This window comes from Pelodiscus sinensis, chromosome 3 (assembly GCF_049634645.1).
Source record: "Pelodiscus sinensis isolate JC-2024 chromosome 3, ASM4963464v1, whole genome shotgun sequence".
Lineage (NCBI taxonomy): Eukaryota > Metazoa > Chordata > Testudines > Trionychidae > Pelodiscus > Pelodiscus sinensis.
The window spans coordinates 3669327-3740510 of NC_134713.1; the positions used below are offsets into that span (position 1 = coordinate 3669327).

Consider the following 71184-nt stretch of genomic DNA (forward strand, 5'->3'; position numbering starts at 1 on the left):
AGTCATCATTGTCAACTCATCAGCATGATTCTTTCCATAGCACCCAAAACGCATTAGGAGCTTTTCAGAGCAAATAAAGTCATGAGATGGGTTTATACTCACCTCCTGTTTTCCCTCATTGTATCAGGCCTCCTTTTGATCCATTGTATCTCCAGCAATGCTTATGTGAATATCCCTTCCTTTTTTTAAAATTGTGCTTTTATTCTGTTGTGAAGAGCCCTGAGATGCTTGGCCAAGTTGATGCACTTTTAAAATGCCTTTAGGAGTAGTGTTTGTGCCTACCAAATGTTTGAACACTAATGCATGACACATTGCCCACACCCATTTGAAAACGGGAAAACTGCATGTGTAAATCAGCAGTTCTCGGCGGATCTGTTCCGAGTGCACAAACGTGCGCTTATGCAGGTATTTTTGAGAAGCTGGATCCATTGATTCATTGCCTCCGTACCCCTATTAATGTAAAATTGTGTCCTCCATTTTCACATCCAATCTATGTTTATTGGACCCAAAGGACGAGAATTCATCCATTTCATTTGGTGGATTATTCCAGTTGATGTGGCCTCGGTTTCCTTCCACTTCTATTTATACTCTTTGTATCCTCTGAACAATTCCTCTCCATGCTTGGGATGAATTGTTAAACCCAACCATCCTAGAATTTAGAGATGCAAAAGAACTGGGATAAAAACTTTCTCATTGAAGTCCATGTCAAAACAGCCACTGAATTCAATAGTAGTTCATCCCTGTGTTGTTGGCTTATCTAGCCGGTCAATTTGCTGCCCATACATGATTGCTCCCTATTGTACATTTAGCAGTTTTCTATCCATTCTAAGTTTTAAAATGTGCTGAGTGATGGATCTTCCACTTCTTCCCTTCAGGTACTGTTGGCACTGTTTAATGCTTGCAGACTATTTTAGTTTCTCTAAGCACTGCTTGGCCACGTAATGTATGTATATATAGATCCTTTAATCGCTCTCATACTTGCTGCCTCTTAATCTCAACTTTGTCTCTCAAAGACTTTCTGGCTTGCATGCATACTTACGTGCTTGACAGGAGAGGTGGCGCAAGTGCATAGCTAGAGCACAGTAAATAATTCATTTCCCCCCCCCAGAAAAAATACATTTGAAACCATGCATGCACATAGAAACGCAACCATTCTTTTTGTGAGGTGATGCTGCTTAAGCAAAGAAACTACTAGACTGGGATTTGGGAGCTGGGCTTTTTATTCCCAGCTCTGCCACTGGCTTTTTGTGTGGCCTTGGGCAAATCACTTCACCCGCTGTGTCCCTCTCCTCCTGTCTATTTCGACTGCAAACTTGGTGGGGTGGGGACTATCGCTCGCTATGGCAAACACAGCATCCAGCACAATGGGCTGCTGTCTCAGCTGGAAGCCCTAAGCAATACTGTAATACATATAGGTAAGTAACCATAGCTATGCAAAAGGGCCTCTCCTTGCTCAACAGCACCACTATGCAACTATGTATTTTTGCCTTATGTATCAGCAAAGAAATCTTCAGCTAATTTCCAGGAGCAGAATCTCCACCGGGGTGTTAAGCAAAGTGGCAGAAAGCCCATAACTTCAGATCCCAGGCGAGGGATGTTAAATATAGTTTAATCAACTAATCGACTAGTCGATGGATTTTTTCCATCGACTAGTTGATAAGCAGGGAACTGGTCCTGGTCCTGGGAGTTAACCCTGCTGCGGCTCTGCCTTTTAAATGTATTAAGAACTGGCAGGCTCTTAATATATTTAAAAGGCTGAAGCACAGCAGGAGGGACCCAGCACGAGCTGGGATAGCTGATTGGCGGCTCATATTGGGTCCCCCCTGCTGCGCTTCTGCTTTTTAAATGTATTAAGAGCCAGCAGGCTCTTAATACATTTAAAAAGCAGAGTTGCAGCGTCTGAGACTGGGCACGAGTTGGGAATCCTCAGATTCCCAGCTCGCGGCCAGTCCCCGCTATTCCCCTGCCCCCCTGTGGAAACGGTGCTGGGGGGGACCAGCTTTTAAGTCAGGTCCCCACATCATTGGATCCTACTCCTCCCCTCCCCTCCCCACTGCCTCTGCTAGAGGCAGCAAGTGGGGGTGGGGGAACGACTAATTGAGGAATTAGTTGACTCTCTGATAAGCTTTTGCTTATTGGATAGTCAACTAGTCACTTACATCTCTATCCTAGGCTAAGGGCTTGTCTACACTAAAAGGAAGATCACTGCTGCGGTGATCAATCTTCCAGAGTTCGATTTAGTGAGCCTAGTTAAGGCTGGCTAAATCAAACTCTGAGGGCTCCTATGTGGCATCTGTTACGCTTCCTTTAGCGAGGAGTAAGGGAAGCCAACAGGCATGTTTAATGTAGACCTGGCCTAATTAATGAGGTTCAGGCAGCAAGAGAAAATAAGAAAAACTTGATCTAGAAGCTTTTGAAAGAATGAATACCGAATTTTACGGTCACTTTTTGAAACTCTTGTTGCACGTTAACATTGCAAAATATCAAGAATATAACATCAACTCTTAGCGCTGAATCAATACTTTGTAACAAATGAGTTAGTCAGTGAATTTCCCTTTTGCTCATCTTCACGGAACCTTCTCTAACCCCTCACAACGGTCTGGAATTTATTTGCAATGCCGGGATTAAAGCCCTGCTGTGCTGGTGAGTTGTGATAGGTCACAGGAGTCACATGATGGTGTTTCCACTTCCTGAGACCACGAACACAAACGCATAGAAAAGATTTTGGCATAAAATCCCATGGGAAATTAATTCGGATTTGCTTCCATTGAGAACCTGAGCAGTCTTGAAACTCACTCTGTACCGATCCACGTGAGCAAAACGACGCGCATTCCTCAATTTGTTTAAAAAACCTGAACAAATGTTCCTCGAGACTTGTGCTGCATTCTATTCTGCATGGATCGCTGGTGCATTCCCGTCCTATCCTCAGCGATGCTCTTATTTTAAGCCTCCTCAACGGCACCCAAAGCCTCTTAATAACTAATCTCAATTCTTTTCACATCTGTCTCTGAAGTGGACACGTGAATTCAGGTCAGGATCAGGCTTAGGCAAGGGATTGGGGATCCCTGACAGCCTATTCTGGGAGGATTGCGTGGCCAAAGGAGAAGGGGGGCAGGACTCCGACCAAACTGGCATTACCTGTTTTGGAGTCACTGGTAATCAGAAGAAGAAAACAATCTAGAACAATCTAGAACCGGTGTGCGGTGGAGAACAACAGAGTTAAAAATGGCTGCCCTTAAAGGGGCAGGCAACCTTTATTTTTGCTCAGTAACTTCCCCCCACCTTTTTTTTTTGTGCTTAACAAATCCTTGGTATTCCTCATAAAAAAAAAATTATTGTTTGGTGTTCCTCAGTCTAAAAAAGTTTAAGAAACACGGATCTAGCATGTGTACGGATCAATGTCCTAACGGGATGTAAAATCCAGTTTAATCAGTCGTCTGGTTAAACGTTACATTTAACGGCTTAACCGATTAAGCCGTATCCCTCAGGTGGGGGCCGCTCAGCTGGGCTGCTGGCCTCGAGGGGCTGCTGGTGGCCGACGCTACCCACAGCACGAGTTGCCAGATTTCACTGCTTCCGTCCACGTTGTTTGTTTGCTAGCCATATTACTGAAGTCACACGCACATCGATTGAGTGCATGTAAGTTGAGGTGTGTGCTGACTGGATACAATACGGGCTGTGAGAGGCAAAATGTGGCCGGGGATGGCCAGAGCCACAGCTCACGATGTCTGTGGAAAGCAAGTAAGGTTTAGGGCATCCTGTTCTCTGCCCCTATCGCCAGTTCAGGCAGGAGCTCTAAGGCCTAGAAAGGATTTTGTTGACGACAAATCCAGCCTCCTGCACTCTTAAAAATCTCCAGTGATGGAGATTGCAGAACCTCAGTGGGCAATTTATTTCAGCTTAACCACCCGGACAGGAATTTTTTTTCCTTAATGTGCAACCTAAACCTCCCTTGCTACAATTTAAGCCCATCGCTTCTTGTCCTGTCCTCAGCACAAGGAGAACAATTTTCCCCCTCCTCCTTGTAACACCCTTTTAGACACTTGAAAACTGCTATCATGTCCCCTCTCAGTCGTCTCTTTTTTAAACTAAACAAGCCCCATTCTTTCAGTCTCCCCTCATAGCTCATGTTTCCTAGATCTTTAATCATTTTAGTTGCTCTTCTCTGGACCTTTTTCCTTAAAAAAGGAAACATGAAGGCCATATAGGGATTGACAAGCCTACAGGAAAGGCTAGAGATGTTTTATATGGGCCTCAAAATGCAGCTCTCAAGATTTGTTGTGTATGCTTTAAACACAGGCTCGGTTGCGCAAAAGAGCCCATGCTGGTGTTGTTGGCACAGAGAAGGCAGGCATAGATCTACTTAATGGAAAGATTAATTTACTGGAGAAAAGGTGCTCATTCTAGACCATTCTCACTTTCCTGAGAGCTTCCCTGGCAGATACCACAGCTAAACAGCTGATTGTGCATAACAAATCTATTTGTGCTACACATGTTACAGCTGACATAGCAGTGTTTGACAATGAGCCACAATTTAGTGGACATTGAATCATAGAATCCTAGAACTAGAAGGGACCTTGAGAGGTCATCGAGTCCAGTCCTCTGTCCTCACGGCAGGACCAAGCACATCCCTGACAGGTGTCTATCCAACCTGCTCTTAAATATCTCTAGTGATGGAGATTCCACAACCTGCCCAGGCAATTTATTCCAGTGTTTCACCACCTTGACAGGCGGGAAGTTTTTCCTAATGTCCAACCTAAACCTCCCTAGATGCAGTTTAAGCCCATTGCTTCTTGTCCTGTCCTCAGAGGCCAAGGGGAACAATTTGTCTCCCTCCTCCTTATGACACCCTTTTAGATACCTGAAAACCGCTATCATGTCCCCTTTCAGTCTTCTCTTTTCGAAACTAAACAAGCCCGATTCTTTCAGTCTTCCCTCACAGGTCATGTTTTCTAGACCTTTCATCATTTTTGTTCAGAAGCTTCAGGGGGTAGCCAAGTTAGTCTGTACAGAAAAAAACAACAAATGGTCTTTTTTTTCTCCATTTTTTTTCTCCCCTTCCCCCTCTTTCTCTCCTATTTATTTTGGGTCTGCCCATCCTAAACTTAATACTCCAGTCATCTGAAGAAGTGGGCTGTGCCCACAAAAGCTCATGATACCATCCACATGTTTTGTTAGTCTATAAAGTGCTACCAGACCATTTGTTGTTATCATTTTTGTTGTTCTTCTCTGGACCGTCTTCAATTTCTCCACGTCTTTCTTGAAATCACTGCAAAAGCCGATGAGGTGTTACATAGAGGCTGTTGGATTTGCATCACTGAATACAGAGGATCTGTCAAGCACCCGGATCCCAGAACGATCAGTGAACATTGCACCAATTATCAAAAAACCAAAGGAAAACATGGTAATTACTAGCCTACGGCATGGTCTACTTTGTAAAACAATGGAATGCATATGAAGAGAAAAAGTTCACTGGATGGAAAGGGATTGGAATTATGAGCATTAAGCAGCATTAACAGCTTAATAGGCAGGACATCTTTCCAGAGAAACTTGCTCCCTTCTTAGGTGTATTGAATTAAAAGTTCCGCAGATGAGGGGAGCACAAAAGATGTACTATTTGGACTTGAAAGCAGTTGTGCCTTGTGAAATCTGGATTGAAAAACGAATGCAAAAGGCTTGGGTAGGAATGCTGTTGGGTGGATTCAAACCAGTCCAAAAGGCCAGGAACAAAGGGAATTCCCCTTGGAAAAACAGTGCAGGATGCTAGAGATGGCCGTGTGCTGCAAAGCTCAGATGCAGATTTGGATCCAAACATCTTCAGAGTCCAGGTCAGGGGTGGTTAATCTGCAGCCCATACTCTGTACACAGCTCATCAGGGTAAGTCACTGGAGGGCTGCTAGACAGGCTGTTAACCTTACGTCCGCAGGTACAGCTGCCTGCAGCTCTCATTGGCCACAGTTCGCCATTCCCAGCCAATGAGGACTGCAGGAAGCAGCAGCTGCTGCCAGTAGCTCAGCTCACAAGGCCAAGAGCACAAAAGTGACAGGATGGGAGTGCCACCGTTACTTCTGTGCTGCTGCTGGGGAAGGACAGGGCATTGCCTTCAGAGCTACGCACCTGGCCACCTGCTGTCTGGCCACCCAGTTGTGAAGGTAGCACAGAAGTAAGAGTGGCCATACTGTAATCCGCCCTGCCCCAAATAATCTTGTGATCTCCCTGCAAATCGCATATGGAGAGAGATTAAAAAGACTTGGACTTTTCATCTTAGAAAAGAGGAGGCTAAGGTGGGATATGATAGAGCTCTATAAAATCATGACTGCTGTGGAAAAAGTGAATAAGGAAAAGTTCTTGACTTGTTCCCATCACATAAGAACTAGGGGTCATCAAATGAAATTAGCAGGTTTAAAATAAACCAAAGGAAGCTTTTCTTCACGCAGCGCACAGTCAACCCGTGGAACTCCTTGCCAGGGGATGTTGTGAAGACTAGGACTTTAATAGGGCTCAAAAAAGAGCGAGATAAATTCATGGAGGTTAGGTTCATCAATGGCTATTAGCCAGGATGGGTAGGAATGGTGTCCCTAGCCTCTGTTTGTCTGGAAATTGATGGCAGGAGAGAGATCGCGTGATAATTACCTGTTGTGTTCACTCCCTCTGGCTCATCTGGCATTGGACACTATAGGAGAACAGGATACTGGGCTAGCTGGACCCTTGGTCTGACCTAGTCTGGCTGTTCTTATGTTCCAAGGCCAGGACCCACAATTTGAGAAATGCTGGTTTCCCCCATGGAATATGTGTAAGACCAGATTTCACGATCTGTGCCATGTTTTTCATGACCGTGACTTCAGCAGGGCCTTACTAAATAGCCACCGAGAGACCTTGCTGCCATGAACTTACCTAATTCTTTTCTGAATCCTGTTACAGTCTTGGCCTTCACAACCTCCCCCGCCGGCGAGTCCCACGGGCTGGCTGCGCATGGTGCGAAGATGGGCTGCCTTCTCTTGCTCTAAACCCGCTGCCTAGCCATTTCATCGGCTGGCTCCTGGCTCCTTGCTGGGCTTCACATCTGAGGCGGTGAGTGGCGAATTGGGCCCTGGCCACAGGGGGGCAGAGCTAAGCTGGAATAAGCAGATGGAAGGATCTTACTTTGGGGGGGACGGCAGAGGAGACCGGTGTCTCCAGCTGGGAAAGGTCTGCGATTAGGGTACTCAGCCAGAGACACCGGGGACAATGCAGATTCTGGCAAGGGTTGCCCTGAGAGAGGGTTTGTCAGTAGGGCAGAGAAGACGTCAGTAGCCCAGGCGGGCAGAGGAACTGTTTGGTTTTATTGGGACTTTGGTTTGGCCTTGTTCATAAGGGCTATGTCTAGACTGCAAGCCTCTTTCGAAAGAGGCTCTTTCGAAAGCATCTTTCGAAAGAGCCTCTTTCGAAAGAGAGGGTCTAGACTGCACGGAGAAATTTCGAAAAAGCGGCTTGCTTTTTCGAAAGAAAGCATCCAGTGAGTCTGGATGCTCTCTTTCGAAGAAGCCCTATTTACATTGAAGAACGCCTTCTTTCGAAAGAGGAACTTTCGAAAGAAGGCGTTCTTCCTCGTAAATTGAGGTTTACCGCCATCGAAAGAAAAGCCTCGTTCTTTCGAATTAATTTCGAAAGAACGCGGCTTGAGTCTGGACGCAGGGGAAGTTTTTTCGGAAAAAGGCTACTTTTCCCGAAAAAACCCCTGAGTCTGGACACAGCCAAGGGGTCTGAGCTGGAGTTACTTGGCCATAGGGCTGAGCCACAGAACACCTGGGGGCAGGGGCTGGTGGCTGACAGGAGGTGCCGGGGCTGAGGAGAAAAGAAGCCCCCTCACACTGACACAAGGGGGTGGGGTTTCCGAGGGTGAGTGAGCCCCGTCAACCTTCCCTACACGTAACACCTCAATGACATCCAAAGCTAAGTAGGGCCCTCTTCTGGCCCACTCAGCCTCCTTAGCACCAGCACTACAACTGGCAGGTATTTTTTTTCCTCTCCCCCTTCTTAACCTGTTATAAATTCGAGCACTTAGCACTTAACAACTTTCCTGTTGTTTCTACTCCAACCCACCTGAGGAAGTGGGTTTTGCCCATGCCGGCTCATGATACTAGCTATATTTCGGTAGTCTCTACGGTGCCACAGGACTGCGCGTTGTTTTTAAAGTTACAGGCTAACACGGCGACTCCCCCTCAGACTCCATTTAATAGGTGAACTGCTCGGGAGAGTCAGACTCTAATGTGTAATGTCCCGGTGCCTGCCCCTTATCGATGGATTACTGTGTGCTTCTGACCGGCTGACAAGCCAACCTCCTAAGGCTGCGGCTACTGTGCCTACGCTCCTTTGCCGCCACAGGGAAAGAGCTCTGTGTGCAGGACTTTACGGGGTTTCTTTTCCTGCTCTGGCCCCAGGCCGCGAGGGTGGTGGTGCAGCAAATGGAGCAGTTTCAAGGGGTCGTTTGAGGCAGAGATGGCAAGTCGATCTTGCCTGGGCACAGGGGCTGCACGGCACATGAGACTGGGCGGCACGCGTTGCCTTCTGGAGCTGCCGTGAGCCAAAGAAAAGGGAAGAGGAGAGGGTACTGGGGGAGCATGGGCGGCGGGTAATGTAAGCAAGGGAAGGCACTGCCTCCCAAAGCTGCCCACACTGCCCAGACGCCCAGGAGGGGCGAGGACCATGCTGTGTGGCAACCTGGCTCCCTGGCAGCATGGTGGCCAGGCTGGCCTGCAGCCAGGCAGTGGGGGGGGCGTGACTTTGAGTCAAAGGGGTGGGGCTTCAGCTTGCCTTGCACAGCTGGACCTACCTCCGCCGCCCATGTGGGGGAGAGAGAAACCAGAGACGAAACTGGTCCAGGGGAAGCCAGAGAAAGCGTGGAGTTCAGGGGTGGTGAGCAGAGAGGGGATTTGGGTAGGGCAGAGAGGGGATGGTTAGAAGTGAGAGAGTCAGGTTTGAACAGAGAGGAGGTGAGGGTGTTGGGGTAAAGCAGAGAGGGGGTGAGGGAGTTGGGGTAAGGCAGAGAGGGCGGAAGCCGTGACAAGGGACTCAGGGTTGTCTCTTGTCATTAGTGTCAGGTCTCTAGCCTGGGGAATGGGGACTAACAGAGTCCCTGCCATACTGCACGGTGTTCCTGCCAATATACAGCCGTCTACTATATATTGAAAGAGTTTGTCTGTCTTTTCAATAAGTCCTCCAAAATGGTAAGCGTCAGGACCAACAATCTGGTAGACAGCTTCCTCTTATTATAACCTAAAGCAAGGTCGGGGTCTGGTTTGCCAGGACAATGGGATGTGCCTGAAATGGGATTACATAGCCATAGTAGTGAGCGATAGGAAAACCCAATTTGATTCCAGAATCTATCTCCTGATAAGGGGAGGATTTAGTTTCCCAATAAGGGGCTGTCATGATCGTGAGAGATGGCCAGCAGCCTGGGGGCTAAGGGGTTAATTCTACCTAACCCAGGTAGAGTTGGCCAATAGGAATGTAAGTAGGAATTTCAAACTGGGACAACGGAATTTTGGGTTTTTCCCTCTCCTTTGTCCTGGGTAGTTTCACTCCAGCTACTGAGGGAGGGAGACAGAATGTCCCCCTTCAAGAATAGACTCTTCTATAAGTAGGGTAAAGTTTAGGTAAATCCGTTAGGTTTTATGGTTTGGGAAATGGGATCTGATGTCTGTACACTTTTTAAAAATGTTTTTGCTTTCCTTTGTAACTAAGTTTTAGGCCCACGGTGGAGTTTCCCCATGATTATTACTTTGTGGCTACGTCTAGACGACATCCCTTTTTCGTAAAAGGGATGCAAATTAGACGTATCGCAATTGCTAATGAAGCGGGGATTTAAATCTCCCCCGCTTCATTAGCATAAAAATGGCTGCCGCTTTTTTTCGGCACAGCGCTTTGCCGGAAAAAAGCGCCAGTCTAGACGTGGATCTTTCGGAAAATAAAGCCTTTTCCAAAAGATCCCTTATCCCTTACTTTACGGCAGTCTCTGGGCAGTGCTGAGGGCTGGGCGGGAGGAGGGGGGGGGAGAGGGGAGGGGAGGGACAGGGTGGTCCAGGCAGTGCTAAGGACTGGCTACCTCGGGTCTGTCCCTTCCTCCCATGGCCCCTCCCCTTCCGGGAGCTGGGAGCTGGCCCCTCACCTTGCCCAGGGCCCAGCGAGTTGGTCCGCTGTCCTGAAGATGACTCTTTAATTTAGCAGGAAAAGGTGTCCCAAGACCCCCGCTCTGGAAGCTGAAGCTAGACAAATTCGAACCGGAGAGAAGCCTGGTGTTTCCCAGTCGTTAACCCTCCACACACCTTCTCTGGGAATGTGCTGGATTCTTAATTGCTTAGAGTGCCTCTACGCTGCACCCGCAGGTCGACGTATGTACGGGGGGAAGGATCAAAGAAAAGAGTCTAGTCTGGACAAGGGGATCTAGTGGATTTTGTGTACCTGGATTTCCAGAAAGCCTTTGACAAAGTCCCTCACCAAGGGTGTGTCTAGACTACATGCCTCCTTCGATGGAGGCATGTAGATTAGGGTTGTAGGCAAAGGGAAATGAAGCCACGATTTAAATAATCGCGGCTTCATTTAAATTTACATGGCTGCCGCGCTGAGCCGACAAACAGCTGATCAGCTGTTTGTCGGCTCAGCACGCTAGTCTGGACGCTCCGGGCCGACCTGAAAGCCCTTTATCGACCTCCCCGTTATGCCTCGTAGGATGAGGTTTACCGGGGATGTCGATAAAAGGCTTTCATGTCGACAGGGGAGCGTTCAGACTAGCGCGCTGAGCCGACAAACAGCTGATCAGCTGTTTGTCGGCTCAGCACGGCAGCCATGTAAATTTAAATGAAGCCGTGATTATTTAAATCGCGGCTTCATTTCCCTTTGCCAAACAAACAAATCTACATGGCTCCGTCGACGGAGCCATGTAGTTTAGACGTACCCCAAAAGGTCTTAAGTAAAGTGAGTTGTCATGAGATAAGAAGGAAGGTCCTCTCGTGGATTGTTAACTGGTTAAAAGACAGGAAACAAAGGGTAGGAACAAATGGTAAATTCTCAGAATGGAAAGAGGTAACAAGTAATGTCCCTCAGGGGGGCACACTGGGACCAATCCTATTCAACATACTAAAAAATGGATTGGAGAAAAGGGTAAACAGATGCTACCATATTGCTCAAGACAGTGAAATCCAAAGCAGAAAACTAGGTGACTGGGCAATACAATGTCAAGTGGATTTTAATGCTGATAAATGCACAGTCATGCACATTGGAAAACATCAATCCAACTATACATACAAACGGATGGGGACTAAAATAGATATTACCTCTCAAGTAAGAGATCATGGAGTCATTGGCTACCTCTAGACTACAAGCCTCTTTCAAAAGAGTCTCTTTTGAAAAAAGGCATTCTTCCTCGTAAAATGAGGTTTACTGCGGTTGAAAAAACCGCCGCGTTCTTTCGATTTAATTTCAAAAGAACGCGGCGGCAGTCTAGACGCATGGGGAAGTTTTTTCGAAAAAAGACCACTTTTTTTCGAAAAAACCCTGTAGTCTAGACACACCCATTGTGGATAGTTCTCTGAAAACATCCACTCTCTGTGCAATAGCAGTCAAAATGCAAATAATTTGAGTAATTGAAAAAAGGATAAAGAATAAGACAGAGATTGTTTCGTTTAGGAAAGAGAAGCCTGAGAGGGGACATGATAGAAGTTTTCATTTACCTAAAAGGGTGTTTCAAGGAGGAGGGAGAAAAATTGTTCTCCTTGTTCTCTGATAGGACAAAAAGCAAGCATCTTAAATTGCAGCAAGGGAGGTTTAGGTTGGACACTAGGCCCCCTCCCAAAGCTCCATCCTACAGCTGCCTGGCTGAGGCCAGAGCCACAGCACTGGCTACCTGCTGGCTCCCCACAGTGCTGGCTCCCCACAGCACTGGCTCCCCATTGGCTCCTCATAGCACTGGCTCCCTCACAAGCAGCACTGGCTCCCTGCTGACTCCCCCAAAGCGCTGGCTCCCGATTGGCTCCCCACAGCACTGGCTCCCCACAGCGCTGGCTCCCTCGCAAGCAGCACTGGCTCCCCATTGGTTCCCCCACAGTGCTGGCTCCCCACAGCGCTGGCTCCCTCGCAAGCAGCACTGGCTCCCCATTGGTTCCCCCACAGTGCTGGCTCCCCACAGCGCTGGCTCCCTCGCAAGCAGCACTGGCTCCCCATTGGTTCCCCCACAGTGCTGGCTCCCCACAGCGCTGGCTCCCTCGCAAGCAGCACTGGCTCCCCATTGGCTCCCCACAGCACTGGCTCCCTCACAAGCAGAACTAGCTCCCTGCTGGCTCCCCCACAGTTCTGGCTCCCCATTGGATCCCCCACAGCACTGGCTCCCCACAGCACTGGCTCCCCATTGGCTCCCCACACCACTGGCTCCTCACTGGCTTCCCCACAGCACTGGCTCCCCGCTGCACGGGGGAGCGGGGGCAGGGCCGAGCTCCTGCCCACGTGCCAGTAAAATGGGCTCGCAATGGGGGGGGGGGTTGCCGACCCCTGCCCTAGCCTCTGTTTGTCAGGGGCTGGGAATGGGCGACAGGGGAGGGATCACGTGATGTTTCCCTGTTGTGTTCCCTCCCTCTGGGGCACCTGGCATTGGCCACTGTCGGCAGACAGGACCCTGGGCTAGATGGACTTTTGGTCTGACCCAGTCTGGCCGCTCTTATGTTGTTAATGGAAAAATAAATCTTATACCATAGGAAAAAAATGCTTGTACCAGTCCAGCATTAGGGGATGGTTCACCTGTCTAGGACATGTAGCTCAGGGGTTACAACAGGGAGAATCTTGGCTGTAAATCACTAAGAATACCTACGGATGACTCAGGGAAAGTTAAGTGGAGCTCCACATGTCGTGATGCAATACGAAAGCATTGCTGCTTTGAGCCGGAGTCTGCTCCCCCTTTACTCTGGGGTGAATCAAAAGGAACTCCACTGACATCAATCGACGTACTCCAGCGGAACGGGGCGCGAGTGAAAGACGAATCACACTTTGTGTCTAAAGCCCTGCTGGATTTGAGAGCCTTCGCTAAGAGATTAGGTAGCTTTGCTTGCTATCCTTAGCACCGCCGGCCCGATTAACCCTCAGAGCTGTGGTCAGCGGTTTTGAGGACAGTTTGATTGACAGCCTCTGCCGGCTATTGCTTTTCACTGCGTTGACCAGTGGGTTCTGGGGTGGTGGTTTTTTACAATCGCTTGGCTGTTTCGTTAATGAAAAGTCGCCTTGATCAAGGACCATGCGGCGATTTCGAGTGAGTACAGACACATGCTTTGAAGGTGCTTTGTGTTGTTTTTCTGCAAGGTTTTGTATCTGAGCTAAGGTGGCAATACGTTGTCTAGCCCAAACGTTTGATACAACCCCAGTCCAGCCCTACACCTTGGAATAAATGTTCCCACTGAGCTCCTTCTGAGACCAAGTTAAAATGTAAACCAAATTGAGACTTCCCTGGATTTGCTGGAAGGGTTTTTCATAGTCCGGGCCATTTCTCCATAGACAGACTTTCTCATGTACCACTTGCAGCACTGTGGATTATCTATCCTCCCATTTGCCACTGTATGGTCCATTTTTCATTCCTTTTGCAATCTTCTGACATCCCTGGACAATTGCTTACCGGGACAAGTAATACATAAAATACTGTCCTTATAATTGTAGCTCTTATTTTATATGATTTAGCAGCTAGAAACAAGGCAAGTCAGCCACATCTAACCAAACACATTTCCATGAACCACCTATAACTGCTTTGTGGACTATCAATTTGGAAAGATTTGGGTTTCCAGGTTCTCTGCAAAATAAGCCAATATCTGAAAGTGATGAGATTTAGGAGCTGAGGCAGAGGGACATAACTTTTCAACACCATTGAAATGCATGGGAATGGCAGCAGTTTCTGAAGAGTTAGACTGATGGATAGATCTTTACAGAAAGAAAAGAAAAATTGTCCTGCAACTGCAGACTTGATGCATATGTAAAAAAGCTGCAGCTCCTTGAAATCCGCGTCCGTAGGAAATAGCATTAAAGAGCTGATTAAAAATGTATCAAAGTAATAATCTTTCAAATGGTGCCAACATTCCTTTTTCCCCTCATTCTAGATCAACCCATCATTTACTGAAATGGTAGATTTAGTCTCCTATTAGTGTGCAGGCATTTAATGACAGCATAGCAGTAAAAATAAAAAAAAATAAAAAAAAATTACTGGAGATTCAAAAACTGTAAAATGGAGCAAATCACATTATTTATTGAGGTCCAAATGTTGCGCCCACAGAAGACATTTACAATATTGCTAGTGGTTTACCGGTAGCGGATTTGGGTGCCCGCTAAATAATTCAGAATTGAATAATTATTTTTCTTGACATTAGAACTAGCTGTGGCATGCTACACACAACTGTGTATGAGGTGAAGTTCTTAGAGATACATTTATCACCTTTGTAGGAAATGTTTTGTACAAGCAGTTTTGTATTTAAGAGTAATTTTTTAAAATGGCCTTAGAGACGCCAAGCAGGTAACGTGGAAGACAAAATGGGTGCTGGTCCTAGACACTATGCCTCACCTAGCTGAGATCAGGGTCTTTTTCTTTAGCCAACAATCTTTGCTGATCAGTTTCCCCTTGTTATCACCAGCAACGTGCAGTGCCTGTACCCATGCAAACATACTTAAAACTGTCTGAGATTGTGCCTGTAACTTTAGTGCTTTGTTGCCCATGAATGAATGGAAATATGGCAATTCCAAGTAGAATCTCCCTGGTCCGACATCCTTGGGACCTGAGCAGTCCTGGATCAGGGAATTTGCCGAACCCAGGGAGATCAATGCACCAGGAGCTCTGCTTTTCTTCCTTGGCCACCCTGCTGCCACCCCGGATTCTGCTGCCACCTGGGGGGTCTGCTTTTGCCCTGCGGTTCTGCTGCCACCTGGGGGAGAGGGCTCGGTGCTTCCCCCCACTGGCTCCCACTACCACCCGAGGCTCCATGTTCCACCCGGTGGTTCTGTTGCTGCCAGGGGGCTCTCCCCAGCGGCCCCTTTCTTGGCCCCCTCATCTGGCAACACTCCTGCCCCCAGGGGGTCCTCCCAACAATGCTGGACCAGAGGTGTTGCCGGTCTAGGGAAGTCTGGATTATGGAGTTTCCACTGTGTTAGGCTGGCAAAGTATCATTTTTGGAGCCTCCATTCCTGCTTAATTGGAGCATTTCTATCATTTAAGCTCTTGACTCAAATGACATTGCGGGGTTTCCTGTCTGTCTGCGTGTCTGTCTTGGCATTCATTTCACATTCATCACCACAGCATTTGAGCAGGTATAAATGACAGCGAGAGAAATCTTTTTGGTTCCCAAAGCCAAAAGGATCCTTTTTCCGATGTCAGAGCGAGCTCCTCATGGGACTTGAATTTTTACGGCAGCAGTCTGCAAAAGATAGGAGCCAACAATTGAATGGAAGAAGCACAAGGAAGAATAAGACCCCAGCTTGCTCCCCTCTAGGTCTATGCCTGTACAGCACCGACAGAGCTAAAAATGGCAGCCTACAGACTCAAACGTGGGTACCTAAAATTAGGTCCTCTAGCCCATTAATAGGTGGCCTGATTTCCAAAAAAAAAGGAAACTCCTCTACAGTTTGAAGTTCTCTAGTCCGGCACCCTCCGGACCTGACTGGTGCCGAACCGGAGAATTTAGAATCCTAGAGCTGAAAGAGACCTCAGGAGTCATCAAGTCCAGCCCCCTGCCCAAGGCAGGACCAACCCAACTCAATCATCCTAGCCGGGGCTTTGTCAAGCTGCAACTTAAAAACCTCTAGGGATGGAGATTCCACCCCCTCCCTAGGGAACCCATCCCAGTGCTTCGCCACCCGCCTAGGGAAAAAGTTTTCCTAATATCCAACTTAGAGCTCCCCTGATGCAACTTGAGCCCATTGCTCCTTGTTCTGCCATCGGTCACTACTGAGAACAGCCTCCCTCCATCCTCTTTGGAGCCTCCCTTCAAGAAGTTGAAGGCTGCTATCAAATCCCCCCCCCTCACTCTTCTCTTCTGCAGACTAAACAGACCCAAATCCCAGTCTCTTCTCATAGGTCATATGCTCCATTCCCTTAATCATTTTTGGTCGCCCTCCTCTGGACCCTCTCCAATGCGTCCACATCCTTTCTGTAGTGGGGGGGCCCAGAACTGGACACAATACTCCAGATGTGGCCTCCCCAGAGCTGAATAAAGGGGAATAATCACTTCTCTAGATCTGCTGGCGATGCGCCTCCTAATTTGCCAGACTACGGGAGGTCAATATTGTTTAGGAGCATGGCCAACACTTCCACTGCTGACTGGGCTCTTGAAGACATTTGGGGCAAATCACAACAAACTAACAGCACACAACACTGACCGTGGGAAACTTGGCCACACCTATGATAAGTGAACACCTGGCTCACTAAAATGATGCTGGACCATGGATATTGCTGGACCAGAGCGTGCTGAACTAGGGAAGTTCAACCTGTACTAGTTGAACATCCTTTTTGGATGACATCTATATTTTAAGGGCCATATTCTCATATCACACTGCACCGTGTGGCCAGCTGTCAAGAGTCTATCGCACGTCTCACTATTTTTGACATTTTTCTTAAATCCCCAGCTCATGGAGTCATGGGATCACATGAGAATTTCAGCTTCCTTTTTTAAGGACATTTTTAGCTCTTCCGGTTTTGGAGAGTATCTTGAAAACATGCCCGTCAAAAAACCAAAAGGGAAATAAATCAAATGTAAGCCAGTTTCCTGGTTCGGGCGGGGGGGGGGGGGGGGGAGCCTGATGCAAAATTATTGAATGCCTGGATTTGGCAAAACGTAAAAAACAACGAATAGTCTAGCAGCACCTTAAAGACTAACAAAACATGTAGACGGTATCATGAGCTTTCGTGGGTATAACCCACTTCTTCAGATGAATGAAGTATTAAAAGTCCAGTTCCAAAAATAAATAGGGGATGGAGTGTGGGGGGAGGGAGAAGGAAGGGAGACAAAAATAGTGAAATAGAGTGTTCAAGTTCCAAGAAGCTGATAGAGAAGAAGCAAATTGTTCTTAAGTACCTACACTCCAAGGGTGTGTCTAGACTACAGGGTTTTGTCGACAAAAGTGGACTTTTGTCGACAAAACTATACCTGCGTCCACACTACCGCTGAGTTCTGTCGACATAACGTCAACAGAACTCAGCAGTTTTGTCGACGCTGGTAAACCTCATTTTATGAGGCATAACGCCTTCTGTCGACAGAGTTTCTGTCGACAGAAGGTGTTATTGCCTGTAAACTGTCCTTTGCGTCCACACTACCATGTCGACAAAGCAGCTTGCTTTGTCGACAGAACTCAAGGTAGTGTAGACGCTCTTTGTCGACAGTATCTGTCAACAAAACTTCTGTCGACAGAAGCCTGTCGTCTAGACGTACCCCAAGGGTCTTCAGTGCATTTCCTCTAGAAAAACTGTGAACAGAATTTGTGTTAGTTTTTAAAAGCTTGTACTTATATTTGCAGCTACCTAGCCTCATATATGTTTGAGCCAGCTAGCTGGCAATGGTATGATATCATGAGCTCTCCCTGGCATCCATATAGTAAGTATGCTTGCCCATGTGTGGAAAATTTGGCCCTGTGACTTGCCAGCCCTTGGTTCTGTATGACCCAGTCCAAACTGTGCTGTGTGCTTCTGTTGCAGGTACCTTTTAAGCCTGGGCAATGATGCAGGCGCTGGCCAATTACCTGCCCACCTCCAGCCCCTACAACTACGAGCAGGCCCTTCCTTCCGTGACTCGGATAAATTCGATCCCCCAGGTTCCTCCGACCAAGAAAATAACCTTCTTCAAGAGCGGAGACCCTCAGTTTGGGGGAGTCAAGATGGCCATCAACCCACGCAGCTTCAAGAGCTTCAATGCCCTCATGGATGACCTCTCCCACAGGGTCCCTCTGCCCTTCGGGGTGCGGACCATCACCACTCCACGGGGGGTCCACTGCATCAGCGCCCTGGACCAGCTGGAGGATGGCGGGTGCTACCTCTGCTCTGACAAGAAATACACCAAGCCCTTTAGCATCGGCATGGGCCGGCGGGGAGGCCCTCAGTGGAATGGCCGCCCGGTGAGTGCCCTGAGGAGAGGAGGCCCGGAAGGCAGGCACGAAGACCAGTCCATGTCTTTTTCCCAGCAAGGCCCCAAAATACCCAAGAAAATCACTTTGGTTAAGAACGGGGACGTTGGCGTCCGGCGCTCGATTATCCTGAATCGCAGGAACGCTCGGAGCTTCAAAACTCTCCTGGATGAGATTTCCGAGCTCCTGCAGTTCACGGTGAAGAAGCTCTACACGGTGGATGGGAAGAAGGTGAGTCTCTGATACGTGGCGCCTGTGGGTTTATTCCGGAGAAGCACTAATGCCTCAGTCCCCTTCTTGCTCTGTCAGCCAACTCCTCTGGCCTGGGAGAAGGCTCAGAACACTACAAAGCCAGTTCTGTTGCCTGGGAGATGGTTGGCATCCCCCGTTGGGTTGTGGAGCTCAATTGGCCTCCATGTAGAAGGGGTTTTGTGGGGTGAGGTTGAGGTGTGCCTGGAGGGATGTGGCCTGTTTGTACTTCCCATGAAACACTTGGCATGGGGGAGCGATTCTAGTCAGACTCAGAGCAGCTCACCTGGCTAAACCCCATTTATCTGGGCTTTGCCCTGAAGAAAGGAGGCATTACCAGGAGTGTTGTGAGCAAGACACGAGAAGTCATTCTTCCGCTCTACTCTGCACTGATTAGACCTTAATTGGAGCATTGTGTCCTGCTCTGAGCCCCACATTTCAAGAAAGATGTGGAGAAATTGGAGAGGGTCCAGAGAAGAGCAACAAGAATGATGAAGGGTCTAGAAAACATGAGCTGACAGAATTGGGTTTGTTTAGTTTGGAAAAGAGAAGACCGAGAAGGGACATGACCGCAGTTTTCAAGTACCTAAAATGTGGCTACAAGGAGGAGGGAGAAAAATAGTTCTCCTTGGCCTCTGAGGACAGGACTAGAAGCAATGGGCTTAAACTGCAGCAAGGGAGGTTTAGGTTGGACATTAGGAAAAACTTCCCGCCTGTCAGGGTGGTGAAACACTGGAATAAGGTGCCTAGGGAGATTGTGGAATCTCCATCCCTGGAGATATTTAAGAGCAGGTTAGACAGACACCTGTCAGAGATGATCTAGACAGTGCTGGGTCCTGCCATGAGGGCAAGGGACTGGACTCGATGACCTCTCGAGGTCCCTTCCAGTTCTAGTGTTCTGTGATTCTGTGGTCTGGGAACAGCCACACTAGGCAATCTCTGAATGCAGAACCCAGGGGCACTTCCGTGTGTGTCTGGGCCAAATGAATCCCTCCCTGAAACCAAGGTCCTGAGAGCTTCAAGTTCCCTTTCCCAGGAATGACTCGTGCAACGTGTTGCACTGCCCACGTGAGCCAATATTCTTGCACTTGATGAACAGGCTGGTGCCCAGGTGAATGCCGGTGAGACATGGGTGCTGGCTATGAGGGTTTCCTGCTGTGGAAGATTATTGACTTGGAATCACATGCGACACTTATTTCAATTATAGTCGGTAAGGGCTTAGATGTACCAGATGGGCACAGTGCTGGAGAAGAGGAGGGGTGGAGCTGCAGAACCCCAGGGGGGAACCCCCAGAAGTGCTGTGACCCAGAAAGGCCTAGTGGTCCTCATAAGAACATAATGGCCAGACGGGGTCAGGCCAAAGGTCCATCTAGCCCAGTGTCCTGTCTGCCCGCAGTGTCCAACGCCAGATGCCCCAGAGGGAACACAACAGAGAATCATCACATGATCCCTCTCCTGTCATCCATTTACAAACAGAGGCTAAGGACACCATTTCTTACCCATTGATGGACCTAACCTCCATGAATCTATCTAGCTCTTTTTTGAACCCTGTTAAAGTCCTAGTCTTTACTACATCCTCTGGCAAGGAGTTCCACAGGTTGATTTTGTGCTGCATGAAGAAAAACTGCCTTTTGTTTGTTTTAAATCTGCTATCTATTCATTTAATTTGGTGACCCCTAGTTCTTATATTATGGGAACAAGTAAAAAACTTTTCCTTATTCACTTTTTCCACACCAGACATGATTTTATAGACCTCTTTCATATCCCCCCCTTAGTCTCCTCTTTTCTAAGCTGAAAAGTCCAAGTCTTTGTAATCTCTCTTCATATGGGACCCGTTCCAAACCCCTAAGCATTTTTGTTGCCCTTCTCTGAACCTTTTCCTGTGCCAATGTATCTTTGATGAGATGAAGCGACCACATCTGTGCACAGTATTCAAGCTGTGGGCGTACGATGGATTTACACAGAGGCAATAAAATATTCTCTGTCTTATTCTCTATCCCTTTTTTAATGATTCCTAATGTTCTGTTTGCTTTCTTGACTGCTGCTGCACACTGAGGCTCTGTTTAGATTACATCCCTCATTCGACAGAGGGATGTAAATTAGGCATTTCAAAATTGCAAATGAAGCTGGGATTTGAATTTCTCGTGCTTCATTTGCACAATCATGTAATGGCGCTCTTTCGAAAAAGTGTTATTTTGAAAGTAAAACCAAGGTCAAGATGCGGTTCATTTGAAAAGGGAAGGCTTTTTCGAAAGATCCTGTATACCTCAAAACCTGAGGAAAGGATTTTTCGAAAGATCCTGTAAACCTCAAAAACTGAGGAAAGGCTTTTCCGAAAGATCCTGTAAACCTCAAAAAAGGATCTTTTGAGAAAGCCTTTCCTTTTTGAAAGAACCGCATCTAGACAGTGGTTTTACTTTCGAAATACCGCTTTTTTTGAAAGAGCCATTACGTGATTATGCAAATGAAGTACGGGAAATTCAAATCCCGGCTTCATTTGCAATTTCGAAGTGCCTCATTTACATCCCTCTGTCGAAAGAGGGATGTAATCTAGACATATCCTGAGTGGATATTTTCAGAGAACTATCCACAATGACTCCACAATCTCTCTCTTGAGCAGTTGTAGCTAAATTAGTCCCCATCATATTGTATGTGTAGTTGAGATTATTTTTCTCCAAGCTCCTCATGGGAACAGCTTCCTGGCACCATCTATTCCGAGCGGGTAGCATGCTTCTTGCCATGTGTACGGCCGGCTCTGCTGGCCAGTGCAGAGTCCAGGCAGGTCCGTGTCCTGGGAATGTGCCAGGCCTATCACGGTGCCTGGCTACTATATTAGGAAAGCTTCTTGTATCTTCCTATCCCTGTGTGTCCTCACAGTACCCTGGCCTTCAGCTTGTCCCATGGAAGTGATTAGGAGGAGATGGGCTTTGGATAATGTGGTGGGGGGAGTGACAGAAAAACTTTAAGACAGAGATCAGAGGAGGGATTTGTGCCCTGAAGTTCCTCTTATTTTCTCCCCTCTTCCTGATTTTTGCCTTGGCTTCCCCTCCCTCTTTGTAAGGCCCCACATGCCGGTCACCAGTCACTCACCAACTTCCCTTCGAGTTCACGGGTGCAGATCCCTTGTGCCGGCCGGCCAAGCTGCTGCTGTGGCGTATGGAGGATGTATCCACGCAGGAGGCAAACGTCCTGGTGATGCAGACCCCCAGCCCTGCTGATCCAGGGAGTCCGAGCACAGCAGGCTGAAAGCCAAGCCTAGGTCTCCAGAAGTCTAGCACATTGGCAATCTGCCCTCAGGGAACCCAAGGAATGTTTCAGGTGCCAGTCGGTGTACACGTGAAAAGTGCGAGTGCAATAGTGCTGAGAACTTGACAGCGTCACAGAAACAAGGTCTTCCAGGAGTTGTGGGCGGAATCCTCTTCTGTTGGGGAATCCATGAGCCAGGGTGGGAGCCTAGCCGCATGGCATATGAGCAGTGATGAGGACGGTGTGCTTAGAAACCACCCCACTCCTCCTGGTTCCTGGTTCATGACAAACTCAAAGCGGCCGCTCTGATGGAAACCTCCCCGAGGTTCACAAAGCAACCTGGGCCAGTCTGTGTGTTAGGGTCACCACGGGCACTACGTTGCCACTGGCTTTTGCGTGGAGGAACCTCGAAATGCAGCTGGATGGGGAGGGATGAGAACTGTAAGGGTGTGTCTAGACTACAAGGTTTTATCGACAAAAGTGGACTTTTGTTGGCAAAACTATACCTGCGTCTACACTACCGCCGAGTTCTGTCGACATAACATCAACAGAACTTGGCAGTTTTGTCGACAGTGGTAAACCTCATTCTACGAGGAATAACGCCTTTTGTCGACAGAATTCTGTCAACAAAAGGCGTTATTGCATCTACACTGTCTTTTGCGTCTACACTCTCATGTGGACAAAGCAGCTTGCTTTGTCGACAGAACTGGATGCAGTCTAGACACTCTTTGTCGACAGAAGCTTTGTCGACAGTATCTGTCGACAAAGCCTCTGTCAACAAAAGCCTGTAGTCTAGATGTACCCTAAGAGAAGAGGTTTGCACAGCTCCCTGTAGCTACAGTGGTTGAATTTCAGATAGTTCCAGCTGCTGCAGTGGGATAAGCTAAAAACAGAGTGCACCCTCACCCTCCGCACACTGTTCTTAGGGCTTCACTCAATTGATAATCGGCTCAAGATACTAGATCGTTACAGCCAAATTTGGCCCAGAAGTTTGCACTGAATCTTCTCTGTCTTTCGCCCTCTGATTCCGGTCTATTTTGTTGGTATGACAAAGACCAGAAAGGTTGGAAGAGTGATCAGCGCCCACAGAAATCTGGACTGTATATTCTCGGCAGATGGCTGCAGGTTATTCCCCTGGGCTACGTCTACACTGAACCATAGTTCAAAATAAGATACACAAATTGAGTTATGCAAATTGCGTATCTTATTTCGATCTTATTTCGAAATAAGCCGCTATTCTGAAACGTCCCGTATGCCTTCTGGAATGAGGTTTATAGGGACATCAAAATAGCGAGCCCAAAATAACGGGCTTGCTGTGACGACACGGGATAGCTATTTCAGGATGCTCCGGTATCCTGAAATAATGTAGCAGTGTAGACATAGCTAGGGGTTGCAATAAGCATAGCACATGCCTATCTGAAGGCAGAATCCTTTTGGGAACAGGTGGCCAAGTGCCAATAGGGTTTTATGTTTTTTTAGTTGCTGTTCTATAGTGGGCATCCATTCTGACATGAGGGAACCCTCTGGCAACTCCATTTCCGACAACGCTTTCTTTTCTCCTTCACAGAGACACCAATCCTGTAACTCTCAGCACCGTGAGCAAGCCAGCAGTGGCTTTCCTATGCTCCCTGGGGTTGTCCTTCTGAGGCAAAATTTCCCAGTTCATTTTCAGAGCTTGAAGAGTTGTAGAGATGGGCTTGGAGGTAGCTAAGTTATTGAACTTACAGCCAGAGTCTGATCTTAGTTACATCAGTGGGATCCACTGCAGTAATTTAGGGTTTATAATAATATATTAATAATAATTTATATAAAAATCAATTTGTATATAAAATCATGAGTGGTGTGGAGAAAGTGAATAAGGAAAAGTTATTTATTTGTTCCCATAATATAAGAACTAGGGGCCACCAAATGAAACTAATGGGCAGGCAGGAGGTTTAAAACAAATAAAAGGAAGTTCTTCTTCACACAGCGCATAGTCAATCTGTGGAACTCCCTGCCGGAGGAGGCTGTGAAGGCTAGGACTATAACAGAGTTTAAAAGAGAACTAGATAAATTCATGGAGGTTAAGTCCACAAATGGTTATTAGCCAGTATGGGTAAGGAATGGTGTCCCTAGCCTCTGTTGTCAGAAGGTGGAGATGGATGGCAGGAGAGAGATCGCTTGATCATTACCTGTTCGATTCACTCCCTCTGGGGCACCTGGCATTGGCCACTGTCGGCAGACAGGACACTGGGCTTGGTGGACCTTTGGTCTGACCCATTATGGCCATTCTTATGTTATATTCTTAATTAATAATCACAAATTTGCATTCACGCCTCCTCCATGAAGTCATAACTCACCTGAGGAATTCTCCAGGTGGACAGGAATTCTACTCAGTTGGATTTTGCCCAGCTGTGAGGTTTTTCATTTTACTTTTCTGAAAAAACTCTTGCTCTAGTTGGGTCTGTTTGGATAACCCTTGTTTTCTCTTCACTTGCATTGAATTGCCTTTGCCCTGGGTTTTCACCCCGCAGAGGGAAAAGTGCCAGAGATTCCCATGCAGTCCCTGAAGGACCTAGATGCTGCTATCTCTTTTACATAGAATGTGCTCAGGCACTGTGGTGACGGGCAGGAGTGTGAGAATCTAAGAGCGGTAGAATTGACTCTAAGGCCTGATTCATTTGTGATGGCAACGGTGGCCCCTGAAAGCGCAGGGGCTGCTAATTTTTACAGCTGCGCTTGCTTTTACTATTATCTTCAGCATGCCTATTCTATCCCCCTCCAATGTTCCCTCTCATTTTCCATCCATGTGTGGAATAAATTTTGTTACCCGCACTAAGGCATGTGCAGATGTGCACCACCCATAGAAACACAAGCTGATGGTAGTGGGTGCTGTGGGCTTTCTGCAAATCATCAGGACGGCATTTGAATCTCTCCTGGTTGCCCACCCAAGGGAACACTGCTCCCCTCCTTTCCAGCCCCTTTTGCTTACCTGTTGCATGTTGTTAAATATTAGACCTCAGCTGGAGTATTGTGTCCAGTTCTAGGCACCACATTTCAAGAAAGATGTGGAGAAATTGGAGAGGGTCCAGAGATGAGCATCAAGAATGTTTAAAAGTTTAGAAAACATGAGCTATGAGGGACGACTGAAAGAATTTGGCTTGTTTAGTTTAGAATACGTCTAGACTGAGGATACGTCTAGACTGTGTGTGTGTGAGGAGGGGGGGTCAGCATACCATAGGTATCCTGAAAAAACTCTGCCGAATCCACGGAATGCATTTGCTCGTCCGCTTTTTTCTGTGGAAGAGCAGGTGCACTGTCTTGGAAGCCCTGTCTTCCATGCAGGGGCAGATGACTGTTTTGCGGGGCCCCAGGCAGCATAATTCCGCGGGGTCCCCCCTTTGCCACGGCACATGCGCGGGGCTTTCTGAAGCGCGGGCCCCGGGGCAGCTGCCTCATTCGCCCTGCCCTATATCCGCCCCTGCTTCCATGTTCCACGAGGAAGAAGGGATCTTCTGAAAGAGGGGTTGTTGTTTTTCAAAATTTGGCCCAGTGTAGATGGGCCAAATTTCTGAAAAGTCTCTTCTGGAAAAAAAAGCAGAAAAAGGGGTAGTCTAGACATACCATTAGAGCAGACAGGAGAGTGGTTTTCAAGTATCTAAAAGGGTGTTATAGGGAGGACAGAGAAAACTTGTTCTCCTTGGCCTCTGAGGATGGGACAAGAAGCAATGGGCTTAAACTGCAGCAAGGGAGTTTTAGGTTGGACATTAGGAAAATCTTCCTAGCTATCAGGGTGGTGAAACACTGGAATGAGTTGCCTGGGGGCGTTGTGGAATCTCCATCTCCAGAAATATTCAAGAGCAGGTTGGACAGACACCTGTCAGGGATGATCTGGATGGTGCTGGGTCCTGCCGTGAGGGCAGGAGACTGGACTCGATGACCTCTCGAGATCCCTTCCAGTTCTAGTGTTCTACGATTCTGTGATTCTTCTTCCTGAGCTGGCTGGGCCTGGGATTGCCGTTGTGATGTTTGTGCGGTGTCTAGTACAGTGAGGCCCTGATGTCTTTAGGGGAGCTTTAGGTCCTTCCGTACTAGAAATATTAAGGATGCAAAGCTTATTGAAATCGATGGACCCTTTTAACGGGAAGAGCCTGACTCGGCGCTCACTTACACCAGTGCTACTCAGGGGCCTCTCCAGTGGAAATCAGCATTCCTGATGTTAATCCAAGGTACCGAGAATGATTCCAGCAGCGCGTCACCCGCGTGAGAGCAAAGGAGATCACGAGACCCTGCTCCCCTCTGTCCATCGGCATCGGCAGGAGACATGGAATCTGTGCAGCTGGCTGACTGGGGAAACCCATGGGTGAAAACTCAGCCCCACCCTGACGCTGTCTGTGGTTTGGTTTCATTTCGTCAGATTCTACATCCCAAGTCGGTTCAATGAACGGTATTAAAGGGAGATGGGCTTTGGGGGCAGGCGGCTGGTTGGTTTTTAGCTTTAACCCAGCAGCCAGGTTGTCAGCAGGTTTATAACCCCATCGAGGCCACACTCCGGTTCACGCCAGCCCACGATCTGGACTCGACACCTTTTCCCTGCCTCCCGTGGGAAAGTGATTCCGTGGCTAATGGCGGATTCGTGGTTAGCTTGCAAAAGACACTTTTCTTTCTGCCTGAGCGTGCAATGAATTGACACCTGGCAGATTGTTTTTTAAAGTGCTACAGGGATTTACATGTGTGCAGCCCCAGGACACGGCATCTTGTAGGCCAGTGTTTCTTAAACTTTTTAAGACCAAGGAACACCAAACAATAATTTTTTTTATGAGGAACACCAAGGATTTTTTGTTGATTAAAAAAAAAAAAAAAGGTTGAGTGGAAAAAGGGTCGGGAGGGGGAGGGAAATTATTAAGGGGATAAAAGGGTTGGCGGTTTCAGTTATTTAGCAAAAAAAAAAAAAAAGTCACCTGCCCCTTTAAGGACAGCCATTTTGAATTCTATTGTAATTCTATTGTTCTCCATGGCACACCAGTGTGCCACAGAACACAGTTTAAGAATCACTGTTGTAGACGGTGCATGGTCCCCCCGGGAGGGCAGGGGACTGGACTCGACCTCTTGAGGTCCCTTCCGGTTCTAGGGGTCTATGATTCTATGGCAGGCTGACTGTGGGTCTGGAGATGCCTGAGGTCAGGATGCTGGGATGCGTTATGATCTGGATCTCTCCTAGCTCTCATTGGTCAGAGCTTAAAAAGCACTCTGTGCGCCATACAGAACAGACTCAGGGAAACGAGAGGTGGGGAAAAATCCCCAAGGTCATCATCTCTCTCCCTGGGCAGTGGATCTAAATGAGCCTAGCTAAGAGGCTTTCATCTCTGTGGGAGGCTATTCTGTATTATAAGAGCTGTCACTGGCCCTGAGTAACTCTCTCCCTCCCACCCTGAATCTACCCACAGAAATCTCCCTATGTGCTTAGATCTCCACGGGGTACATGCGTAATGGTGGGTAATGCGCCCATAGGTGCTGTTGTGGCAGCCAGAGACCACAGAAATACAAGAGACTCCCCTGGCCACGCCCCCTTGTTCGCAGCCACGCCCCCTTGTTCGCAGCCACGCCCCCTTGTTTGCAGCCACGCCCCCTTGTTCCCGGCCATGCCCCATGCCTAGCAAACCTGGCAAAGGAGCAAGCAACCTGAGCACCAATGGCGGATTGTCCTAAGCCGGGGGCAATCCTCCAGGGTCCGGCTCAGCTGGCTTTAGGGCTGCTTGGTGCCACAGCAGGAGTGCAAAGCCGCTGCAGCCTGGCCTCAGATCTCCTGGCTCGTAAGCCTGTGTTGTAATCACAGGGCCGGCATTGCCAACAGTCTCGTCCGCGGAACCCAATACCCTGGTACCGCTGGTCTATGAGCCCCTTCCGTCCTACTGTCATCCACACACCTGCTGGGGGTGGGGCACTGTCCTCCCTTGCCGCATCGAGACCACTGACAGCACGAGAATGCGTTTGCTCCACAGCCTTAGCTGGGAGCCCGCTGGCCTTTAGCTCGAGCAGCAGAGCAGGGGTGTGGGACCTGTTTGGGTCGGGGGCCGCTGTCCCACAGAAAAATCAGTCCGGGGCTGCACAAAAGTGAGAGGTGACCCCCCCCCCACACACACACCACATCTCCCTTGCACACCAGAGCCGAGGGGGTCCTGGCTCGCCGAGCGTGTGGCCCCCCCTACATTCAGGGGTGGGGCCAAAAATGAGGGGTTCGGTGTGTGGGAAGGGGCTGGCAGGAAGCAGGCTTGGGGGTGGGGTCTGGGCAGGAGGGCGGGTGCAGGAGTGGCTTGGGGGGTCTGGGAGAGTGCAGGGGCGGAGTGGGGATGCCATGTCTGGGAGGGGGTCCACAGGGCTGGAATGCCAACTCCACAATGCTTGGGGGGGGGAGCCGAGCTTCGGAGGGGCAAATCCAGGCAAACCAGGGGCCGGATGCAGCTCCCAGGACCTAGGTTCCCCACCCTGCTGTAGAGGCTTATTCACTAAGATCTAGGTTGGATATTAGGAAAACCTATTTCACTAGGAGAGTGGGGGAGCACTGGGATGGGCTCCCTAGGGCGGGGGTGGAATCTCCATCCCTAGAGGTGTTTAAGTCTCGGCTTGACAAAGCCCTGGCCGGGTTGATGTAGTTAGGATTGGTCCTGCCTTGGACAGGGAGCTGGACTTGATGCCCTTCTGAGGTCTCTTCCAGCTCTAGGATTATGATTCACTAAGCTCCAGAGAGCTCAGCTTTAGTTCCACCCGTTGACATTACACTATGGTGAAGAATTCAGGTAGCTTGTGGCCCCTGGTACCAAATTCCCATTTTACTTGTTAGCTTCTCAAGCAAGGATAAGAACCAAGAACCTTGGAGCAATTTACCAAGGGACGTGTGGTCGATTGATGGAAAGACACCAGCATTTGGAGTCTTTACATCAAGACAGGGAGTCTTTTGACAAGAAACGCCGAAGTCCAACCGTGAGTTATTAAGCTGGATGCAGGAAGCTCAGCGTGACGTTGTGTAGGGCCTGTGTTATGCTGGAGACCTGACGAGATGATCACAATCGTCCCTGGTGGCCTTAAAATCAGTTGGGATTGGAATTGAACACAGATTGTGGGCAACTCAAGAATGTTTCTATGTAACGCTCAGCAAGCCAATGTGGCCTGTGAGCTTTGCTTTGGCAAATGTGCTTCCATAAAAGTTGTTTCACCCCTCTCTGATCATCCTAGCTCTTCTGCAAGGGAGGCCACAGAAAAAGCAAAATGACTGTCTGTCACTTGCACGGTTTGTTGCAACTTTACGGCAATCTTAGTGTACTTGCTGGGTGAATTTCACTGCCTTCCAGAGCTGTTCTTGGCTGCTACCAAAAAATGTTCTTAGCTGCTACCACAAACAGCTGCTACTGTTCTTAGTTGCTACCACAAATGGAGATAAACTGACAGAGTGGCTGCCCTTTTTCTCTCACTTCTGGCTCTTCCGCTAGAACATTTCTTTCTGTGGCCTCGGGGCCTCAGTTTATCTGTATGTAAAATGGGCACAATACTTCCTACCTGTCTTGCAGAGGCCCGGGGAGGTTGAAGTCCCAAATGTTTGTAAAGCTAGCAGCTGAACTCACTGGATGACAGGCTGGACAGAAGAAGATCTTAGGTATCAAAGAGAAAGGCAGACTCTGCTATGTTGAATAAGATTGAATGGTATCTTACTAAATGAGCAAACCTACTGATTGCACTGGGGTTATCACCAAACTCTGCATGCCTCACTACATCCAGAGCCTAAAGTATCACCTAGACCCTGGTCTACACGAGGGAGTTATTTTGAAATAACCCCCTTATTTCAAAATAGCGGCGCAGCCACTCGACCAGGCCTGCTATTTCAAAATAACAGGCTGGTTACTTAGAAATCTGCACTCCTGCTTTCCCCAGGGAATAATGTTAGTTTGATATTGTTATTTCAGGAGTTCTGGTTTTTAATTTAGTTATTTTGAAATAATTTCTTAGTGTAGACCTGCCCTAGATCATAAACTCTTTGGGCCAGGCACTGTCATTTTATTCCCTGTTCCTACAGTGCCCGGTACAATCATAGGGGAGCCTAGAAGCTACTCAAATACAATTATTGATAAGAAATAATGAAAATATCAGACTAAGCCAAAGGTGTTTCACTTCTTGTGCCAGTGGTATTCTCTTTGCCCTGGTCTACACTAGGACTTTATTTTGAAATAACCCTCCTTAGGTTGAAGCAAAATGCAGGACAATGTAGCACTTTAAAGACTAACAAGATGGTTTATTAGATGATGAGCTTTCGTGGGCCAGACCCACTTCCTAGATCAAATAGTGGAAGAAAGTAGTCACAACCATATATACCAAAGGATACAATTAAAAAAATGAACAAATATGAAAAGGACAAATCACATTGCAGAACAGGAGGGGGATGCCAAAGGATTAATGCCCACAAAACAGATATCGGACAAGATCACAAAGAGAAAACAGTTTCTTGCCAGTTTAACCAGAAAGGACACTCTCTCATTGACTTGACCACCTGCATTCTGCTACAAAGACCTTTTACATCTGCACTTGAAAGGGAATCCTCTGAACTGTCATTCATGTTAAAATTCGACACTTGCCAACAAGGACTTAACAAACATTTGAACTATCTCACCCATTACCAAGACAGTTTCCCCAATTATCACCTCTAATACCATTAACTCACAAACATCCCACTCTCCCTACCTCTAATATCATCAATTCACAGACACTTACCTTCCTTCCTTCCCCCCCCCCCCCCCCCCCCGCATCCCCCTCCTGTTCTGCAATGTGATTTGTCCTTTTCATATGTGTTCATTTTTTTAATTGTATCCTTTGGTATATATGGTTGTGACTATTTTCTTCCACTATTTGATCTGAGGAAGTGGGTCTGGCCCACGAAAGCTCATCATCTAATAAACCATCTTGTTAGTCTTTAAAGTGCTACATTGTCCTGCATCTTGCTTCAACTACCCCAGACTAACACGGCTACATTTCTATCACCCTCCTTAGGTTGAGTTTCTCAGCAGAGCATCCACATGACCAAACCTGTTATTTCAAAATAACACTCCACTTAATTTGAAATCTGTACTCCTGCTTTTCATCAGGAGTCTAGACTGGCATGATTTTCCGGAAAAGTTTTTCCGTTAAAAGCATTTGTGGAAAAGCACGTCTAGATTGGCACGGATGCTTTTCCGCAAAAGCACTTTTTGTGGAAAAGCATCCGTGCCAATCTAGACGTAGTTTTGCGCAAGAAATCCCCGATCGCCATTTTCGCGATCAGGGCTTTTTTGTGCAAAACAATACCACATTGTCTACACTGGCCCTCTTGCGCAAAAGCATTTGTTTAAGAGGGCTTTTGCCCGAACGGGAGCAGATCGTCAGTGTTCGTGCAGAAATTCAAGCGGCCAGTGTAGACAGCTGTCAAGTTGCTTTTGCAGAAAAACTTGCCAGTCTAGACGTAGCCCAGGAGTCACGCTAATTCTGAAATAGTTCTTTCGAAATAGCGGTAGTATGGACGCGCTGTTCCCGCGGTTTTGAAATAACTACTCGCCAGAATAATTTGAAGTAATTGCTCCCCAGTGCTTCCTGGGGTTCTCAATCCAAGATACCATGTCCACATTAACGGACCCTGCCTTGGATTAATTTTGAGGCTTCCCCGTAGTGTGGACACGTTATTTCGATTTTGTTAAATCAGGAGTTAAGTCGAATTTGCTAATTTTAAAATAGTTTCCTACTGTAGACATGGTCTTGGGTTTCATTCACAGAAGGTGTGCAATTTCCCCATCCCGCTTTGTTTTACACTGACCAAGTATAAATGATTCCCACTCGGATCAGCTGCTTAGCTGCTGTAAACGGGCCCTGCGCTATTGACATGCAGTGAGCTGTGCCATTGTACACCCGCTGTGCATCTGGATCATAATCTCAAAATAAATCCTCACATTCACACTCAATTTTACCCCGTTTCATGAGAAATCTCTGACCAATTCAAACAGGGTCACACGAAAGTGTTGAAAACTCCAGCAAAACTTTCCCTGCACCTGCTCTCTATGGAAATCCACATCCAGGTGTGTTTCCTGCCATTTGGGGATTCGTTATCAGCATTTGGCCCAACGTGCCTTCCGGCTGTAGTTTGTGACAAAACGGACTGATACACCCAGATCCACATGATTCCATTGATTGCAGTGGCAGTGAGAAGCCTAAATATTTTTGTGGATCTGGGTCTTCCTGCTTTCTGGTTTAACATGCAGTTAATTGTCATACATTGAAATCAATGCAGCTATGACAATTGATAGTATCGGAAAATCCACCCAACACTGAGCTAACAAACTCCATAGACTCTTAGACCAAAGGAAACCACCCAGTTTTGCTGTGTGAACTTTCATTTGCTAAACCATATTTATTTTCCTCAATATTTGTTCATTTAATCCATGGTCAAAAACATTTAAAAAAATAACGTTAGCCTGGCAAACACGTCGCTGTTTGTTTATTTCTGCCTGATGCGAAGAATGGCAAAACTCTACCCCCTCATGGAAAAACTGTGAAGTTACAGAAAGAAGAAAATCTCTATTTCTCCAGGGATAGCGTTTGAGGGTGTTTTGGCAGACAACGCTGCTTTTTTAACAGAGAAATAAGAGCTTTCCAAATGCTGAAAACAGCCCTTCATTTGTATGGAGAAAGATGGAAATGAAAAGAGAACATTCTGCTTTTTCATCAAGGGTACATCTAGACTACCGCGTTTTGTCGATGGAAGTTTTGTCGACAGATACTGTCGACAAAACTTCCGTCGACAAAGAGCGTCCAGACACATTGAGTTCTGTCAACAAAGCAAGCTGCTTTGTCGACAGAACTCCGTAGTCTGGACGCAACGTTACAGGCAATAACACCTTCTGTCGACAGAGTTCTGTCGACAGAAGGTGTTATGCCTCGTAAAATGAGGTATACCAGCGTCGACAAAACTGCTGAGTTCTGTCGACGTTATGTCGACAGAACTCAGCGGTAGTGTAGACGCTGGTATAGTTTTGTCGACAAAAGTCCACTTTTGTCGACAAAACTAGGTAGTCTAGACACACCCCAAGTCACATATTCACACACTAGTGAAATATATATAATATATCCCAGAACACTAGAACTGGAAGGGTCTTTGAGAAATCATCAAGTCCAGTACTCTTCCCTCATGGCAGGACCAAGCACATTTCTAGATCATCCCTGACAGGTGTCTGTCTGACCTGCCCTTAAATATCTCCAGTGATGGAGATTCCACAACCTCCGCGGGCAATTTATTCCAGTGTTTCACCACCCTGACAGGCGGGAAGTTTTTACTAATGTCCAACCTAAATCTCCCTTGCTGCAATTTCAGTCCATTGCTTCTTGTTTTCACCCTTTACAAATGTGAGAGTCACCATGCCTCCGTCTAGCCAACTTAAGCGGCGAGGAGTCCTGTGGCACCTTAGGGTGTGTCTAGACTACATGCCTCCGTCAACGGAGGCATGTAGATTAGCCAGATCAGCAGAGGGAAATGAAGCCGCGATTAAAATAATCGCGGCTTCATTTAAATTTAAATGGCTGCCCCGCTCTGCCGATCAGCTGTTTGTCGGCAGATCGGGGCAGTCTGGACGCGCCGCGTCGACAAAGAAGCCTTTCTTGATCGGCACAGGTAAACCTGGTTTCACGAGGCATACCTGTGCCGATCAAGAAAGGCTTCTTTGTCGATGCAGCGCGTCCAGACTGCCCCGATCTGCCGACAAACAGCTGATCGGCAGAGCGGGGCAGCCATTTAAATTTAAATGAAGCCGCGATTATTTTAATCGCGGCTTCATTTCCCTCTGCCGATCTGTCTAATCTACATGCCTCCGTCGACGGAGGCATGTAGTCTAGACGTACCCTAAGGTGCCACAGGACTTCTAGCCGCTTTTGCAGATTCAGACTAACAGGGCTACCCCTCTGATACTAGCCAACTTAGTTGGTTGTTTTATAAATATCTTTCCTTATAAGCAATGGGCTTAAATTGCAGCAAGGGAGGTTTAGGTTGGACATTAGGAAAAACTTCCTACCTGTCAGGGTGATTAAACACCGGAATAAATTGCCTGTGGAGGTTGTGGAATCTCCATTGTTGGAGATATTTAATAGCAGGTTGGACAGACACCTGTCAGGGATGATCTAGCTGGTGCTTCGTCCTGCCGTGAGGGCAAGGGACTGGACTTGATGACCTCTCAAAGTCCCTTCCAGTTCTAGTGTTCTATGATACTATAAATTAGTCCCTCACTCACCGTAACCAATTCCAGCATTCTCCCAAAAGTTTCCACAAAACATTTGTGGAAACTATGTCTGGAGTCTTCTCACAAGAGCTAGTGATGGAGGATGCATATCCTGACTGCTCAGTGCCTGATATCTCACACCAAGACAATGGAACTAGTTACTAGTCCATGAAAAGAAAGGGCAGAATCAGGCCCGAAGTTGTCATGTGGCTGTTTTACTTAGAGACCATGCGGTTGACGTCAGAGGGAATTTGTGGACGTCTGTTGGGCCGGGATTTCACCCAGGGGCTGTGTCTAGACTGGCCAGTTTTTCCGGAAAATCAGCCGCTTCTCCGGAAAAACTTGCCAGCTGTCTACACTGGCCGCTTGAATTTCCGCAAAAGCACTGACTTCCTACTGTGAGAAATCAGTGCTTCTTGCGGAAATACTATTCTGCTCCCATTCAGGCAAAAGTCCCTTTTGTGCTAAGCTTTTGCGCAAAAGGGCCAGTGTAGACAGCTCAGATTTGTTGTCCGCAAAAAAGTCCCGATCGCAAAAATGGCGATCGGGGCTTTTTTGTGCAAAAGCACGTCTAGATTGGCACGGACGCTTTTCCGCAAAAAGTGCTTTTGTGGAAAAGCGTCCTGCCAATCTAGACACTCTGTTCCGAAAATGCTTTTAACGGAAAACGTTTCCGTTAAAAGCATTTCCGGAAAATCATGCCAGTCTAGATGTAGCCAGGGAGTTTAGGACTCTTGAATGAGGGAAAGGTGCTGAAGTGGGTCTATCATTTTAATTTCTCATTGCCATGGAACAAAAAGGAAGGCACAAGAAGCTGTGTGTGGGTTTCATCCTGCAGCATGCTGCGTGTGTGTGGAAGATGCTGAGGGCAGGTTTAGGTCCTCTATTTTGAAAATAATTGAGTATTTATGAAAGAGGCCGTATTGATTGTCCTGGAGAATGACGTCCTCTGTTTTCCTGAGTGGCAGTGTTGTGCGCCCCATCATCAACAGGACGGGTTTGTTGCAGAGCAGTGGGTGAAATGTTTTGCTGCAGCTGATTGAGCTGTTGCTTCCGCCCTACGGATCTGTGTTTGGCGGATGGACGGGGAGTGTTTGGGACCAAAACAATGTGATCCAAATGACTGTGAAAACCCCTTCATGTGCAGCAGCTGTATGTACAAATAAATGCAATATTTAAAGGAACATCAAGGTTCTACAGGAATTACAAACAATTCCCAGTGATTAATTAAAAAAGTGTTGCTTATATAGGCATGCAGAGCTAGAAAGCTGCTGATGCCTCATATGTTACATTAGGGACATCTTATTTTAAATAACAAAGTGCCCATAAGCATATTCCTTAAGAAAGAATTCTGATTATGCCGCATGGGCCACCCCTTAGTGAGTATAAATTGGCTTAGCTCCATTGATTTCTCAAGCTGTGCGTATTTACACCAATAAAGAAGCGAGCATCATATATTTTCTGCATTCAGGCTGCCACGGCGATGCATGTGGTATAAATAGTTAGATAAATGCATACTGCAGCTGAGAGAAAAAGTCTGAATAAAAGTATTTTTCATCCCTTAAAATGGCCTTTTTATGAACATTGTTACAAAAATTAATTTTCCATTTTTTCTAGATTTTTTTTGTTCTCATGCCTGAAATCTGGGGGAGGAGGGAACCCCTGTGTGTAAAGGGGGGGTTGGTTTTGGTTTATATTTTTTTCTTTCCCCACTTTTTTTTTCTTCCTGTTGGCAACATGAAGAAATGTGGAGAGAAGGAAAAGAAAAAAAGAGGTGGAATATGAAAAACAGACCATTTTTAAACTGATTTTTTTTAATACAAATGTAGGCCAATCCCATCCCCACCCCCAAATTGCTCCTTTTTGAAAATTATGGATTAAAACTGTCTGGGACGCTTTCAAATTATGCAAAAAAGCACTTGTATCGTTACTGATAGTCTAGAAAGACAGAAATATAAACCAGCTAGGGAGATATGCAACTAGATGGATCTTTCTGGGTTGGTTCCATCTTGTATTTTCCTCTTAATTAAAAAAAATTGCACTGAAGTGGGATCTTTCATGTTGTGCACTTAGGCAAAGTGCTACTTAGATTGTAAACTTCCCAGGCCAGATATTCTCTCTGGCTGTGTCTACACAGCAAAAGTTATTTCGGAATAACTATGCGAGCATCTACACAGAAATTCCATTATTTCAAAATAATTTTGAAATAATGGACTGCTTATTCTGACTTCTGTAAATCTCATTCTACAAAGAGTAACGCCTATTCCAAAATATCTATTTCGAAATAAGGCGTGTGTAGATGATCCACTGCTGCTATTTCAAAATAGCCCCTCACCAGGGCCATTCTAAGTTGTTCCTGCCGGAACTCTAAATCGAGATAGCACATCTGCATTAGAGAAGCCGGCCTCGGACTCATTTTGAGGCTTCCCTGCAGTGTAGACGTGCTATTTTGAAGTAAGCTATTTCAGAATCACTATTCTGGAATAGCTTATTCCAAAATAACTGTTCAGTGTAGATGTACCCTTGTAGGAGGAATAACAGGTAGTTCGATTTAGGGCTTTAATTCGAAATACCGGGAACCTGCTGCATGTAGACGTGGGCAGTTAGTCTGGACTTGTAAATTTCAAAAATGGTGACCGGCCGGTAAGATGCAAATCAAGCACGGGATATTTAAATCCCAGGCTTGATTTGCAACTTCAAATGCCTACATTATCCTCCCTAGTTCGAACTAGGGGGCTAGTGTAGACATACCTTGACATATTAGGGGGGCCTCTAGATGCTACAATTATTATTATAATGATTAATTCCTGGAGCATCAACTTTTGGTGTTTATTCTCCATTTAGGGTTTCATTCTGCAGGCCTGGCCCATCAAGCCCTGCTCACAGGCTACACTGCCCTAGGGGGCAGATTCTTTCACCCTTATTTGCAGAGTAGGGTGCACCCCACTGTGAGAAAGGGTGGTTGAACCTGGCCGTAGGAAAGCTGAATTCAGCATTCACTGTCGATGCAGCGCAATCCATGGGAAATCTAAAGCAACATGGACTTCTGGGTTTTTTTAGCACTAGGTCATCTCCATCACTTAAAATCAAGATCAGATGTCTTTCTGAAAGAGGTGCGCTCTAGCTTCATCAGAAGTTCTTGGGTTGCTGCCCATTCTTTTCACGACGTACAAACAAGAGCAAGACAAAACCACACTTTCTGGATGGCAACACTGCTTTATTTCTTAAAATCTCGAGCAGTATCTCTCGGGCCTGGCCTACACTCAGGCGTGATTTCGAAATAGCCCCCCTTATTTCGAAATAATAAGTGGTGCGTCCTCATTAGCTGAAGCCCCAGAGTAGCAGGGGCCCTGTAGGGAAGCATGAGATCTGGTCTTGCAGCAGCCAGTATGCTAAGTGTCAAGCTTACATAAGAACATAAGAACGGCCGTACTGAGTCAGACCAAAGGTCCATCTAGCCCAGTAGTCTGTCTACCGACAGTGGCCAGCACCAGGTGCCCCAGAGAGGGTGGACCGAAGACAATGATCAAGCGATTTGTCTCCTGCCATCCATCTCCAGCCTCTGACAAACAGAGGCCAAGGACACCATTTTATCCCCTGGCTAATAGCCTTTTATGGACCTAACCTCCATGAAATTATCTAGCTTCTCTTTAAACTCTGTTATAGTTCTAGCCTTCACAGCCTCCTCTGGCAAGGAGTTCCACAGGTTGACAACACGCTGGCTTTGAGTGGGGGGGGGGGGGTGAGGTGTGTCCCTTTTGCCTTAGGGAGTAGCCTGCTTTGTATCTCTGGGCAGGTCTACACTAGGAAATTATTTCAGAATAACTAAATTTGAAATAAGAACTCCCGAAATAACATAGCGAGTCCCCACCACGGGGGAGTCTCGAAATGAGTCCGAGGCAGGCTCTGTTAATGCAGACGCACTATCTCCACTTAGCGCCTTAGGAAGTTCTGGGGAGTAATCACGTCGAATGACTCTGGGGAGTCGTTATTTCGAAAAAGCAACAGCAGAGTGTCCACACTCCCGCTAGTTTGAAATAAGTATTTCGAAACCGGCGTTATTCCCCGAGGAACGCAGGCATGCAGATTTCGAAATAACCAGCCCGCTCTTTCGAAATAACGGGCTTGGCCGTGTGGACGCTCCACTTACTCATTCGACTTAAGGGGGCTTATTTCGAAATAACTCCCTCGCGTAGACCAGGACACTCTGGTGGGTTCAGGTTCTGGATTTTAAGAAATAAAGTAGCGTTACAGTGCACCCTTCTAGCGCCAGTCATTTAAGTTTTTCTGTTCATTGCTTCCTATGCAAGGAACAGAACCGGGAGCTAGCGGCCTCGCTTCTCTCATTCTCTCGTGGTTTCTCTACACTGGCAAGCGACTGCGCTGTCATTTTCTTGCTCAGGGGTGTGAAAAAACACCCATCCCCAAACGCAGCACGTCCCAGCGCTGGGAAGCGTCAGTGCGGACAGTGCTAGAGTGTGCAGACAAAGCCATAGAGGGGAAGGGAGGAGGAGGAGGAGAAGAGCGGCTCGCGGCTCTGGAACGCAATTGCCATGCTGTGAAGGAACTAGCTGTGTGGAATCCGATGACGCGGCGGTAAACGTTTCCCGTTGGGGAGAGCAGCGTTACTCTCCGGGTACGTCTACCCTGCAATCGAAGGTGTGACTGCCCCGTGGGGAGACCAACCCGTGCTAGCTTTACTCTAGCTCGCCTGGCTCAAGGCAGTAGTGGAGACGTGACAGCAGAGGCATCAATGCAAGTGCTACAGGTGCGGCTGGCTCCCCGGGGGTGTAATCAGGCGGTCAGACGGCACTGAATCCCACACCCCTGCATCCTCACTGCTATTGTGAGCTGTGCTAGCCAGATCAAAGCCAGTGTGTGTGTGTGTGTGTGTGTGTGTGTGTGTGTGTGTGTGTTTGGGGGGGAGGGGGAGTGCCTCCTTGAGCTCCAATCACACCTTCTGTTGCGGTGTAGACACACCCGAAAAGGAGGAGAAAGTCTGCTGTCAGCGGGCCAGACTCTGCACCCCTGGAAGGGGCGGGGCCTTGGGTGGAAGGGGCGGAGCTGGGGCTAGCCTCCCGCAAGCAGCCCTCAGAGACTCCCAGAGCGCTGGTAGCAATTTAAAGGGTCGATAGCTCCAGCCACCGCTGCTGCCAAGCCCTGGAACAATTGGCTCACCCTGTCAGCAGACCTGAGTGCCATGAAGTGATTGGAGGCTCTTCTTCGCCGCTGCTACAAGCCCTGCTATAAGTGATGCTCATATAAATAGGGTCCACTGTATCCTTCCTAGCTGGGGCTGGAAGATGAAGCAAAGGTGAGAGAATAATAAAAACGCTTGGCTGGATGGGTTCCCAAAAGGTCCGGACCAACCTAGACCACCCCTAAGTGTGACACTGCTGCAAAAAAAGCAAACATGATTGTGGGATGCATTACCAGGAGTGTTGTGAGCAAGACACAAGAAGTCATTCTTCTGCTCCGCTCTGCGCTGGTTAGGCCTCGGTAGGAGGATTGTGTCCAGTTCTGGGCACCATATTTCAAGAAAGCTGTGGAGAAATTGGAGAAGATCCACAGAAGAGCAACAAAAATGATGAAAGGTCTAGAGAACATGAGCTATGAGGGAAGACTGAAAGAATTGGGCTTGTTTAATTTGGAAAAGAGAAGACCGAGAGGGGACATGAGAGCAGTTTTCAAGCACCTAAAAGGGTGTTACAAGGAGGAGGGAGAAAAATTGTTCTCCTTGGTCTCTGATGATAGGGCAAGAAGCAATGGGCATAAATTATAGCAAGGGAGGTTTGTGTTGGACATTAGGAAAAACTTCCTAACTGTCAGGGTGGCTAAGCACTGGAATAAATTGCCTACAGGGGTTGTAGAATCTCCATCATTGGAGATATTTAAGAGCAGGATAGACAAACATCTGTCAGGGATGATCTAGATCTGTGGTGTCCAACATGCTAACCACATGTAGCGATTTGGCTGGTTGAGTGTGGCTAGTTGACTAGAGCAGTAGCCACTATATTATTTACAGTTTCAGAAAAATGTGGCTAGTTCATGGATCTAGATCAGTGGTCTCCAACCTTTTTACACCCAAGATCACTTTTTAAGTCTCAGAAGAGGCGAAGATCTATTGCCCCGCCCCTTCCTTGAAGCCCCGCCCCTTCCTTGAAGCCCCGCTTACATTACATGAGGAAATCTAATGTAAATGTACTGCACAAGTGTGCAGTTCAGAGAGGGCTCAAGACCTACTCTTAGAGCCCCTGAGATCTACCGGTAGATCGCGATCTACTGGTTGGTGACCACGGATCTAGATGGTTCTTGGTCCTGCTGTGAGGGCAGGGGACTGGACTCGAAGACCTCTCGAGGTCCCTTCCAGTTCTAGTGTTCTAGGATTCTAACAGATGTTTGTCAAACCTGGTCTTAACCTCCAGTGACAAGAATTCTACAATCTCCTTGGGTAACTTGTTCCGCGGCTGAGCTAGCTTTACAGTCAGAAAGTTTCCCATAGGATCGAACCCGAGTCTCCGTTGTTGTACACTGAGCTGAGCCCCGCCTGTCCTCGCCAGGGTGGACACGGAGAACAATTGATCCTCCCCCCTCTTTGTTATCTGTTTGGAGACTGTTCTGGTATGTTTTGACTCCACTGCTCTTTTCTTCCCTCCAGATCGACAGCATGCAAGCGCTGCTCCATTGCCCCAGCGTGCTGGTGTGCGTCGGCCGGGAGCCATTTAAACCACTGGTGCTGGAGAATTCGAGGAGACAGTTGTCTGAGAAGCTCCCTGGCTTGGCCACCCAACCCAGCGGCAACCCCGTCAGTGAAAACGACGGCAGTAAGAAAGACGGTGAGCTGCAGGGATGTCCGTCAGTCCACACCTGTCCCTTGGGACGGCCACATTGCTGGAGATAAATGATCTAATGGCATTCAATGCATGCGCATCACTTCATTTGCATAAATTAACCACTCCCACATAGTTCCATTCGCTCCTTGTTCTCTCTGGTTTCCTCCTTTGGCATTTTCTTCGGCATCTCTTCTTCTGTCTCCTTTCCACATGCCCCCTTTCTCTGGCTGACTTGTTTACACACACACACACACACACACACACACACACACACACACACACACACACACACACACACACACAATATCTCAGCTCCAGTCAGGGTTAAGAGTGGTACCCGGGCTCTGCGCAGATCCCAGACACGGGTGGCATTTCCCTCTGGTTCCTAGGTGGACGGGTAGCCAGGGATACTCCGCACATGCCCTCGCCCTCAGCTCCGCCTCTGCAACTTGTAAGCAAAACTCGTGAAGTCATTCTGCCGCTCTACTCTGCACTAGTTAGGCCTCAGCTGGAGTACTGTGTCTAGTTCTGGGCGCCACATTTCAAGAAAGATGTGGAGAAATTGGAAAGGGTACAGAGAAGAGCGACAAGAATGATTAAAGGTCTAGAGAACATGACCTATGAAGCCAGGCTTCATGAACTGGGCTTGTTTAGTTTGGAAAAAAGAAGATTAAGGGGGGACATGATAGCGGTTTTCAAATATCTAAAAGGGTGTCACAAGGAGGAAGGAGAAAATTTGTTCCTCTTGGTTTCTGAGGACAGGACAAGGAGTAATGGGCTTAAAGTGCAGCAGGGGAGGTTTAGATTGGACATTAGGAAAAAATTCCTAACTGTCAGGGTGGTCAAATATTGGAATAAATTGCCAAGAGAGGTGGTGGAATCTCCCTCTCTGGAGATATTTAAGAACAGGTTAGATAGACATCTGTCAGGGATGGTGTAGACGGAGCTTGGTCCTGCCTTGAGGGCGGGGGGCTGGACTCGATGACCTCTCGAGGTCCCTTCCAGTCCTATGATTCTATGATTCTATGAACTTCCATTGGCCAGGAACCGTGGCCAATGGGAGCTGCAGGGGCGGTGCCTGATGGCTCTGGCAGCACACATCACGCAGAGCCACTTGGCCGTGCTTCCACCTTGGGGACAGACATGCTGGCCGCTCCCAGGAGGAGCACAAAGCCAGCCCCACTGCTCTGCGGACTCGCAGCCTCCTGAGATAAGTGCCACCCCGCCAGAGTCTGCACCCTGAAACTGCTGCCCCAGGTTGGAACCTCCTCTCGCACCCTAATTCCCTCCCAGAGCCCATATTCCACACTTTGTCCCACACTCTGCACCCCTGCCCCAACCCTGAGCCACCTCTTGCATTAGAACCCCACCCCCGAGCCTCCTCCTAAACCCGCTCCAGCATTCCAGTCCCTGGCCCAGCCTGGAGCCCCCTCCCACAACCTGAATCCTCATTTCTGGCCCCACCTTGGAGCCCCTCCCCCCCCCCCCCACAGTGGAGCCGTCACCTCCTCCTGCATCCCAGCTCCCTGCCCAGTCAAGTGAAAGTGAGTGAGGGTGGAGGAGAGTGAATGACAGGGAGCGGAGCTGGAGTGAGTGAGGGTGAGCCCTTAGAGAGGGGCGTGGCAGGGGTGGGACCTTGGAGAAGGGGCGGGGCTCAGGCGGGCCAAAGGTATTCAGTTTAGAAAGCTGGCAACTCTAGTGTTTCCCCAAGTATCCCTGGTCCCCAGCTCCTTGTCAGTATTTTCCATGGGATGTCTCTGGGCGCTGTGTCTGAAAGTCAGGCCACTTCATTAGGTGCCTAATTTTAAAAGTTCCGAGTTCACATCGTTCTCTTCGCACCAGATCTCATCCGGTCCCTTCTGCAGCATCCGCACAGAGAATTACGGGGCGGCGCTTTGGTGCACTCTGCTCTATACAACGCCATGGTGCCCCTGAAGGGCGGCGTAGACATGTTTTTAGCTAGGTAATACCAGCAAAGCACTCCGGAAACGAGGCCAACACGAGGGACTGAAAGGAAGTGCCAGGCACAGCACGGAGGTGTAGCCAGGTGGGGACTACTTTGTGTCATCAAGTCATAGTATGGAAGGCCAGACACGACCACCAGATCTTCTACTCTGACTTCTGGTGTATCACCGGCCACTAGACCCTACCCCATCACCCCCACGCTGAGCCCAACCGCCAGAATGACACCAAGGCTACGTCTACACTGGCATGATTTTCCGGAAATGCTTTTAACGGAAAAGTTTTCCGTTAAAAGCATTTTCGGAAAAGAGCATCTAGATTGGCACGGACGCTTTTCCGCAAAAGCACTTTTTGCGGAAAAGCATCCGTGGCCAATCTAGACGCGGTTTTGCGCAAAAAAGCCGCGATCGCCATTTTAGCCATCGGGGTTTTTTGCGCAAAACTGTACTGTGCTGTCTACACTGGCCCTCTTGCGCAAATGATTTGTGCAAGAGGGCTTTTGCCCGGGAGCAGCACAGTATTTGCTCAAGAACACTGACAATCTTACATGAGATCGTCAGCGTTCTTGCGGAAATTCAAGCGGCCAGTGTAGACAGCTGGCAAGTTTTTCTGCAAAAGTAGATGATTTTGCAGAAAAACTTGCCTGTCTAGACACAGCCCAGAGGATTACCGCTCTCAGGAGACTCAATAGCTGTGTGTCACAGACCAGGAATGGGTGGGGACCAATTGGCACCAATGCTGGGGACTCTGAAATAACAGGGAATTGCATGAGTGAGAAATACTCTCTTTGCTTAGGTGCCGACTCCTTAGGTGCTCCTGCCCTGGAGCACCAAGGGAAGAAAATGAGAGGGTGCTTAGCACCCATGAGCATCTAGCAACCCCCATCCCCAGTGCCTCCTGCCGGTGGGTGGCCTTTGATCAATTCCTCTCCCTGCCTCCCAGTACCTCCCTCCCATGGCAGTCAGCTGTTCAGGGGTGTACAGGAGGCGGTGAGGGGATGCAAGGAGCGGGCACAAGGGAGAGGAGTACATGGGGCAGGGGTGCAGTGGGGGCTGGACGAGGCAGGGTGGGCACCTCAGTGGTAAGGAGTGGAATGGAGGCAAGGTCTGGGGTTATGGGGCAGTTGAGCACCCTGGGGAAAGGATAAAATCGGCACCTGGGGTTTTAGGTATGTGTTGTGCTTCCTCCTTCTTTTCTGGCCTGCTTGGGCATAGTCTGCACTCGAGCACACCCCCTTACGCCTACGTGCACTGTCCTGCCAATGTGCAATTAACACCGGCATACGCAACTTCCTTTGGACCCCCTTCATCCCGAGAAGTAGAGCCCTGCAAATCTGCATGTATCCGCGCCCGTGGAGGTCAGTGCACATATCCGCAACTCACTTCCACGGATACAGATACCTGTTTTGCACCTGCGCAAGGGCTTTACCCAAGAGCAGTACCCACGGCATAAGGTGAGCAACCTCCTCTGTGTCTTCGGCCCTTAGGTCAGCACTCAGGCTTTGTCTTCACTGTGAGGTCTTCCTGCAGAAAATATGCGAATGAGGGACTATTTAGCATAAGTTGTGATCTCATTAGCATATTTTCTGCCACTTCTTTTTGTGCAAAAAGAAGCAGTGTGGACTCCGTTTTGCTCAAGATCCTTATGCCTGTCCTGGAGAGATCGCAATTTATGCTAATGAGTTTCTCACTAGCATAGTTTCTGCTGGAAGAATTCTCAGTGAAGACGTAGCCTCAGTGGTTCAGCAAACAATCGACTCTGTCTGTGCATGAGTTTGTCTGCCCGTCTGTCCATCCATCCGTCGGCATGTCTTTTTTTTCAATAACGCCTTCTAAATGGTACGAGCTAAGGCCACCAAATTTTGTATGTAGCTTCCTCTTATCATAACTTATCACCAAGGGCAGGGTTTGGTTGTGCCAGGACAATGGGATGTGCCTGGAATGCAATTGTTTCCCATAACATGGAAAGGAAGGGCTGTGATAGCAGGGATAGTTATGCTGTATAATGACCACAGGAGGGCAGCAAGGGGCCAGAGATGTGGACCAGGATAGCTATAACCCCACTGGGGCAGCAGGGGACAGGGATGGAGAAAGGAATAGCTTTCTACTCTGTCCTTGAGAGAGTTTGTCTCTGTCTGTCTGTCTGTTCCCCAGCTGGGGGACATGCACCCTTCCTTGTCTATGCCTGCTGCAGTGGCCAGGGTGAGGCGCTTCTCACCTAGCTGCAAGCTGCTGCAGTGAGAGAGGGCTGGAGATGTTCTCTCTGCCCGGGGAAGCCTGCAGACTGAAACCCTCATTCCCAGCCCTACCCCAGAGCAATGGTTTAAATGAAGAAAACCAAAAAATTATTGAGTTAAGGATCCGAGCAACGCTGGGTAAATCTTCTAGTACAGAATAATTGAATGGTACTTTTGTCTAAAGCCTTTGGGCCGTACCTCAACTCAGGTGTCCTTAGGATGAATAAGAAAGAAAACACATGAGGAAATACATCTGTACAGCTATACAAAATGGGGGGACTGATTGTTGGGAATGCTCTTTTCTGCAACCTGCGATAGAATAAAAGGTGCTACCAAACCATTTGCAATTTACATGAGGCTTACAAAGAAAAGCTAAAAAATAGAAGCGTTTAGTATGAGCTTTTCATTCTAAATGTACAGTTTATGGCACATCTGTTAATTACATCCAGATCCTTTGTGGCGATACACTGGCATAGCACCATAGACTTAAATGCAGCTATTTTTGTTTTCCTCAGATGAGGTTTACCTTTACTTTATTTCTCCTTATGCTCCCTTTCTGTTGTTTTCCTCAATTCCAGTGAACTTTGGACTGAAAGCTAAAAAAAGCGTCATCCACCCAAGGTCCGCTTCAAGCAACAGGTCAATGAGATTCTCCTTATCATCCGAAAAGTCCTATGTGAATGGCCTCAATACATCCCTGGAAAACGGCGCTCCTTTCCCAGACAGCTATCCACATGGAAAAGCCGGGGACCTGGTTCATTCTCTAGTCAACGATGACATTGAAAAACGAGTGCACATGAATAAGGATGGCAGTCTGTCTGTTGAGATGAAAGTCCGCTTTCGTTTGCTCAACGACGAGACTCTTCACTGGTCCACACGGATCAAGAAGTCCAATTTGATGAGTAACACGCCCTGTGAAGAGTCCGGGATAGAGGGAGACAATGGGGTGGACCCCAAGCAGAAAATGAATCTGGAAGTCAGCTCGGAGGCGGAAGAGTCGCTTTATCCTTGCGATGCCGATTCCTACATCTCGAAACTTGATGAGTCTGAATCTGAGGAAACGCATTGCCACAGCTGTGGCAAGCAACACCTGGACTATGACATCTGGAAGAACCCTATGCATGCTTCCCGGAAAGAGGAGCCCAACGTAAGAAATACTTGGCACACACGGTCTTCACGCTCCAGCACATCGTCACGGAGGAGGATAGTCCGCAAAAAAATCACCTCCATGGACAGCCTCCACACCACGTCCAGTGAAGAATATTCGGAGCACATTGTGCAGGAGTCTTCATGCTATTCGGAAACGACAGATGACAGAGTCGAGTGCTGTAACATTAAAAAGCATAACTATCGAAGCACTTTGTCTACAGCTGCCTCCCGTGGAGAAGAGTCACAGGATTGCTCGCTAAGGAACACTAGCAGTAGCCAAAAAGCATCATCCGTAGGGCCAGGCTCACAGTCAAGCTGTGAAAACAACCTAGATTCTGAAGAAGCTGTTGACGAAGCTGAGGCCAGTCAGGCTCATTCCCAGAACGAGGATGAAAATGACATGGAAGTTTCTTCGGTGAAGTGTTCAAAGGAGGAAATGGATGAAATCGAAGGCAGCAGGGTTGGAAGTCGTATTTCCAGGTCATCTCTGCACTCCAGACAAAGTAAGAAGCGCGTGTGTGAGGAAACTAACAGTATGGCAAGGACTGTGTCATCCAGCAGCTTGAAAAAGGCTGAAGAAGAAGAAGAAATTGCTGCACGCTCAAGTTGTACCAATAGCGTAGACAGCCGATCTAGCAAGTCCATCCTGCCAACAGCCAAGAGTCACCAGGATGAACATTCTGACAATGATCCAGTGATCTCTTCCTTTTCCAGCGAGTCCTGCCCAAAGAAAGACGCTGAAGAGAAGGAAGCAAAACCAGAAGACTGCACGGATAATGAAGTTAGTTCAGAATCAGCACAAAGGGTGCCCAATGACTCAATCAAAGATGACTTCAGCGAATGTGAACGATACTCTGTAGAAGCAGCTTCCCAGGCCCGAGCTTGGGATGGGAATAGTAGGAGGAGTGACAGTGATGAGATACTCGTGTGCAATGCCTCCTGTTCTTCCAAAGCATCGAGGAGAACCAAGCACAGTCAGATTCATCTGGATGCCCATTCTGAAATGTCCGTGTCATCACGTGGATCAACCGCTAAGAAAAAGAAGAAAAATTCTCTCCACGCAGAAGTTTCAAGGTCAAACAGCAAGGCCTCTAACTACTCCAAAAGCTCTTGTGAAATCAAGAAAAAATCGATTAGAAACCCCACGTCACATTCAGACTCTCCTCTTTCAAGCACGTCATCTGTGAATGAAGCAGCTCCTCCACCCATTCATAATGAGGACCAGTGCACAAGCAGCACCTCTAAGTGCTACAGCAAGTCTTCAAAAGGCACCAAACAGGGAAGCCAATCGGAAGCAAGCAGTAAGATGTCATCCCCGTCTTCAAGTGTGTCAAATTCTAATAGAAATGATGGAGAAGGACATGCCCAAGTTAGTTCTGAGACTCCAAGCTCTAGACATGGAAGCATGTCAGAATCTTTATGCTCAAAATGTGAACAGCCCACGGCGGCTGGGAACGACTATCCCCCAAGTTCAAGTTCGAGAGTCTCTTCTTACTCAGACCTTCAGGGCAAGCGTGCAGAGACGGAGGTGTCCAGAACAAGCAATGATGGCTGCTCACAGTCCAGTGTGACACGGTCATCCAAGCCACGGAGGAAAAAAATGAAGAGTCTTCGCGCTGGGGTGGAAAATTCTAGTAGAGCATCGGCCTCAGAGGTGGCCTCAATGGGCAGTTTGCACTGTCCCACCCCACCGAAAGGAAAGCCAAGCAGAAAAAAGCTGCGACCCGCCGTGTTTAAGAATTCCTCCAGCATCAGCGCATGCACGGAGTCAGTGCTGACCGAGGGCAAAGAGCAGAAAGAAATATTAGACTCTTCCAAACCAACCTCTTCCGGGTCTAAATCAGCTGAAATGAATGCAATGAATGGGGCAGAAAATAAGTCCCATGATGAGCAGAAAGAAGACGTTGTTTCCTGCAAAGAGAAAATGGATGATCCAGAAGATTTAGCACCTTCGGCCCTGCCAAATACATCTCCAGAAGAAGTGGTCCAGGAATGGCTAAGCAAAATTCCTCCAGAGACTTTGCTCATGAAATATGAAATGGAGGATGATGGAGCAGAGCAATGCACAGAGGCAACCACTGAAATATCACACTGCGCCAGTAATCAAGAAACCTCAGAAGAGGAAACAGCTGAGAGACAGGATGCAGGGGAAGGCGAAAACGGTGCCGAGGAAGAACTGGAAGAAGAGGCAGCTGAAGCCGAGGCCACTGGGGAGGGGGCAGAGGAATGCACCCAAGAGGAGAAGACTTCTGAGGGGATGTTGGAAGGCGCAGAAGCCAAGCAAGCCGAATGCAGCCAGTCCATTGAGACCTCAAGCCAAAATAATCACAGAAAGGACTTGCCAAGCACTATCCAGACGTCGGTGCAGATCATGAAGGCATTGCTCAGCTCAAAACAAGAAGCAAAATTTGACCGGTCAAACAGTTTGCCTGAAGTATCCCCCACCATGGGGAGGAAACTCAGTAACTCAGCTAATATTCTGATCACGTGTTTGGCCAGTCTCCAGCTCCTTGACGAAGAACCGTTAGGCCCATCGGATAAGCCAAAAAGCTTGAATAAGCCGAGATATACAGAGCTGCTGAACATTTTCCAGGCCCTGTGGTTTGGATGCACCGTGGAAAAAAGCGGTCCGAGTTCAGGCCAACCAGGCAGTGACCAGATAAAGATGAGCTCAGGTTTTAAAGGCCAGAAATCCACTCCGATGTCGTCTTCTGGGGTCGATGTCGGTAGCGGTTCTGGTGAGTCAAGAGAGGGAAGCATGGCCAGTGCTAGGGATTGCATCTTATTGCCCCAGAAGACCGTTACATCCAAACTAGCTGATCAAGGGGCAAGTGTAGAGAATGAACCTGAACTGAGTGAGATTGGGGGGCAGAGCAAAGCAGGAGAGCAATGTTCTCGGCCTTCAACATCCTGCTCAAAGTCCAAAGAGGGAGGAGAAGCAGCGTCCATTGAAGAGGACTCCCCAGAGATGGGTGCTGAAGCAGACCATGATGAAGATGATCAGGGTAGTAACTGTGAAAACAGGGAAGGGGGTGAAAATGAAGTGGAAGAAAACAGCAAAGCTGAAGCGGGAGATGAAATCCCTCCAGAAGCAAACACCGATGAGGTGACAGAGCAACCAAGCAACCTTGCAGAAACGGAGGCAATTGCTGATGATGCTAATGGCGAGAAAGAAGCCGAATCCAATGTGGAAGAGGCGGTAGGGGAGGGTTCTCCCGAGAATCAGGAATCCAACGTCCAGGCCATCCCAGAAACCAGTGTGAAAACAAGCTCCATCGCCCAGCAAAAATCAGTCGACCCTGACCCAGTCTGGGTGCTGAGGTTGCTTAAGAAAATCGAGAAGGAGTTCATGACTCACTACATCAGTGCTATGAACGAGTTCAAGATCAGGTGGAATTTAGAGAACAATGAACTGCTGGATAAAATGATATCGGAGTTGAAGGATGAAGTGAGTAAAAGAATACAAAAGAGCATAGAGAAGGAGCTAAGGAAGATCAAAAGTAGAGCAGGGAGGAGGCATCCAAAGCCTCCAAATGAAACACTCAGGCGTGAGTCAACAATCCAGACAGAGCAGAGAAGACAACGGTTGCAGACCATGCTCAATAGGTCTCTCTTTAATGACAGGACTGTGACCCAAAGTAAGCCACAGGGGACAACCGACTTATCATTTGATGTGGGTGAAGAAGATTTTGGTATCAGTGTGGCTCTCGTCGATGAAGTTAGTGAACAACCAAGTGAAGAAGAATACTGCCCCTGTGATGCCTGCATAAGGAAGAAAATGGCTTCCAAGCCTACAAGAAACCCGATAGTGGCCGCCAATGCCCCGATTGTGAAGGCATTTGATTTAAAGCAAATTCTGAGGGGGAAGGAGGAAAACGAAACTGAAAACAACATGGTGGACTGTGCCTCAGAAGTCGTTCAGGACAGCGAGGCAATTCCCAGTGAGCACACGCAAGAGGCAGAAGAGGAAACCAACTCAGAGGAGGCGGATGGTGAATATGAACCAGACCCCCCAGAGCAAAAACCAGATGCTGAGGAAGAGAAAGAGCCGGAGCAATCTGAAACTGATGAGCAAGGAGAACAGGAAGTGAATGAAGATGAAACAGCCACCCCCGCTGAGGGAGATGAAATTTCAGATAATCAAAGTTGCGAGGTGGAGGAGGAAGCAAAAGAACAAGAGGAGGAACAAGAAGAAGAGGAAGAGGAACGAGCTGGGAAGGAAGAGGAGGAAGTGAAAGAGGTGGCAGATGAAACAAAGGAGGAAGAGGAGGAAGTGAAAGAGGAGGCAGATGAAACAAAGGAGGAAGAGGAGGAAGTGAAAGAGGAAGGAGGGAATGAGGAAGAGGAAGTGAAACAGGAAGAGGGGAATGGTGAAGTGGAAGAGGAGGAGAAAGGAGAAGACGACACACCAAATGAAAATCAGGAATGTGAGCAGAGTCCCAAATCTGAGGAGGACACTGAGGGTAAAGTGGAGGGAGCTGAGGGTGAGGCCGACAGAGACAATAACGAAGAGAATGCCTCTGAATGTGAAGCGAATGCTGGAGTCTCTGATGCTGCTGAGGACGCAGAAGAAGCACCCCTAGCCAGAAACGAAGAAGAGCCCCAGGCCGATGTGGGGGACGAGGCTGTGGAAGAAACAGGCCCGGAGGTGGAATGTGAGGCATGTTCAGAGGCACCGGCAGCAGAGGAAGAACATGAAAATGAAGGAGATCCTGAGTGTGCACAGAATGGCGACGAAGCAGCCGGTGATGAACCTCAGGAAGACAATGAAGAAGCCAGAGAGGCAAGGAATGGTGAGGTCCCTGAGATGGCCTCTACTGTGGTGGAGGACCAAGACTGCAGCAAAGGATCAGAGACTCTGACCAAAGCAGCTACCTTCTCTTATAACTCCTCCATGGGAAACTGTTCGCAGCAATCCCAGAAAGGGTCAGAGGATGGAAGCGAAGGAGAGGAAGGAGAAGAGGGGAACCCGAATGACGACCCCAGCAGGGAGGCGAACGCTGATGGAGGCAGCAAGTCTGCAAAGATGTATCCTGACATTGAGGAGGAAGATGATGAGGAGGAAGAGGACAGAGCGTCCGCATGCCCCAGTCCTGTGGCTGGAGGGAAGGATGGTGCTGACCCCCAAAACAAAGGACACACCAGTAATGGCCACGATACTAAAAAGAAGACAGAAAATGCCAATGAGATTGACCAAGACGACCTAGACTTTTAGCGCTGCTAATCAAGGACTGTGTTTTTTAAAATATAGACATTCATTCGGTATTCCAGTATTATCAACGAGTCAGACCCACGAACACAGGCGTGTCTGCTAACTAAGTTAAACATGCAACCTTCTCTTGGAATCCTGTAAGTGAAATACGTCAAATCGAGGTTGCGCTCTCATTTCTAGAGGGTTGATCAACACATTCAATAGACAGCGGGGGTTTAACAGAAACGTGGGCTTGTGGAGCTGCTGTCGTGTGTGTTTCACTCTTATTCCAGCTCTTTAGCTTGCCCTGGTATTTTTTGCTTGAGTACTTTGGGTCTCAGCTGGGACTTCCGTGTGATTGACTGCCTCGATGTATTGCACGTAATCCTTTTGCAAATGCTGATAAACTGTGCAACCCTGACACCATCTGGATTGTTTGCCAAAGTCAGCTCAGAGCTCACCTAAATGTCCATTCTGTATCTCTGCAAAGAGGCCACTACAAGGACGAATGATCAGAGTGTGAAATAGTCACCACAAAAAGGTGGAAATCCTCAAAGCAAGGTTGCGTTGAAGTGCTGGTTGGGAAAACCGAGCTACATTTCACACTTCTTTTCTTGGCGGTGGCCTGTAACCTGAACCGTGATTTCCGCCTGTAATCAGTGTTCAAAAATTGGCAGGAGGACTTGGGGTCGTGAAATTATTTTGAACTTGTTTTTCACATTGACGTCAATCCTGGCTCTCTGACAGAGAAAACCTGCCTGAATATTTGAATTCTGTCCTCTTTGTGTATCCTCTTACCGTCTAATACGTGCACATCCACCCAAATAACACCCCTATGCTATTATGCCCAATGCACTGTTTGTTTCGGTGGGGCTATTTCCATGAGTTGTCCGATTGGACCCAGAGACTTGAGTCATTGGAGAGAAATTGGAGAGGGTCCAGAGACGAGCAACAAAAATGATTAAAGATCTAGAGAACATGACCCATGAATGAAGATGGAAAGAATTGAGCTTGTTTAGTTTAGAAAAGAAACGCCCGAGAGGGGACACGATGGCAGTTTTCAATAACCTAAAAGGGTGTTATAAGGAGGAGGGGAAAAAATTGTTCTCCTTGACCTCTGAGAATAGGGCAAGAAGCAATGGGCTTAAATTGCAGCAAGGGAGGTTTAGGTTGGACATTAGGAAAAACTTCCTAACTCTCAGGGTGGTTAAACACTGGAATGAGTTGCCTAGGGAGGCTGTGGAATCTCCATCCCTGGAGATATTTAAGAGCAGGTTGGACAGACACCTGTCAGGGATGATCTAGATCAGTTTTTCTTAAACTGTATGCTGCGAAGAACAGAATTCAAAATGGCTGCCCTTAAAGGGGCAGGTGACCTTTTTTTTTTCTCAATAACTTTCCCAACTTTTTTTTTTTTTCAACAAAACAATCCTTGGTGTTCCACATAAAAAAATATTGTTTGGTGTTCCTCGATCTTAAAAAGTTGAAGAAACACTTATCTAGATAGTGGTCGGTCCTGCCATGAGGGCAGGGGCCCGGATTTGATGACCTCTTGAGATCCCTTCCAGTTCTACGATTCTATAATTGAATTAGATCTTTTTCACTGACTCCCACTGTGGTCTTCTCTCCCTCAAGAGCCCTGAGGTTTTGCGAATGGAGTGTACCACTGAAAAAGAATACATCTCGATTGTTTCTCACCCTTGCTCTGCCCCCACAGTTTACATTTCCCTTTGGCTGATATGTATCACTTGTGTGTTCAGTCTTGGAGCTTCTCTCTCCTTTTGCTGCAGGGACCGTGTGCTAATGGCAGATAAAACGCCTGCACATTCTTGCTGGCTGGGAAGATAACGCATGTCCGCCCCCTGGGAGATTGTAGCTCTGTCTTTCAGTGGGGAATTGACGCTGTGGCACTATGAACAGTATGGCATTTGCACAGTTGTATAAAACGTGTCCGGCTGCATCAAGCTGGGTGGTTTTCTTTGCAAGCAAGGCAAATTGGTTTTGAGCATTGTTTTTCTTTTTGTTTTTAAGCCTATTTAGTGATGGAAAATGCGTGAAAGGTGACGAACGATACGATGGAAAATGCAATTGCAAATCACTGAAATAAAACCAAACGGCTTTCTAACTCTCAGCGTTTTCTAATGTGTGCCCAGCACAAACCAGGCTCAGAAGGAGACCCTGGCGATCACGCTTGCTCAGTGGCTCTTGTCTTACATCGTGCTCTCTGCAGCTCTGGTCTTGTACAATTCCCATTCCCTCGCAAGAGAGAGGGCCCTGCTGTTATAGGACCTCAGAGTTAGGAAGTGGGAGTCTACAAAAGTTGGGAATAGGTGACAGGGAAGGGATCACATGATGATTCTGTGTTCTGTTCACTCCCTCTGGGCACCTGGCATTGGCCACTGTCGGAAGACAGGACACTGGGCTAGCTGGACCATTGCGTGGAGCCAAAATGGTTGTTCTTATGATCCGAGCAGGTTCTGTATTTTTCTTTAATTTTTCGTAGGTTAAATAGTCACTGGCAAACACTGAAGGCTGCATCTAGACTGGCAAGTTTTTCCGCAAAAGCAGGTGCTTTTGCGGAAAAACGTTGTCTACACTGGCCGCTTGAATTTCCGCAAGAACACTGACGATCTCATATAAGATTGTCAGTGTTCTTGCAGAAATGCTATGCTGCTCCCGTTCGGGCAAAAGCCCTCTTGCGCAAATGCTTTTGCGCAAGAGGGCCAGTGTAGACAACGCGGTATTGTTTTGCACACAAAAGCCCCGATGGCGAAAATGGCGATCGGGGTTTTCTTGCACAAAACCGCGTCTAGATTGGCATGGACGCTTTTCCGCAAAAAGCGCTCTTGTGCAAAAGCATCCGCGTCGATCTAGATGCTCTTTTCCGCAAATGCTTTTAACGAAAAAACTTTTCCGTTAAAAGCATTTGCAGAAAGTCATGCCAGTCTAGACACAGCCTGAAGCTCCAGAGTCCCTAGTAATCCTTTCCAGCACATGACACCATGGCTATGTCTACACTGGCAGCTTCTTGCGGAAGAACCCCCAGCTGGATGAGGGGCAGAATGATCACAGGCTGGGGCCCCAATTTGGGACATGCCCCTCTGCCCCCTGGTTGGAGTCCCTCCTTCGTCACGGACTTGCTGTGCGCGCTTGGGAGGGGGCTCGCTGGGCCTCACTGCCCCACCTGTACAATGGGGCTGAGTGCGCCCCCGGAGTCGTGCGGCTCAGCGCTTGACAGGCCGAGAGGTGCTTCGATATGTCGGTGACGTGGCCTTTTACGTAGCGTCCCGGGGCGGCCGTAGGTTAGATCCATTTTTATTGGAGTTTTATGAGAGAGATTGGGCCCATCCCCTGGGGGGGAAGGGAAGCCCTGCGGCGGGTTGAGTCCTGTCCCCAAGAGGGGGAAAGGAGGCCCTGGGGGGGGGTTGGGTCTTGTCCCCAAGGGGGAGAAGGGAGGTCCGGGGGGGGTTGGGTCTTGTCCCCAAGGGGGAGAAGGGAGGTCCGGGGGGGGGGGTTGGGTCTTGTCCCCAAGGGGGAGAAGGGAGGTCCGGGGGGGGTTGGGTCTTGTCCCCAAGGGGGAGAAGGGAGGTCCGGGGGGGGGGTTGGGTCTTGTCCCCAAGGGGGAGAAGGGAGGCTCTGAGGGGGGAATTGGATCCTGTCCCCAAGGGGGGGAAGGGAGGCACTGGGACGGGGGGAATTGGATCCTGTCCCAAAGGGGGGGAAGGGAGGCACTGGGACGGGGGGAATTGGATCCTGTCCGCAAGGGGGGGAAGGGAAGCCCTGGGGGAGAGGTTGGGTCCTGTCCCCAAGGGGGGGAAGGGAAGCCCTGGGGGAGGGGTTGGGTCCTGTCCCCAAGGGGGGGAAGGGAAGCCCTGGGGGAGGGGTTGGGTCCTGTCCCCAAGGGGGAGAAGGGAGGCCCGGGGTGTGTTGGAGCCATGGTCAAGTGAATTGCATCCACACAGGCATAGCTTGTCTGGGGGGGGGGGGTCCTGACTGCTTTGGCCGGGGGCCCGGAATTGCTGTCAGTGGGCCCGAGCGGGCCCGGCCCTGTACATGCTAGTGCATCCCTTCTTCAGGACCGACTTTTGGCAGCCGCCAGCCGTCTCGCACGTTAACCGCTTGCCCGCTGAGCCTTTGTGCGCTGCCAGGGCTGGCTGGAGGTGGGCCAGGAAGTGCTCAGCCTCAGCTTTCTAATTCCAGGCACTTGATTCTTGCATAAAAGGCTCCGGCAGGGTATTATCTGCCGCAATCCCTCGGAAACCGGGGCCTACGCACGACCTGCACCCTTCTCCTGGCGGGCTGGGGCCACACTGCTGCCAGGCTGCCGCCAGGGATCTGTCCCCGAAGGAAAAGATGCCGCGGGGATTGGACGTGACTTGTGCCGCCAAAGAGCCAGGCGACGACCCAGGCAGCAGGATCCTATTTCCAGTGTCTCATGGCTCCCGGTTGAGGTGGGGCTGGAATTGCAAGCCCTTTAAACAGGTACAGCAACCCTGGGCGGCTGTCAGGCAAGGCGGTAGCGGTGTGGCTGGGAGCTGCGAGCCCTTTAAAGAGCAGTCATTGAAAGGGTCCGTGGTTCTGCTGCTACCGTGTTGCCTGGCAGCCCTCTGGGGTTTCTGGGGCTTTTTTAAGGGCTCGCCATCTCAGTAGCCAGAGCCACGAGCCCTTTAAATAACCGCAGCACCCCCAAGCGTCTGCCAGAAAGGCGGTAGCAGAAGGGCCAGGAGCCACAAGCCCTTTGCTGTGTTTTTAATTCAAAGCCTCTGGCCCCAGACAGCTCTAGGGGGGAGGGGGAGACGGCGGCGCACGTATCCTTAGCCCCGCCCCTTCCTCTCCAAGCTCCGCCCCTTCCGAGATGGAGCTGGCCCATGACCACCTACCAAAATTCATTATTTGGCCCCTGCAAAAATTATTGCCCGTCTCCGGTCTAGTGGCTAAGGTGCTCCCCTGGGCTAGGGGTTATCTGCGGTCAGTTCTTTGGTTCCACAGCTTCCTTCTGTGCTCCAGGAAAGTCATGTAGGCCTAACTGCGCCAAGGTATTTAGGTGCCTACGTCCCACTGATTTCAATGGGCGTTAGGCACCTAAATCCCTTTGGAGACCTGGACCTGAGAGCATATGCACTGGGAGCATAAACCAGGGTGGGTGTGCGGGGGGGGAGGAGGTCAGGTTCACAGCACACACAATGGTGTGGGTCTAAATTAGCCAGGCCGGTGCGTGCTCTTGAGTAACGATCAATAAGAATTGCCTTGAGCTGGAACAGCCCTGAAACGGCCCAGTACCTCCACCTGGAGACGAACCGTTTGGAAATAATTTCCCTCCTTAGTGCACCTGCTGCCGAGTGAGACCAAGCAACTTTGCAAGAGCTGGCGACATTGCAGCTCCCTGCTTTGGCGTACCTCCGCGCTCAGGTCCCCTGTAACGCTAGCAGAGTCATGCTGGGTTTCCGCAGCAGGCCTCGGGGCGCTCAGAGGGTAGCCCCAATCTCAGCGCGAGCAATGGCGAGTCATGCGCCTAAATCACTCAGGTGCGTCTGGCGCTGGAAATCCCTGGTGAGTTTAGGCGGGGGGAGGGCGGGACCGGTTATTACCGCCGGAGAAATGTGCACGTTGAACTTCCAGCTTTGCTGGGGGAAAGCAATCCCCTGGGGTTCATTTCGAAAAGCCAGTAATGTGAAGGCGTCCCCTGTACTGGGGGGAGGCTAAACCTCAGGTTTCAAACCCTGGGGGTCCCAAGAGCCCCAACCCCTGTGAGGGGCTGGAAGCAGTTCCTGGGAGCCCTGGGTGTAAATCTCACCCCCCCCCCCCCCCACACGGCTGACGTGAGCAGGAGTGAGGGTTTCCCGGCTAATGCTAATTCCTGCGGCCCTCCCCGGTTCCTGCTGAATCTGCCCCTGCCGGAGACAGTTTTCAGCGCCTCACATCTCTGGTGCTGTCTTCCCCGAACACCCGCCGCAGGCAGAAGCGACCTGCCTGGCAATGGGGGCAGGGGGATCACTGGACAAACAGGTTTTGGGGGGAAGATGCACCCAGAGGCGCTTTATCTGCAACGGCTCTTGCCCCTGCTGTGCCCTGAGGTAATTACACTCCACATCTCCTGTGCCTGCCAACCAATCGTGGACAGGCTCCAGCTCTAATCTCATCAGCTTCGACTTCCTAAGCCGGCCCTGGAGCGGGGACCTCTGGCAGCATCCTCGAGCCATCTGGGGACAAGCCATTCGATGTGCTGGAGAGTGGGGGAGGCATGGAAAATACCAGAAATGAACCACACGGCTGCGCCTTCTCCACCTCAGATCTCCCTCGTCCTTCTCCTCTCTCGCTGCTCATCCTGGTGCAAGACTCCCTCTGACCATGCTCCTTTAGCTCACCCCTCCCACAGCCGTGCCTCCTGCCAGCTAACCACAGGTCAGCCCCCGGCATATGCATATGTAACCCACACACCGGCTGGGTGTGATGGACGATGGCACCTCGACCACTTACAGAGTCTGCCCTACAGCCTTAGCTACGGCAGCTTTTCACTTGGCTTTTTTGTTCTAGCAATACAGGCTCCTGCACCAAGCTCCAGAGGTCCCAGGTTCGATTCCCCCTGTCGGGGTTCCGCACAGAGTAGCGCTGGTTCGCAACAGTCGGGAAAGGACATGGGGGCTGCCCATGGGCCTGGCTCAACCTTTCTGACAAAGGGATGTAGGTTCCCAAGCCTGTATGGACCCAGTACAGCCCATTCTTAACAGTTATCCCGGGGAGCCCGCCTCGATTGGGCTATTGAACCTTGGAAATGCCCAGGAGGGAACCAACGGGCACAGAGGGACTGGGGTTCAGCAGGTCGCTATACAGGGAGCTTAGTGGGCCTGGAAGCTAATTCAACAAGCCTGGCTATGAAACAACACAACAATCCTCCTGCCACAAAAATATCAAACAAGTGCTAGAAGGGCGGGGTGGGGGCAGGTAGGTAAGGGTTTTAAAGAAGCTAGTTTTCTGCGGGGGGTGTTTTGAGGGGACATGAAGAGAATATCCCCTCTGAAGCCCAGCTGGCAGCAGAAGCAAGGTGGCTGGTAACGTGTCTTTAGAAGTTATACTCAATATAACTAGGGGTTGCTTGCTTCTGAAAAGCCCCTTATATACCCAGGCTGTTCAGTACAGCTGTACAGCGCCTAACGCAATGGAATCCCCGGGAATCTCCCACTGAGGGCCCTTGGTTCCACGGCAGTACAAACCGGGCCAAGGGGGCATGTGCTCCTAAATTCTAGCTACAGCCTCTGTGTGGAAGAGGCTCCGAATTTCCAGCAACGGGCATCTGCATAAAACCCTATGGCCATGTCAACGCCGGGCGGACAATCGAGGCTGCCGCGGTCGATCTCTCAGGGTTCGCGTTAGCAGGTCTAGTGAAGACCCGCTAAATCGAACTCAGAGGGCGCCCCCATCGGCGCCGGTACTCCTGCTCCTCATGAGGAGTCAGGGAAGCCGGTGGGAGTGTTTGCTCCTGTCAACCTCCCGCTGTGTGTGACTCTTAAGTCAACCTTCCTCTTTAGTGTAGACCAGGCCTCAGAGCAGAGCAAAGCACGGCCCGCATTAGGTTATGGTCCACTGGGATGCTGGCTTCTTTTCCCCCAGGGGCACCTTACTTTGCTGCCCCATCCCTTGGCCCAGCATGACCAGCCCTTTAAGGGTACATCTATCTATACAGCAGGTGGGAGGTGTGTGACGGGCCAGGCCGAGTCTGGGCATGGCTGAAGGCATCTGCTCAGGGCAAATTGCTCAAACTCGGGGCTTCTTACTGGCCCTGACTAGAGGCCCTTCCCTAATAGGCCACAAACCAGTCGCACTGAGCGCTTCAGCTGCCAGTTTGGCCAGCAGGAAGCCTCACGAGCAAAACCGCTTTGACACCCCAGCTCTTCTTGTGTGCCTATCAGCCCCAGGCCTACACACAGGTGAGGGGTTACAGAACCCAATCTCACCTACCCTGAACAGGTTCTTCCGGTCCCAAGAAACCAGCCACGGGTCCCGATCAATTTACACTCTGGACCTTACCCACAAGATCATGCTGAGCCAATCCTTTAGCATGTAAAGTCTAAAGGTGTATTACGAAAAGCATGAGAGTAAGGTTGTTAAAGGATACTACATTACATGCATCGACTCTCCCAGTTCTCAATACAGGCGTGCAGCAGAGATGTTATAAACTGCTATCTTAAATGTCTCTGGAGTACATCCGATGTCAGGATGGGTCTATGGTTCTTTCCGGCTTGTTGTTCCCTGCAAGGCTGCATCTGGGATCAGGAGCAAAACTGAAGACAAGAAGGAGGGTGCCACATGGCACTTATATACCTCCCCTGGCATCTTCTTGGCTGCAGTAGGTCACCTATCCCTGTGTTCCATGCTGGTAGCCCTTAGGTATCAGTCACATTCCTGAGATGTGTATTGGTACCTAGAGATTCATTGTCTCCTTGCTAATTAGCATAGCCGTAGGCTGAGCTTTCCTTGTTCCTTTGCTCAGCCACAGACAGAGAATTTTCCAGCATCCATACAGAGTACATGTTTCTAACTCCGCATACAGTTATTATACCATTACATGAATAGCGCATACAGAATCAGCAGAACATACGCTTTCATTTGACACCTCACATGGCCCCCTTTGTATACACTTTGGGGTAAGCCCCCCCCCCATGGGTGCAGCAGTGATCTGGCTGCTCCCCTTAAAATCCAGTAATGTGACAAGGGGTATGTGCATGTTGGGGAAATCCATGCTCCGCTCGCGTGAACTACTCAAAATAGCAATATGGCAAGGGCTGCACCATGTACTATCTGCCTGTGTTCTGGCCTAGGATTGTGGCCAAGGCTGTGGTTAGGCAGCAAGCTGGACCTGCCACCTGTACCGTCCCGGCCACTCGGTTATTTTTTGCCTGTCAGTGCGGAGGGAGCATGTATATTCTGCTGCTCTGCTCTGCACTGATTAGGCCTCAGTTGGAGGATTGTGTCCTACTCTGGGCACCGCATTTCAAGAAAGATGTGGAGAAATTGGAGAGGGTCCAGAGAAGAGCAACAAAAATTATAAAAGGTCTAGAGAACATGAGCAATGAGGGAAGGCTGAAGGAATTGGGCTTGTTTAGTTTAGAAAAGAGAAGACTCAGAGGGGACACAATAGGGCTGTGTCTAGACTGGTAAAATTTGCCAGCTGTCTACACTGGCCGCTTGAATTTCTGCAACGCCGTTCTTCCTGAAAAGTAATAGCTAGAACGGCATTGCGCAAGAGGGATTTTCTTGCGCAAGAAGGGGCCGTGTAGATGCTCCTTCTTGCGCAAGAGCCTCTTCTGAAAAAAATGGTGGCTCGTTAGATATGCAAATGAGGCTCGGCGATATTCCACGCTTAGCCTCATTTGCATATTACTCATGCAAGAAGCCGCGAGTGTAGACATAGCCCTAGTGTGGTTCACTGTCCCATGCAGTGGCACCAAGGCCACAGCAACAGATGAGAACAAGAGACCTCTACAGGATGGGCTGGGAGCCAGCTGGCTCTATAGTTCAAGCTGTAGAAACTCCTCTGCAAAACTCCTGAGGTTCCAGGTTCAAATCCAGCAGGTGGTGGTTATGCTGAAAAGGCTTGAGCTGGTGTATGGCGAGTGGTTTTCTTACCTTCACTCCTAACCACCTCAGACCTGTTCTGCACAGCTGCCTACTACATGGCTGTGTCTAGACTGGCCAGTTTTTCTGGAAAATCAGTCACTTTTCTGGAAAAACTTGCCAGCTGTCTACACTGGCCGCATGAATTTCCGCAAAAGCACTGACTTCCTACTGTAAGAAATCAGTGCTTTGTGCAGAAATACAGTGCTGTTCCTGTTCAGGCAAAAGTCCCTTTTGCGCAAAACTTTTGCGCAAAAGGGCCAGTGTAGACAGCTCAGATTTGTTTTCTGCAAAAAAGCCCCGATCGTGAAAATGGCGATCGGGGTTTTTTTGCGGAAAAGCGCGTCTAGATTGGCCACGGACGCTGTTCCTCAAAAAGTGCTTTTGCGGAAAAGCGTCCGTGCCAATCTAGACGCTCTGTTCCGAAAATGCTTTTAACGGAAAACTTTTCCGTCAAAAGCATTTCCAGAAAATCATTCCAGTCTAGACGTAGCCATGTGGGTAATGTCCCTTCCTCAGCTGACTGGGCCTTGCCCAAGGGTGATATTTTTGCCTTCTGTGCACCCTTAGACACTGGCACCTTGCTCCCATTGCCACAGATGGAAATTGCATGGCTGGTGAGATTCCAGGTACAAACCAGGGAGCTTTTGTGATTTGAGGCCAGGGACATGGAACCAAGCTGTGGAGCCTTGCTATGGGATAGCTGACGAACACAGAATCCTGGGGCTGGAAGCGACCTCAGGAGTCACCAAGTCCAGCCCCCTCCCCAAAGCAGGAGCAACTCCAACTCAATCATTCTAGCCAGGAAACGAAGCTGTGTCTCTGCATTGGGGTATATAAACCCCTCCGGCAGGCAGACAGGACTCCAGCCACAGAGCCGTGGTCTGGAAAAGAACAGATCTGTGGGCTGCCGTTCCCAGACCACTGGAATGGCTCGTGTAAGATCTCCAGTCGCCTTTGGCAATTAAGGGGTGAAGCAGTGAATTCAAAGAAGCCCTCCCAGAGCTAGGCACATGGCAGAAGCGGGAAAGCCATCATCATCAAGAGCGGCTGCATTAATTGCCTCCCAGGAGGGCATGCAAAGCTGGCTCTCGGTGACTTTGAACTTTATCACTATTCCCTGGGGGCCCGGCCCGTCATCCCCTGCCGTAGCCCATCCGCATGAAGGTACATAATAAGGGTAAAGCAAAAAAACTTCTCTCACCAGGTGGAACGAAGAAGTGTCCTGTGCAAACCCCAGCGGCTTGTGGCTTGTGTCCCTGGGGAAGCCACAGGCCCGTCACGTTCTGCCCGTGCAAGTTTGCAACCCCAGTGGCTTTGTGCTGAGTTTTGGCGTTAGAATCCAAAAAGCTGCCTTGCATGGGTGGGGGGTGATGAGGCCCAGCTGGGGAAGGCAGCCAAAGCCACGCCCCTTCTGGAGACCAAGCCCCTTCCCAAGCTCCACCCAAGCCCCGCCCACCCTACCTGAGGGCCGGGGGCTGTCATGTGACGCATGCCCCCAGCCCCTCCTGGGCAGCATAGGCCATTTTGGGAAAGCAATGTTTTCCCGTGCCTACATTACCTGCCACTCATCTGCTGTGACACCCAGCCAAATTGAGTGAGACTTCGGTGGTCTGTTGCGAGCCTTTAAAATGTTGGTTACCTCCTTATGGACCTGACCCCAAACCTGTGGAAATCAAAGGTAAGATTCCCAATGGCTTTGGAGCAAGCCCCATCTGCAGTATTTCCTGATACCTTCATCTCCATTTTTACTACGCAGGCCACCAAGAATACACCAAATATTGTGGTTGACAAACTGCAAATACCCGTGGAAAGGCAGCCTGGGATATCCTTATGTTGAGCAGCATTACAAAGGCTTTAACTCAAGCTCAGATGCCCCTAGCATGAACACATCCGCTCCTGGCTCCAAAGAGTTTCCCGTCTGCATGGCCCGCGGCATGGAACAGCGCAATAACTCCTCCAAGGCCACACATCAGGTCGGTGACAGACCTAGGAGCAGAATTCAAGTCTCCTGGTTCCTGGCCACAAGCCCAAGCTGCCTTGCTCGTGTGAGCCTAGACAGTCAGCTGGGAAATAAGGGTGAATTGTCTCACCATTAAACACGTGCACAAGGGCGATGGTGAATGCCCCGTCACTGCTCAAGCGGGGATGGTTTTCTAAATTAGGTGCTGCTCTAGGAATGAGTTTGGAGCCGCTCTCTGAGCTGTGTGATTCGGGAGGGCAGACAAAATGATTCCCCATGGTCCCTTGTGACCTTGGACTCCATGAAGCTGCTCCATTAAGTAGCGCCATTAACTTCAGACCACTCATGCTGGAACGGGTCCCATGTCCCAGTATTGGAGTTTATTATGAGCAGATGGAACACTGCTGTGCCCAAAGTCTGTACAAAGCGGGCCATGTGAGGTGTCAAATGAAAGCTTACGTCCTACTGATTCTATGTGTGCTACTTGTGTACGTGTGTGATGTTTGTATGTGGCGTTATGACTATGGACTCCGTGCTGGGACTGTGAACGTTCTCTACCGGAGACAGAGCAATGGGTCTGGACTGCCTGTTGTAAGGAAGGAATGGCCAGTGAATGACTGTGCTAACTAGCATGGCGTCGGGGACAATGGCTCTCAGCGAGGCCAATACACACCTGAGGAATGCGTCTAGAAACCTGCAACCAGCCAGGGCATAATGGCGGCTGGTATGTGGAACAGAGACAAGTCACTTATCCATGTGACCTGCTCCAGCTTGGGAGGTACCAGGAATGAATAGTAAATGCCATGAAACAAAAAACAGGACTATGTAGCACTTTAAAGACTAAAAAGCTGGCTTAATAGGTGATGAGCTTTCGTGGGCCAGACCCACTTCCTCAGATCAAATAGTGGCCCAAGGAAGTGGGTCTGGCCCACGAAAGCTCATCACCTATTAAACCATCTTGTTAAAAGTGCTACATAGTCCTGTTTTTTGTTTCAGCTACACCGGACACGGCTACATTTCTATCACTATTCTAAATGCCATGAGACAGTCTCCATCTTGTCTTCAATCTTGCTACTGATCCCAGATGAAGCCGTGCAAGGGACAAAGAGCCAGGAAGGATCGCTGACCCATCCTGACATAGGATGTACACCAGAGACTTAGAATCAGAGAACACTAGAACTGGAAGGGACCTTGAGAGGTCATTGAGTCCAGTCCCTTGTCCCCATGGCAGGACCAAATACTGATTAGACCATCCCTGATAGACATTTATCTAACCTACTCTTAAATATCTCCAGAGATGGGTATTCCACAACCTCCCTGGCAATTTCCACAACCTCCCTGAGCAATTTCCACAACCTCCCTGGACAATCCAAGCTAGCAGTTTGTAACAGCTCTGCTGAGAGCCTGCATCAAGAACTTGGTGATTGATGCATGTAATGTATTCTCCTTAACAACCTTACTCTCAACCTTTTCTTTCTTTTGTTGGTAAGATTTTAGATTCTAAAGGATTGGCCCAGCGTGCTCTTGTGGGTAAGATCAAAAGTATGAATTGACCAGGGATTTGTGGCTGGTTCTCTGGGACCAGGAGAATACGTTTGGGGTACCACTCACCTGCATGTAGGCCCAGGGCTGATTGGGGCACAGGGAGAGCTGGGGTGTCTGAGGGGTTTTGCTCGTGAGGCTTCCTGCTGGCCGGATTGGCGGCAGGAGCGCTCTGTGTGACTGGTTTGTGGCCTAATTGGGAAAAGTCTCCAGTCGAAGGCTGTAAGGAGCCCTTGTTTTGAGCAATTTGCTCTGAGCGGACGCCCTCAGTGGTGCCCAGACCCAGCCCGGTCCATCACATCCCATATGAAGAAAGATTAAAAAGAGTTGGACTTTTCATATTAGAAAAGAGAAGACTAAGGAGGGATATGACAGTGGTCTATAAAATCATGACTAGTGTGGAAAAAGTGAATAAGGAAAAGTTATTGACTTATTCCCACAATATAAGAACAAGGGGGTCACAAAATGAAATGACTAAGCAGCAGGTTTATAACAAACAAAAGGAAGTTTTTCTTCACTCAGCACACAGTCAACCTGTGGAACTCCTTGCCAGAGGATGTGGTGAAGGCTAGGGCACTAACAGGATTAAAAAAAGAGCTAGCTAGATTCATGAAGGTTAGGTCCATCAATGGCTATTATCCAGGATACATAGGAATAGTATCCCTAGCTTCTGTAAATGGGTGACAGGTGAAGGATCACGTAAAGATTACCTGTTGCGTTCCCTCCCTCTGAGGCATCTGGTATTGGCCACTGTCAGCAGATAGGATACTGGGCTAGATGAACAGTTGGTCTGACCCAGTATGGCCATTCTTATGTGGAAGTTGGCTAATCAGGCAATCGCCAATATTTTAACACCACTTCCCTCGCACGTGGTGACGGCGCATTAGGCCGCTAGGAGTAGCGCGGGAGACTGACAAATGAACATGCTGCACAAGGGCCCATCTGAGAGAGCTTGGAATGGGAAGCATCAGCTGATCCAGTTGCTCGTGAAACCACTGGTCACTTCTGCAGACATTTAAAAGAACCCCCGGTGAGTTTGGAAAAAAAACTGTCCTTAGGTCGGTGTGAGGATATAGATATTCAGGCCTGCCTGTAAAGGCTGATAGTATTGCCAGATGGTTTAACTAAAACTACCGCCCCCCCCCCCTCCCAAAAAAAACACAGAGGGAAAAATTCTGTTGAGAAAAAAACCAGGGAGACCAAAGTTGTTGAGCTTTTTGCCAACGGCCATTTTGTTTTCCTGATCGAGCCAGAAGACAGCTGCGGAACCAGGTAAGCAGGGGGTCTGGGGGAGCTCAGGGGGTGGGGGGCAGAGAGGGTCCGGGGGAGGATCCAGGGGCTGAGCCCGGTTGCTGAGTGTGTCGTAGGGTTGCCAGGCGTCTGGTATTTTTGCCTCCTGGGAGGGGAAAAAAATCAGAAAATGCCGGACATTTTAGGTGTCTGAATTTTTCTAAATTTTTTTACTGGACAGGAGGTGAAAATACCCGACTGTCCAGGTCAATACCAGACACCTGGCAACCCTAAAGGCCGATATAACAACAACAAAGTCTGTCTGAGGCCTCGTTCTTAAGCGAAGGCCTTCGGCATTCATACTGAAATAAGGCACATTCCAATAAGTTGGGGCAATTCAGGGGGAGGAATGGCTCAGTGGTTTGAGCATTGGCCTGCTAAACCCGGGGGTGTGAGTTCAATCCTTGTGGAGGCTGTTTAGGGATTTGGCACAAAAATTTGTCAGGGATGGTTCTTGGTCCTGCTGTGAAGGCAGGGGACTGGACTTGATGACCTTTCAATGTCCCTCCCAGTTCTAGGAGATAGGCAATCTCAATTAATTTAATTTATCTATAGCCTACAGATCATAGAATCATAACGCTGGAAGAGACCTCAGGAGGTCATCAAATCCAGCCCCCTGGACTTGATAAAGGGAGCAACCTAGAAATTTAGGTTGCGAGCTTTCTGTCTGGCCTACTCCCCATCTCTCTATTGTTTGTCTGCCTGGTTCTTTGATTGTTTCTGTCTCAATTTTGCTGGGTGTAAACCAATGAAGGTGGCGGGATATAATTGGTTAGATAATCGGGTTGTACTTGCTTAGTTAAATTTCAGTGGAATGATTGGTTAAAAGCAGGGGTGTGGAATCTAAGGCCCTGGGGCCGGATGCAGCCCCTGGTTTCCCTGCGTCTGGCCCCTGAAGCTCACCCCACCCCAGCATTGGGGAGCCTGTGCTATGCTCCAGCCCCCGCCCAACCCACCACAGGGCTGGAGCACACACTCTACTAGGCTGGGCCCTCCGAGGCTGTGGTGTGCGGGGGGAATGTGGGGAGGGTCTTTTTGCTTCTCAGCTGGGGGCCACGTCACGTGTGTGTGTGGCCACCAAATGATTTGTCCCTGGGTCTGTAGCCTGTGATCCAAAAAAGTTTCCCCACCCCTGGGTTAAGGTATACCTACAAATATTGCTATCTCTATATTAGGGTGAAACAGGAAGCGGAGGGGGGAGGGACAGGGAAAAAACAAGGAAACGAGGATAAAAGGAAAGGAAACGGGGATCATGTTTGCTGAAAGCTTCGCCCAATAAACATCTCATTGTTTGCCCCTCTGGCCTTGGGGTATTGCTGTTCTCTGCACACGTGGGAAGGGCCGGGGAAGGGTTAAGCCCTCTAACACCTCTACAGGGGGTGTAGATTCAGATTTCGTTGCACATGCCCCACTTACTCGTCACACTATTACCAATCACCATTTTATTCTGAAGCACGAGGGCAGCACCACAGGTGAGTCAGGCTGGGGCTCCGTTGTGCAGAACGCTACAAAGACACAGAGGGAAATGCCAGTCCCTCTTCCGAAGAGCTTACAACAAACACTGCCACCCCCAAACCTCCCATTATCTAGCTGTTCACATAACACTGTTCTTCAGCAGATCTGAAAGCACATTATAGTGGAGGCCAGTATTATTGTTCCCATTTTACACTTCGGGAAACTGAGTCACGGGTGGGGCAATGGCTACACAGTTGCTGGCTCCAACAGACAGCACCGATAATGAGCCATGCCAGCTAGAGATGACCAAGACCGCTGTAGGCACCTCCAGTCCACCTCGGGCGCATCTGAGAGACCATTCTCCTCTGGTCTACTTGTACATCTCCCAAGCAATAAAGCGGCCTATTGGCTCGCTTATTTTGAATTCAAGGATGCTGCCAACATTGCGTCCTTGAGGTCCATGCTTCTATTCAAGATGCAGCAGGTTGGTAAAGGAACCCCCCGATTTTGAAAGCTGAACAATATTGTATCGCACGTGCAAGCAGGAGCGATGCAGAGAAATGAACAGAGAAATGCAAATAGCAGACAGCAGTAGCTAGGGATCAGCTGTAACGGGAAGGTTTCAGTTTGATATATGGTGCCACAGCTATTATTAATGGGTTGCTGGTTTTTACCTTTAAAAACTTTGGCTGGATTATTTATTATGTCACCCCAGTGTATATATGATCTATGGAAGGGGTAATAATATTTGTTCTTGGCCTCTTGGATTTACTGGGTTTTTACAGACTTTAATTAGGTTTAATTCTGTCCTCCCAACCCATAGAAAGAGTGTGCGCAGGAACCTATATAGACACACACACACACACACACACACACACACACACACACACACACACACACACCCCACAATTCAACTGCAAAACACAAAGAAGCAAAACCGGGTTAAAAACCATCACATTTTTCAAAGCCGTTTCGTCAAAAGGAGTCATGCTCCTGATGGCCGTTGCAGATTATGCACGGCTCAGAAGGTTCGTTTTCGTTTGCAAATGATCCAGAACCCAGGAAATCCAAGGGAAGGAGAAACTCCGCCAGGAGGTTGGGATCTTCCTGTGAAATGTGCCGTATTTTCCAAAATCGACAGATTCGCTTTTTAAAAGGCTTTTGCCTTTCTGGTTGCCAAAGTAACGGCCACCTCTCTGATGTACATGGATGGATGAGTTGCTTTTGGGCGGCGGCCTCGTGTGTGTTTCTTCTGCACCCCTACGCTTCAACCCCTGGGTCTTTCTACTAGAGATGCAAGCGAGTAGTTAACTAATTGATAAGCCTAGGTTTATCAGTCAAGTTGACTACTCACATTCTCCCTCCCCCCCCCCCCCCCCGCCCTGCTGCCTCTGCATCAGAGGCAGCAAGGTGGGGGAGGAGCAGGAGCTGGTGCTGGGGAAAGCCATCTTAAAAGCCAGTTCCTCCCATCACCGTCTCAGTGGTACCGCCTCCCCCCGCCACTGCTGCCTCTGCTAGTGAAGCAGCCTCTGCCCAGGATGGACCCAGTTTTGCCATGGGCAGAGGCTGCTCTCATAGCAGCCCCTGTCTGCTGGAAGGTCCCAGACAGGGGCTCCTTTGGCTGGGCAGGCAGCCTGGCTCCGTCCTGGATCGCTCCGCGTCCAGGACCTACCCCCTCTGCAGCTCTGCAGTTTCAATGTCGTAGGAGCCGGGCTGCCGGCCTGTCTGGCTCTCACTACATGTAACCCACGGAGCCTCAGTGGAGGTAGCTCCTAGACCCGGCGCAAACCAGGACTGAAAATTCTATTGACTCCACGATTCGCGAATTACCTGCCTCTAACATCCCTACTTTCTACTCACTGGGCAAGCTTGTCCCTTATAACAGGGGTGGGGAACCTAAGCCCCGGGGCCAGATGCGGTGCCTGGCTTGCCTGGATCCAGCTCCCGAGGCTCAGGGCTCCCCCTCCAGCATGGGGGAGCCTGCGCTGGCACTCCAGCCCCTCTGCTGGAGCACACAATAGCTATTAGCCAGGGCTCCCCTAGGCTCTGGAGTGTGGGGGGGGCTGTGGGGATCGTCTTTCCCCTTCTCAGGCAGGAGCCATGTCAGTGGGGATTTTTTGGCTTCTCATTGGTGTGCGGCCCCTGACTGATTTTTCTGTGGGTCAGAGGCCCCCGACCCAAAAAAGATTCCCCCACCCCTGCCTTCTAGCCGATATCTGGCAAGCCTATTCCAGAGAGGACACGAGTCCTTGCACAGATCCCCGGGTGGGTGTCTACAGCTTGCCCCACGCCGCTAAGGCTAAACTAGCGTGGCTGCAATTGTGAGGCCGACTGACCCTCCGAGGCGAACAAAGTCTCCAGAGCTGCCACTGCCCGAGAAGGAAGATCGGCACTTTCTCACCCAGGCAAAGGAATACCTGTGACGAAGAGTGATACACCCTCCCACCCCCAGCAGTCCCACCCAGAAACCTGCACGGGTTCCCAGCAATGTTCCCGCTCAGCTTGGCCACCCACGCGCGGAATAAATTTTGTGACGTGCACCAAGACATGTGCCGATGTGCACCACCAGTAGAATCCCATGCTGCTGGCTCTGGGCACAGGAGGTGCTCCTGCTAATCTATGGGGCAGCATTGGAATCTCTCCTGGGCGGCCGCACAAGCGCACCACGGATAGGGGACACTGGTTCCCTGCACTGCCCTCTGCTCACAGCAATATGCCAGGCTCATGCTGAAGGGGGAAACAAACACCCCGATGGACTAGAAAACCCACTGCCCTGTTTTATGCCTTTTAAAATAATCCCTTTCTATCGATCCTGAATCAACGATTAAGAAAATATGAATAGTTGTGCGCCCGCAGCTAAACGTGGCCCTGGAATTCCGTTCCGTGGCTTTTACAGGCCACGAGCACCCTCAGTCCATTTTTCAGTTTCATCTGTTGATGCATCGATTGGGCGGCCAGAGGGCTCTCCATAACCGGCCTGTCCTTTGAGAATCTCTGTTTACTCAGTACCCTGTCAACGTGACAGATGCAAAATCCCTCTGCAGGCCTTGATGGATCGTCTCCGTGCGAGATTTCATACATCTCCCGCTTCCAGAGGGGACCTGACACACATAATTGGTGTCACACCTGCTGGCCCGCTGCCCGCTGCTGACAGAACAGTTCAGAATCCGAAGCCCGGCTCATTTGCCCCAATTGGGAGGGGCAAGCTGCCGGAGAAGGCCCAGGATCACGCTACGGGTTTGGGGCTCCGTTTGGCCATCGGCTGCTCAGACACCGCTGCCCCTTTGGACCATGGAAGGTTCCAGCGTTACGGAAGGATGGAGCATAGAAGGCAGCAGAGCCAGGCTGACTAAGAGGTTGGGCGGGGCAGAGCTGTGGAGCTTGGAAAGTGAGGAGAAGCCGGAGCGTTATGCAGAGGAAGAGGATCGGGCCCAAAGCACCCAGTGGCCCTTTCGGCGTGGCCGTGTCTCACTGTGCGGTCGCTCCCTGACACCCCGCTGAGGTAACTTTGTGGCTGGCCCACACCCCCGCCTTGCACTAATAATATTCTGCTCCAAACCCACGGTGTGACACGAGGCCACGCCCAAGCCACCTTCTGTCCACACACAAGCTCAGGTCACAAATATGGAGGCTGCGGTTGGAGGTGGGAGGGGTCACAGTCCAAGCAGAGGTTCAGGCCCAATCCCTTTCATTTCGCAGTGTGGACGCAGTTCAAGGCTCACACGCAGGGGGCTGGTGTGGTGCGCAGGCTTGGAAACATGGAACAAGCGTGGGTCCCAGATGACAATGCAGTGTAGACAGACCCACCGACTCACTTCTGCTGAGCTACCTTCTGGACATTGAGGGTACGTCTACATTGCACGGCTATTTCGAAATAAGCTATTCCGGAATAGTTATTCTGAAATAGCTTATTCCGAAAAAGCATGTCTACACTGCAGAGAAGCCTCAAAATTAGCCTGAGGCCGGCTTCCCTAATGCGGACGTGCTATCTCGATGTAGAGCCCCAGGAGGCACTGAGGAGGAATAACTTGAAATGGCCCTGGTGAGGGGCTATTTTGACATAGCAGCAGTGGAGCGTCTACACA

General features: G+C 49.1%; 1 protein-coding gene across 1 annotated transcript; it reads left to right on the top strand.

Annotated features, from left to right (window-relative positions):
• Positions 1 to 6900: 6900 nt before the first annotated feature.
• RP1L1 (RP1 like 1) lies at positions 6901 to 53325 on the top strand. Its single transcript, XM_075923139.1, has 4 exons — positions 6901 to 7071; positions 17687 to 18342; positions 40525 to 40702; positions 45413 to 53325. The coding sequence occupies exons 2-4, from the start codon at positions 17707 to 17709 to the stop codon at positions 51259 to 51261; spliced, it is 6663 nt and encodes a 2220-aa protein (XP_075779254.1). The 5' UTR covers positions 6901 to 7071; positions 17687 to 17706; the 3' UTR covers positions 51262 to 53325.
• Positions 53326 to 71184: the final 17859 nt, after the last annotated feature.

What these genes read in the sequence shown, in the direction of transcription:
- RP1L1 (XM_075923139.1), top strand. Translation starts at nt 17,707, where the DNA reads ATGATGCAGGCGCTGGCCAATTACCTGCCCACCTCCAGCCCCTACAAC. An exon ending in ACACGGTGGATGGGAAGAAG is followed by an intron (nt 18,343 to 40,524) that starts GTGAGTCTCTGA and finishes TCTTCCCTCCAG; the next exon opens with ATCGACAGCATGCAAGCGCT. An exon ending in CGACGGCAGTAAGAAAGACG is followed by an intron (nt 40,703 to 45,412) that starts GTGAGCTGCAGG and finishes TGTTTTCCTCAG; the next exon opens with ATGAGGTTTACCTTTACTTT.